Below are 72,089 nucleotides of genomic sequence, written 5' to 3'. Positions count from 1 at the left end.
TACCAGATCAGACAAAATGCAACTAAAATATAGTCAAAATATATATGAAATACAACTATTAAAGCTTAAATCCAAAAATAAAGGTCAAATCAGTTTACTTAGAGTAAACTTTCCAAATCTCATTAAACCACCAATATAGCATAACATAAAATCAAAATGGACTTATTTATTCTTCTTATTGAGCAACGGATTATCACACGAACGCCTGTTATGACCAAGACGTCCACATTTACCTCAAGCATTCCTACGTTTACCAATCATCAACTCCTATAATGGCTTGTCCCTCTTCTTTTTTGGCCTCCCAGGGGGTCTCTTATAGATCGGTGGCATAATAACTTCATCTGATATACTTTTAGGAACATTCCACTCGGTCTCATCGGGAAGAGGATCAACTGCCACATCATATGTTTTCATAACTTTTTCTGGCTTGAATAATCCGAACAATATGCATCAGCAGTCAAATTTTTATTCTTCAATACTGCCTGTTGACACCCAATTTTGTCCCGCCTCTCCTCCGAAATACCTATTTGCGCTTCTAATACTTTTGGGAAATTAAAAAATATACATTTAGATTTTTACCATAATTATTAGCTTCCTATTAATACTCACGTTTATTATTCTATTGCAGTTATCATCGTTATTATTATATTATTATTAATCATTATTATTATTAATTGTTATTAATTATTGTTGTTCTTATTATTACCGTTAGTACCATTATTATTATTATTATTATTATTATTATTATTATCATCATCATTAATTATTATTATTATTCTTAAATTATTACTGTTATTATTAATTGTTATTAATCATTATTATTCTTGTTATTACCATTATCATCATCATTATTATTATTAGCAGCATTATTACCGCTATTCATTCGCTACTATTATTTAGTATTATTGAAATTTGCATTTCAGCGTTTTTACCAACCTCCGCATACACATCGCATTTATTTCGCGCATTTAAATGACAGTTTTTATTTATTGTTAAAATGTCATCGCACGGCTATTATAGCATCATATAATTTTATTACCCGAATCCTAATAATTACATATTTGTATTAGATAATATTTTGTCATACTCAGTATATTACTAATTAAAATGGGTCTTTTATTCAAATGTAGAAGTCAAACCATTTATTGCACTCAGTCCGTATTTTGGATTTATCGGATCCCAAATCAAAGTCCAATCAACTCATAAATATTTTTGGACTGACCCATATTTGATCCCAATTTTTTTAGACCAGTCCATATTTTAATTCACTAGCCCATTCTTTTAATACCCGGTCCAAAAATCGACCCAGTCCACAAATGGACCGGGTCCGGCCCATTTCCGTTCCAAAATAAGGAAAACCCTAAAAGAGTTTTCCCTTCCTTTTCCTGATTTTCATCCACCACGCTGTCTCCCCTCATCTCCCCCATCTTCTCTTGTCCCCTCAGTCTCTTCCATTTCCCCTTGTCCCCATGCCTTTGCCACCACCAATTCCTCTATCTTCACGTGGAGTGATACTTTTCAAAAGGGAACTTTTGACTTTCAAGACAAAAAAGTTTCTCTTTCTTCTCCTCCACACGCTATTTCCTCAAAAAAAGAAAGAAAAAAGAACTGACCAAATTTTCCAATTTCTGCTCTCTTTATTCTCCAATGGCAGACCACTCTCACGAAAACGAGCAGAACGACAACATTATTTCAAATTCAAAGCCGACCCAAAATCCCGCTCAAAATTTTAAAATCTTAACCCTAGTTGCATCTATAAATACCAAGTTATAGCAGCCATTGGGGGGATTGGGAGCCGCCACTTCTCCCCTTCGAACTATTAATCTCCTTCATATTATTTTTTTTTCGTTCAAAGCACTTATTAAGCTTATTTACTCTTTTATTATCTCCGTTTAAAATCTCGAATCTGAGCATCGTTCATGTTCGAACATAGATCGGAGAATCAAAGCCCCACTTCGCTGCACCCATAGCAAGTCAGTAGTGTCTCTTCTTATTCTTTTCAGTTCTGAAGATATTTAGTCATATTCATGCTATGAAGTATGCTAGGCTAATGTTAAATATCAAAAAGAAATATATAAATTTTCAGCAAGCTTCTAGTTGATTGTTGTTATTCACGATTTGTAGCTTGTATATTAGGATTATGCCTATAGGACTCATTCAATTTTACTCGTTCGCATGTTACCAGATTCGAAATATTTAGAATAAAATAGTAGAAGTTTTAATGTGTGTTTGTTGGACTAAATAACTTGCTGTTTGAGATCTAAAAAATTTTAGTTTTTTTTTAGCTTATATCACTAGCTCAATATATGCTTATAAATTCTATGTATCGTGAACTCTTCAGTTTCTTTTTAATCTCATGATTATTTTTTTTCCTTTTTCGTGATAAAAGATGACTTTTATATTTAAAGGGATCAAGCCTTTGAATTTTCAAATAAGAAATCATTCCTATTGCTATATGGTGCATCTTTTCATGTTTATCATTTCTTTTTTATGAAAAGAATGAGATGTTTGATAGCATGTTGTTGAGTTCTGTTCTTTATTTTACATGTATATAAAATTTAGTAGTATGTTTACTGTTCCATGGAAAAAATGAACGACTATTTGATCTCAAAAGTGATTTCCAAAAGGGCATATAATATGTTTCTTTGTTTATCCACATGTTGCATTTAGTGTGAAACTGGACTAATTATTCACGTCTTTATGTCCTTAATCGTGTATATATTTGCAGTGTTTTCCTCGAACTTACATATTGCTGTGAATTGAAGGATAATGTTGCTTGCTTTGTTTTACTCACTTTTTTTAAAAAAAGGGAATCGTATTGTTGCTCTAATCTTTTGTTACTTTTTGCTTATTGCATGATATCCGGAGTTGCAAGGAGTCTTAAATTAGACTCGGTGGCGCCACAAGATCCAAACAGCATCTCTCCTTCACTTTGTATCTTTAGTTCCCTCGAAACCCATCCGAATAGAAATAATGATGGTCGAGATGAAATCTTGAACTCATGTCGGATTCTTATTCGATTCTCTCCTTCTCCTGAAAGCAATCCGAGTAGAAGCAAGAGGAAGAGGAGGAAGACGAAAATGACTGCTACATTTTAACATATCTATGCTTACTTAGTTATTTGTATTCTTGTGTGTGATTGTTATTTGATATGTTTTAGTTTAATGGCCTTGAACATCTTACCTTAGCAAGTTAGTGGGGTTTAGTTTTAGTAATGGGTAGTTAATTTAGAGGAAAACCAATAACTAATCCCATAGGTTTCATTCTTGTTTTATTTTTATGTGGAAATTATTTATAATACCTATAATATTTATTTTTCTTAGAATAATTGATTTTCAATATAGCATGATTACATCTTTTGAGTCAAAGGAATTATATTTTATCTTACTATCTTAAAATTTCAAAACACCACTAATACGCAAATATAAATTCAAGCATATTTTATAAATAACCCTTCAAGTTCGAATTAATCACGCATATTTTCAGCTAAGCATAGTTATCATAGTTAATAAGAAATGATAAAGAAAACTCACTTCCTTTTAAATCCTATTTATAAGCTTAGATTTTTCTACATTGCTATAATCAAATAATATGATTTATTCAAAGTTCAAAATTGCCAAATCTCTTCTCATCAGCTATTATTTATGGGCAAATTATCATATTTTATACAAATCCTATGTTAAACAGCATTCTATTTAAAAGTTTAGCCACATTTATAAGTCTTCTTTAAATGACATTTTTTATCTTAACAATGCTTGTAAGTTTTATTTCATGCAAATTATCACATTTCCTATAAATCTTATTAAATAGTATCTTTCTTTTAAGGCTTTATCAATATTTTCAAGTCTCATTTAATATTTTGAATCTTCTTTTACGCAAATTATTATGTTTTCTACAAGTATTATTTTAAACAATACTATTATACTTTCGTCTAAAATCTTAACAACATTCATAAGTCGTGTCTTCAAAATGGCATTTAAAGTCTCTTTTATACAAATTATTGTATTTTCTGTAAATCTTATTTTAACTAACATTATTTTCTTTTAAAACTTTAGCAATATTTTAAAGTCATTTTCTAAAATTTAAGCATTGTATTTAGCCTTGATTAATTAACCTAAGTTTAGTCGGATAACCGTAAGTTAACGGATTCTAAAGGATGCCTAACCCCTTCCCTTTAGGATAATATAGAGCCCTTACCTAGAATCACACTGGTTAAGCAGACTATTAATTGAGGTTTAGTTTTAACTTTGCCTTAATTAACATCTAGGTGTCCTAATTCACCGTTAAATTAATTAGGTGGCGACTCCTTTAAAACAAACAAAAATAGGAATCACCAATACGTCGTACCCCTAAATTTGACTCCGGTTAAAATGGGGTGCGACACTGCCCATGCATGAGAACACGGTATCTCATCCAGTTGGAACATCTTGCAGCTGCAAGTTTTCTTCTTCAAATCGATTATGAAACGCCTTGGTCCATCATTCACTGTGTAAACATATTCAGTTGACGCTTCAACCTAAGAACCATTTAACCAATAAACAAGCATTAACCTGGCAGTTTTACCATATTGGGAATATAGATTAGATATAGTAAAATATAGATTAAATTTTTGTATTGCAAACAAAGATACCCTCATTTGTATTGATTTGTACTCGTTGATTGACAACATCTCTTGATACCGCCTCATCAGTGTTGTGAATGTGTAGGTACCATTTTTTCTATTTGTGCAATTACATCTGCCAAACATATTCCTCGCTTCTTCAAGGAAATCAAAAATATGTAACTCTCTTGCAGCAACCAGTTTTCCATTAATACATTTAGCTATATTCGAAGTCATTGTCCATCCTCTGTTAACAGGTGAATAAAGCCTAGACCATTTATCCCTTCCAGCATCTTCTAGGTATCGTTTTACCCGAATATCAACATTCCCAATCTTCTCCATCAATTTATCAAACTCATCCTGGCTGTATGCCTTCGCTAGTGAATAAAATATAGGACTCAACACCTCACTGTTTGTTGTGTATTGCTTTGTCACATTTTTCCACAAATGCCATATACAAGCCAAATGAGGAACAGTAGGATACACCTTAGAAACTGCGTGTATTATGCTTTCATGTCTATCGGACACGACACACATATTTTTCCTAACACCATAAGCTTGCTTGAACAGTTCAAAGAACCACGTCCAGGACTTATTATTCTCAGAATCTATCACACCATACGCTAGTGGTATGATATTACCTACAAAAATCAGTATATATTTATAATATATTCAACACATATTTTAACTGAATTTGATCTTATAAAACGACAGTATATATTTACAATATATTCACCACATATTTACAGTGTATTTCAGCATATATTATTCACAAATTAACACCAGCAATATATCCAGAGTATGTTTTTAGCAGCTTTATTTGCAAATCAATAGCATATTGTTGTATTTATAAAGAAAAACATTCATAGAATAGAATTACACATACCTGCTCCATACAAAGTACTTGCCGACACAAATGTACCATTATAGGTTGATTTAAGGTGTGCACCATCCACTACAACTATTGGTCTACAACACTCGAATCCCTTTATGAATGATTTGAGTGCTACAAACAAATACATAAACTCATTTTCTTGTGATTTATGCATTTTAACAAGCGATTCAGGATACGTTTTATCAAGGATGTATATATATGCCGACAACTTCTTGTATGAATCAGTTGGATCACCTCTGAAATATTTTATAGCCTTCTCTCTAGCTCTCCATGCCATCATATAAGAAACATCTACGCCGAATTCATTTTTAACATCGTCTATTATATCCCCAGGTGTGACCTTCCTTTTATGGTTAGTTATTTTCGCCTTGACAATCGCTTCTCCAATAAACCAATTTGTTACTTGTCTTTGTGAATACACCTTGTCCTTCAACGGACATGTATGTTTGTCATCAAAAGATCTAACCCTGAACATTTCAGAATCCCCAATTCTCGACGCTCTGAACTTCCATTTACATTCCGGCGACCAACATCCCAGAGTATAGCTATATAATACAATGCAAATAGTACATCTTGAATCAATTAAATATAGTAGAAATATACAAAAAATATATCACAAATTTATTGCATCAAACATTTTTAATTTAACAGTGTGTTAAATAAGTTAACAAATCATCTCAATATAGTACAAATATAACAAAAATACATCTGCACTTTCAGTTACCTGAATACATTTAGAAAATCATACCTTATAGCATTCGATCTCTCTGTTTTGAAATTGAATCTTTCACAAATTGCGTATTTCGTCATCGCAATTTTCAAAGTTTCCTTATCTTGGTAAATTTGATCGACAAAAACTCCTTTCGCTTCCGGTTTCGAAATTACCAAATTGTTATCATTCCCAAACAAAACAACAGCCTTTCCTGTAGAATCACAAACTTCCATACCATCCCGATTCTCGCTATATCCAATTTGTAGCACATCATCTCTAATAATACGATTACCAATTGCATCATCCTCAACATCAAAATCATGAATACTAACGCACATTGGATACATCCCCAAAACTCTGTTTTCTCTCTTAAGCTCAACGTAAACACGTACTCCCATATCGTTGTGTATTTCAATTGGTTGAAAATCGCCTTCAACAATATATTTTATTGAAGTAGTTTTCCTGACAGTATCCACGCCTAATTGATTTGTAATCGTAGAAACTAACTCATCGCAATTGCAATTATCAATGAATACAACAGCATCAATTTTGTAATTAACAAAACAGTTCTGATCGTTCCAAAAACCAGAATGACAGATCAACACAGTTACGATTGTCATTATCCTGTTGTTTTCGGATAAAACAATGTGTTATATTCAATTTAGCTGAAACAATAATATTTTTGAATCTATGAATCTGAGTTTTCGTATTCAAAATTTCAGAAAAGACGAAAATATAAAAAGTTTGCAGTGAAAACATTGTTACCTCAATTATGAACTCAACTTGAATTCAATATTTCAACAGATGAAATCAAATATATATTCGTCGTTCTAATCGAGCTTTGTTCACTGGTTTGACATTGTTATTTTTCAAAGATTTTTGATGAACTAGTTTTTGAACCTTTTTATTTTTGGTTAAAATTATGAATGTACTTTTTGAATTCAATTTTTTTTTAATTTGTTAGCTGTTTGAATGAGATATGGAATCAGATATGGAATGGGAGGATATTTGCGTAAATCAGGGAACAATAAAACTGATTATAATTTAAATTGGAACATATTTTGTTTCCATAAATATAGCACTTTCAGTTAGCCCAGCGTCTTTATTTCTGCTATATTTATACTATATTTTAGTATACCCGTCCACTGGCTAAATATAGAGGCATCTAGCTACGAATTGTAAATATATAACATGTAGTTATAGGTTGTTGGAAGGAGCTAAAAAGTAGCTGTTTGTGAAAATTTTACTTTTTGCAAATGGATCGTTGCCCAACGGTCCATTGGGGCCCAAGCCTGCCAACGACTACAAACTAAAAAAAATATATATATTAAATTCCACCGGTTTTACCGGTTAATCGGTTCCGGTTTCAAAAAAATTGAAACCGGACTGGTAAATAATAAACGGTTATCCCGAACCTGTTAACCGGTTCAACTGGTTCCGGTTCCGGTTCCAGCTCCGGTTTTACCGGTCTGGTTACCGGTTTGAACCGGTAAAACCGAACAGGTTGACGGCCTTAGTAAGGTCCCCCTGGTCGATGAGCAAGTTCACAGTTTAGTGCTTGTTTAATTTCCAATTATATATAATAATATAATAATAGTATTATCATGAAAGTGGATCTTACACAATATTCTATTAGTATATAAGAAAATAAGTGTAGTTGATAAGGTAGATTTCCACTTGCACCAAAATGTCTTCGGTTTGGTTTACTCGATATAGCTAGTGGGTATCTTGATTATCATGAAGTGATAACATTTTTTCCTTTTCACAGAAGATGAAATGACTAATAATAAAATATGTTGACTAGATTAGGGTAATGTTGCTACATTAGAACATTGACGAAACTTCTGTTAACAAGCATTATAGTATGACTTTATGTAATTTCCTCTAGATTATTTTTTAACTAATATATTTTCTTTTGTTCGTGTTTACTACTTAATAGGGAACATTTAAGAGATAAATTTCATTATTTTTCAGTATACGAGCTGGTTAATAGTGTAATAGTCAGAATATGAATAAAAGCATTTATGGAGTGGAAAAAGGTGGTACTAACAAGTTATGAATGATGTATGACCTTCAGTTCCAAATGTTTATACTTCATTTTCGCAAGTTGAATTTATTTTAAAATATTTGAAATTTTACAAAAATAAACAGTAATATTTGCTTTTTTCAAATTTACAATTCGTGTTTAGTTAGTTGGATATTAATTAAATAATATCTTTAAAGAAATATAAAGAGTACTTTGCTTTGACAAATACCCATAGATTATAGCTATTAAATATTTTTTAAAGAATGTACAAAAATCTTAAACGTCAATATTGTGGTCAAGAGGGAGTGTATAAAAAGATGATAGTATATGGTTTTGGGTAATCAAAATAATTATGCCTTCTGCAATTTATGAGTATTTGATGTATTATGTCTCGTCAGTGCTTTCTTACCTTGACAAAATTAGGATTCCAATGACTTGCGATTAATAAAACGAAAATGACTTGCGATTGACCAAAAAACAAAAAAAAAAAAAAAAAAAAAAAAAGAGAGTGAGAGAGAAAAAAAGGAAAACATGCGGTTCACATATTTAACTTTATATGTAGTATCAAATACTGTAATTCTTTCACTGATCATTTATCCTTAAAAATCTTTTTGTAATTAGACAGATGTTACTGATTGGTTACCAACAATACATTGTGTTGGATAATTTCTATATAAGTACTATCTAAAGAAGAAAATTTATATATAGTACTACATCTGTAATCCATAAGATCACATGGGAATCACTAGCTAAGAAAGAACGTAACAGCCCTTCATGAGATTCTGATTCTGTACAAGAAATGCCAACCAAAGTCTTGTCTTTCTACTAAAAAATCCCTATTATAATTCAAAGATTGACAAATCAATGACGAAACAAAACCTCCTTAGTTGGAATAGCACACAATTTCTTCTCATAACATATGCTACTCCAAAGAGAACCATTTTTTTTTCTCATTACTTATCTTACTAGCTATTTGAAGTGTTATTAAAATATATGATTGATTGGTGCACTTTCACTATATTATTAAATTTTTTAAGAAAAATTATCTTTATCAAAAGTTTTATGGCCCTAAAATAGTGATCGAGCCAGAATTTTCACGAAGAGAATTCAAACATAAAGAAGTAAACACCATGAAGAAGCCAAGGAAATTCAATATTTATCTATCTACATGGAAATTCACAACCTAATGTGCCTTTATTCCAACTGTCGTGTAGCCATATACAAAGGATAGGTTGGGGCTTCTTGTAATGGATTCTGATTTATATATATATATATATATATATATATATATCATCTTTTTAGAGAATGTTAATAAATTTCAAAATCTAGGCTTGGTCGTCCCCTTCGTGAGGAGGCCCCCCTTCTTCTGAAGTTACAGAGCTGTTTTGCCGAGTTCCTTAGAGAATAGTCTGGTATTCTCTACTTGCCTCCCCCCCCCCCCCCTCCCACACCCCACTAATCTCGATTTCAGGTACAAGGTATTCTCTTGTTCAAAGTCATTCGAGCTTTTTTCTGGGAGTATGGCATGGGTTAGTTCAGGGTCATAGCACTTGTTATGTGTATGCAATTCTCCTCTTACATAACTTAGCTGTATTGTTGTAATCCAACCAAAAATCCTCCCGCGCACTACAAGAAAGAAGATATTTGGTAACAAAAATTTTTTTTGTTGTCATAGATAGGTTATTGTTGCAAAAAGTACTTTTGGCAACAATATATTTTTTTTGTTGCATACACTTTTCCCAACAGCTGTTAATTGCAACAACATTTTTTTTAGTTACCAAAAGTAGTTTTTGCAACAATAGTCAATACTATATGGCAACAACATTAAATTTTTGGCAAAAAAAAAAAAAAGTTCATTTTTAAAAGATTCATCATATATGCCAACAATAAAACTAAGTTGTTACCAAATATTAATTTTTGTCAACTATATTATTTTTGTTACCAAAAGAGTTGTTGCAATATCTATACTTTCTTGTAGTGGCGGTTTTACCTAATTCCCTTCTTTTATTATGTTCATAGGTCTGTCCCATAAAAATAAAAAAATCGGAAAAAGTTGCTTACAATACACCTCATGTGCTTTATTCTTACAGGAAAAAGATAGACCATCAATTTCCGTATTTGAAATAAAAGGTCTAAAATTCGTACTCACCAAAGAATTTGTTGAAGCATAAATAGCAAATGTCCAACCAATGGATGATGTTAAAAGAGAAGCCATGATACAAGTGCAAAACTAAAGCACAATAAACATGCAGAATATATATTTTGTGAAATCCTCGACTTCGTGTCAGGTTATAAAAGCCAACAAAGCGAATACTATTCATCTGATGTTGTTTAAAAATAATATATTCACTTCGTTCATTAAAAAAACATACACGTGCAAAAATGCTTCATATTCGCAATTAACAAATTCATGCATATATAGACATGCAGAATGGTTTGCAAATCTTTATGAAAAAGAATTCATCTGAGTGGCATGCACGTGAATTGATCAATTTTACCACACATTTTCAATAGTAATAAGTTAAATTAACTCTGCAATGGTAGGAAATGCCAAATTAGATATGCATCCACTGCGTTTTATTCGAATTTTATAAAAGATGTATGTGTAATGTGTGTGTATAATATAGACACGTACACTATTTTCCATGATCATTGCAAGAAGGGGTACTATAGCTACCCCTGGTGAAGGGGGTTCGATTTCCTTTCACTGAAAATTTACATTGTACCCAAAAAAAAAAAAAAAGGAATAACAATATTTTGTTTATATACAAACTATTGAACCCCTTGATATAGGTTCATATATTAGTCGTTTTGTTTTTACATTTCTTTGAATTTTCTTATTCAAAATTCCTTGTTCTGCCATTGCTTGCAAGGATTAACAGATCTAAGGGTAATCGAAGGCTAGCACCATAGGCGGATGAGTTCTGAATTCTAAAAATGCAGTTTATTGTTCTCTAAACTAATTATTTATATATATTAAGTGAACTTTTTAAAAACAAATACCAAATTTTGGTTAAAGCTGTTGAATTTTACCCATAGCTAAAACTCTACCTTCATCCCTGGCTGGGAAATAAGAACGCACAGGGGAAATATTAATACTTAATAATGAACTTTAGGAAGTTATGAAAATGTGAAAAGATCACGACTTTTTCAGATCACAAAGGAAAAAAAAAAAAAAAGTGTGAGGGATGAGGCCCATGCAAGAGGAAAGTACAGTTTACATAAAAGCAGAATAAATTAAAACTACGATCATATAAAGGTTCTTTTACCACTATGAAACGTGTACAGGCCAAACACAGCATAGGATACTTTTATCAAGCCTAGCACCGCATCAAGTTGGCATTTGGGGTATAGTGAAAAAAAAAAAAATGGGTCCACCCCCTAGCTGAACCCAACAGGTTCATGTGGGTCTAGACAAGAACTCTTGAAGATGTTCCGTCACTTAGAGCTAGGCTCTCAAAATCTCATCGGTGCATGAGAGGCTACATATCTCGAAGGAGTTGAATTGAAATTCCTTGCTATATGTTTTTTTTTTTTTGTATATATATAGATTATTAAATATTTTTATCAGAATTCCTTAAGTTTAACCCCAAATGTGACGTTAACAATTGTTTTAGATTGCATGTTTGAATCACAAGTAATTCGTTCTTGCATTTTTTTTTTAATCTCATAATTAAAATTTCTAACTTCTCTAATATCAAAATGATGGAATGTTTAGGTTATCGTTAGCAACGAGAATTGTATCTATCTTTTTTTATACGAGTCTATGTTGCACACACATAATTAAAAAAAAATGATATTTCATTTATATCTCTATTTTAGATCCGCCTCTTAGTCTTTCCATCAATCTAGGCATAGACAAGATAATGTGTCACCTCTCTAAGGCTACCATTGCTATTTATCTTTTTTGTGATTTTTTCGCCTTTGCTATTTATCTTTTTTGTGGTTTTTTTGCCTTTTTCTCTTATTCTTTCTATTTAACTTATTTTTAAAAATATAAAAATTGCTAAATAATTACATTATTAATGAATTGCATTATTGACGTTTAGTCCTCTACGGCCTATTCCCAAAATTGTAAACGCACACTATTTATTTTTATATCATTAAATAACTTTTAAACATAATATACTCAATTACTTAAGAAAGTAAATATAGAAAACGTTTAGGAAATGAAAGATCACAAAACTATTCAACAACGTGGGTTTTTGGTTACAAAGCTCTAAGAGTGCCTTAATCAGTTCACTAGTCGGAAGGATAGAAACTAATAATTCAAATCTATTTTGCTGTCATATAGTGTCGTTATAAAATTAGAGGTGAATTAAATTTCACCAATCACCATATAAGGCACATAGGTCTACGTACTGAGGTTTCCTTGACCAACTTTTTACCCCTATTGCTGTGTGAAAAAATTGGATGATTCCCATTTACTCTATGCTCTTTCATATCCGTACAATGTTTTACACATTATCATATACCAATTAACAATGGTTCCATTAATCATTATTATTGATTCGGGGGCTAAGGCATGACGACAATTTGAGATCTAAGGAAGTTCTTGGAAACTTTACGAAGACATTAAAGCGGCTTACTTTACAACAACTTCGTTCTTCTTACTATGATTTGAGTTATATATCTTTATGTCAAATGCTATGGAGTGGAAAAGAGATGGATAAAATTCTATTTTTTTTCTTTGCTTTTTTGGACAAGATAAATGCACAAAAAACCTTTCTACTTTTATTTTTAGCTCAATAGTTTGACGTTCGTTTTCATGTCATAGGCTTTATCGAAAAGGTTATCTCGAATTCAGTTTGTCAACAAGTAACTCTTTCTTGCAGACAAAAAAGTATTTCGTGAGGATCGGAGCAATAAAAAGGCTAGAGGTTTTTACAACCTAGGGTTGTGCATCTTAAAAGTGATGCCAAGAAATACAAACATTTTGTTAGCCATTTAAAAGGTAATTAACAAGGCACTAACCTCTATATGCGTTAACAGTTCGTAGATATTTCTAAGAGGACATGTAATGTGATAATTTAAGAAAATAACATATTATAATAGGCTATATGCTATATGATCATATAACTTAAATTGGATTAAAAAAAAATGGAAAACATCACTCATTATAACTCATTATATCACTAACTTAAATAATATTCTGATTTAGAGCCTCAAAATCATTTACTGAGAATTATTTGAATTATTAGTTCTTTTTAAATAGTGAATTTGGTGATTAATTAGACTGGATACAAGAAAAATTGTTTGGTGATTTGACGTAGTTAAGATTTTAATTTGTTCTTATAGATTATTGAAAACTCATACCTATTAATTTAGAAGTTCAAAATAAGAATTTAGAAGAATACACAATCTCATCTTAGCATGAGAGAAAAAGAAAAACCATTTGTCATATTAGATGCTAATTATTTTTATTTTTAGGATTTAAACAAAATTAGTTTTTGTTCCTTCTCTTCTAAGTTTAATTTGTGTAACTAATGCTATTATAATTTTGAAATGTTATATCTGTACTATTAGTGAAGAGAATGATAATCAACAGTTAGACAATAATCTTCTTCTTCTTCTTTTTTTTTTTTTTTTTTTTTTTTACTTTTAGAATCCAAAAAAATGTTTTTTGTTAGTGTTTTATTTCTCATAAAAAAAAAGATAATATATGAACCTATTATTATCTTGATTATCTTTTTATAAATGTATAGATATTTCTTAAGACCGCGCGAAACGCAAACAATTTACTAGTTTCTTAATAGAAACATCAAATATACGAAAGTCTTTGTGGAGAGATGTTAACAAATAACCACCTCAATCAATTAATTAACCCCAGCATGAAATTAAGCTCTCAAACGCCCTCCATTTTCTCTTTTTAATTTGTAGCATTTAAGAGAGTAACAAATTAAGGAAAAGGGACCCCTATGTGCTATAATGTCGGATGATGATGATGATGATAACTTTTTTTGGTTTATTTCTTAAAAGACAATTTCTTGTGGGTTCCATTTTGTGTCCCGTATTGTGTATATCCAAACACTTCTCACCCGTTCAATGTGCTTTTTTATTTTACGGAAAAGGGCCAAGTATATCCTATACTATTCGAAAAGGGTTAAATATACCTCTCATTATACTTTGGGTTCAAATATACTATTATTGTTATATTTTAGGCACAAAGATACCCCTTCGCCGTTAAAGTTGTCCACCTTTAACATCCTATCCTACATGACAATAATATTTGATGAGGTGGATGCCACGTGGCATTGCCACCTCATCACTCCAAACCCACTTTATTTCTCCCATCTTCCACCCCTCCACCACCATTACCACCATATAGTTAGAGCTCTAGAATTTTTTTATCCGTTCTGCCTAGTATTAAATAGTAATTTACTACTGGTCTGCTATATTATATTATTTGAATATACATGGTACCTAATTCTTTAACCATATATATGTTGAATAATGATTAATACACATAACGATTTTCAGAGTATATTAAATTATAATTCATTGTTCCCTTATTTTGTTGAATATGTGACGAATACTATTAAAATAGGTACCTTAAGTGGACTTTTGATTGCCTGAGTCGACCGGATCTGGTTGAGAGGTGGTTGAGAATTGTGTGGACCATTATTCCTTAAGTCTCACCTCGGATTTTTCATATATCCTTACTAGGGATGAAAATTTTAGTGGTGAAAGATGGGAGGAATAAAATGAGTTAGGGGTGACGAGGTGGCAATGTCACGTGGCATCCACCTCATCAAATATTATTGTCATGTAGGATAGGATGTTCAAGGTGGACAACTTTAACGGTGGAGGGATATATTTGTGTCCAAAGTATGACTGTAAGGATATATTTAAAGCAAAAGTATAACGAGGAATATATTTGACCATTTTCCAATAGTATAGGTTGTAAAAGTTTTACTAAAGTCGTTATTCATTGTTTTGGTATTTGGTTCAGAAATCAAAGAGTCCAAATTTTACGGAAACATTATGAAACTTGAGGACAAGATTTAACTTCTTGAAAGTGAAATTGTACGAGACTTGAAGGTTTGTTTACAACAACTCACTAAATGAATGACAAACTTGTCCCAATATTATTTGCCCTTCTGAATTCTATAGATCACTCATAACGTACGAATATGATTTACTGAGAAGTTTAGATTATTTGACAGTAAGTCAGTTATTTTTGTATACAGTATTAACTTAAAATCGTTATACAAATTCGTAAATTTCAAAATCTGATTTTGCCATGGATTTTCGTATACACCGTAAAAAAGATTTAATCCCATAAATTTTAAAAGTATTTGTTTAAAATACTTTTCTATATCTTTTTAAATATTTTCCTAATTGACATTCCACTAATTAGAGCGATAGGGTGAATATTAAAAAAAGTTTAAGTAAAAAAGGGGTCATATTTTTCTAAAACATAAAACAAGTTAAACAAATCCAGTTTACCGAGACAACTAATATTACTGGAGGGAGTACTTATTAACATAAAAAATAGTGATATAGTTTTAATTCAAAGTCAGAAACTTTTGGACTTTAACCAGATCTAATTAATAAAACAAGAATTTGTTCAAGTGTCGATGTACAATTTCGGGTCCGTATCATGTGCCAATTGCTGAGGAATTAAAGGTGTAATTATATAATCAATGAGTTCAGTGGTTTGAAAAGAAAAAAGAACAGATTAGGGTCCAAGAAAAACATAAAGGCTGAAATTATCAAATTTAAATTTAAATGTGCCTCTAACAACATGACATGAAGAACTTATATTTAACCAAAATTTCATGCACACGCTAAAAATTGTACAATAAAATCATCAAATCAGTGATCACATTCCTCTCGTACAATAATTCTTTCCAAACTAATTAAACACGTGTTAAAATAATTAATAATAATTGACCTGCATGAATAGTCATGTCATATCTCTGTTATAAACTAGTAGCGAGGTGTCTCCAAATTTTTTGAAAATTATGGTCAAAGAAAAAATGTGTCATTCTCAAAATATTGTCATATAAAGAGGAACTAGGGAAGTATACAGAATAACGAGCAACAAATGAATTAACTGTGAGAATTTATTCAAGCTATCAAGGGGTTTACTGTAATATACTCCCTCGAATTCATATTGTATGGTGCTTTAAGAACCCTTTTGGTCATGAGAATTATTTATTTTTTTCGGAATAAATTTTCACTTTATTATAAAGTCAGTGTTTGACCATAAAAAATCTAAATGCAACGTGAAGTTGGATTTCTAATTTGAAAAACGGCTAGTAACATGTTTTCCAACTCCATCTACATAATTTTAAATAAAATGTTCTCTTCTCGGCTTTGCGAAAAAGTATAACGACATTCTACCCCATCTTGAATTACAACATCATAAATTCCAAAAAAGTGAACGATAATTGGAATCTATGGCAAACGCCTACTTAGTTTAGGCACACCCCTTAATTTCCTCTGTAGAGAATAAGAGGTATTTTCACTTAATTATCCTTAATTAAATAGTACCTATTTTTATGATTTATTGGTTACGTAAAAATTCATTATCTAAATAAGGGTAAATTTGAAAAAATAATTAATTAATACCTTCTTGATTTGTAAAAAAAAATATTTGGACCAAATGTAAAAGCTAAAAACATCATATAATATGAGTCGTAGGGAGTAGTTACTCCCCCAGCCCCAAGTTAGGTGTCATGTTTTTATTCTCAACTGTCAATTTGACTATTTTTCAAAGCTAAATTAGATTAGACCAACTCAATATTTTACAATTAAATTTTATCTATTCAAAAACTATATAACAAAATACTAAAAGTTGCAACATTTCTCATGTGAATTTGATGAAGAGATATATTTTAAAATACCGATTCAAGTTTATATAGTTTGACTCAAAACATGACAATTAATTTGGGAGGAGGAAATAATTAGTTATCAGCTTACGATCTTTTTGCAACCTACACCAGATATGGAAATTGGTCTTAATATGCCTCATTCATGAATAAGTATATCTTAGGAATTCGAGACACGAAGAAAACTAAGCCAAATCTAAACCAAATATTTAGTTATCCAGAAATGTACTGGCAAGCACATATAATAAGTTCTTCTTTCGGAGAAAGTGCTCAACTAATTTCACGTAATTCTGTATATAAATACTAATAGATAATCTTAAAAAACAAAGTAATTAATAGGTCAAAATGCATTAATGGTGTAAGATTAATTTTGGAAGAAAAGAATAAAAATGTCATTGACTTCACATAAATGATCTAGATACGCATGTGAATTTACTATCCTAACCCCATCTGGATCATTGTGACCAACATCAATGTGGTGGGTTTGATTTTTCCCATATTAATGCATTCAGGTTATCCAAATCTTTATGTTGTCTTGACCTTTTTGGTGTTCAGGTAATAAAAACTTTTACATTGGTGTTTGGAGAAAGTAAACTTTATTTTGAGCTTTACTGCAAAGGTTACCACCACTGACAATCAGAATCCAACATCTCAAATCCTCACTAATCATTCCAATCTGACAAGAGCCTTTTCCTTCATGTAATTGGCACGTGTCCTCCACTCTCGTCCTTATACTTGTTTAATTCCACTACCTCACAATCACTTCTACCAATACTCTACTTTACTTCTTTTTTTTATTATTATTTTTTTGTTGAAACTTCAGGAATTTTTAGTTTGAGTTCTAGGCATGGTCTATGCAAAAAATATATTTGCAAAATCAGATAACGGATTAAGTAATGGATATAAGTTTTTTTATATATATTTTATCTTATGCCATCATATCGTTTTAATTTTTTTATAGCAGATAAAGTATTTTATTTTAAATTTCACATTTTAAGAAATTTATCGATAGATATTATTTGAATGATGGTGTGTGAAACATAAATTTAATTATAGGTGAACTTTTGATAAGCATTAAGAGGCACTCCTTCTGTCTCATTTACTTGACACGCTTTTCTTTTTCTTGCCCAAAAAAAAAAAGACACATTTTCATTTATTAATTAAATGATTTTTATAGCTATAAAAAATTCTAGAGATGGTTAATTAGACCATAATTTCCACTCTTTTTTCCCCTTCTGTAACTATTCTAACATCATTACATAATTTAAGACGGAAAACAATAGTGATAACCTACTATCAGATATTGAAGTTGATTAATTTAAAACCTCATATTCGCATATTCTTTTTGGTTTTAAATTTCGTGCTCATCTTCCATTTCCACCATTACTTTTTGTCGTTATTATTTCATTGATGAAATGCAGACAAAATGAACTCCACATTCACATGAAATGCAAATCAAGTTCCCCATAGGCCATATCCCAATCATGTCTTATATATACACTTCCTACCTTCAAAGTTGAGTCTCCGTTTATTATAGCCCTTTTTCCCCCCACCATGGAGATATAGCATTAAGTAAATAAAAAGCCACACACAACTGTTTTATCTTATTTTTATCAATTTTCTTACTTGGGTCACCGGAAAATCAAGAATCCGGTAACTCGTAGTAGTATAGGAAAAAAAAAAACAATCATTTTGTATACATATAGAATTCTTTCCTGTCGCCGGGAAATAAACAAAAGGTGATGAAAAAATGGCAAATGGTCGGAAACTGACCACTAGTCATAGTGATATGTTATTAGGAAACTACACCTACATAAATGGAAGTCAAACAGTCAACGGTTCGTCAGAACTAGGAGAAGATGATATCTGGTCAACAGTTGAAGACATGGTCAACATGGATGATCATGGTTCAAAGGACGAGTGGAGTCCACGCGCCACCCCAGTACCACGCGCCGATCATTACAGCCGCCGCAGCAGCAGCCGCCACGTGGGTGGGTTGTCATTGGCTTTCGATGATTCAGGTAAAACAGCATCTCCTCGGATCTTGCACCAGTTTCGAGGACAAGACGCGCCATCCCCACGTGTGCGTCACATGGCCACGTCAGCACCTGTTAATTTCCCTGATTGGTCCAAGATATACCGAGTTAACTCGGTCGAGTCGTTGCATGACTCGGACGATGGAGTGGACGATCATGACTCGGAGATGGTCCCACCCCACGAATATATCGCGCGTAGCCGGAACTCCAACGCGCACTCAGTGTTCGAGGGTGTTGGACGAACGCTAAAAGGTCGCGATTTGAGTCGAGTTCGAGATGCTGTATGGAGCCAGACTGGGTTCAATGGTTGAGTCCATCAATGAATTTAACTATCGTTTTAGTAGATTCAAAGATTTTATTACTATTAGTAGCTGATTGGAGAATTAAAGAAGCAATTGATGGTAATCATTTATTTGGTAGATAAAATTTTGGTCTTGGGCAATGATTGAGGTTGAAATGAATACGAACTCAGTGAGTCAACCAGCTCCTTTTGAGTCCAAGTTTAATCTTTTTGTTTTTTCTTAATTACTTATTAGTAATATATTCCCTCTATTTTATATGTACTTTTACTATGGTGGATTTTAGCAAAATGTTATTTTGTCATTTTCAAATGTCAATAATGGTGAAATTTTGAGTGCAAAAAATGTAGTACCACCGAAAAGTATCTGGATAAACTAGTAAGTACGGATAGTCGGGAGAAATGATTATTTGACCTTTTAATTTTTTTTTTAGTTTTATGACCCTTTCATTTTTTACACATAAGAGATTAAAAAAAAAAACACATAAGAGATTTGAAAAAGTTATTTTTTTCTATTCAAATCTTAAGAGGTTAAGAGATCTCATTTCCTTCCACAAATTGCTGTAATTGATCTAAAGTCACTTTCCAATATCAGTAACAGTTTCATAATTACAGTATCTTAAACTATTTTTTCTTAAATATGTGAAAAAGGAAACCACAAGAAGCTTGATAAAAAATTTTATGGATGAGGAGGAAGAATGATAAGATTTATATAATATGTTATAGTTTTATCTGAAATTGATAAATGAAAAAGGATCGATTTTTATAATTTGAAATAGTTTGGTAATGAAATTGATTAATCAGCCATACTTGTCAAATGTTTGATAAAAAAAAAGGGTCGGCTTTTATAATTTGAAATAGCTTTTTAATGAAATTGATTAATTAGCTATCACTTGTCAAGTGTTTGATAAGAAAAAGTATCAATTTTTATAACAGTAAATAGCTTTGTGATGAAATTGCTTAATTAGCTATCACTTGTCAAATGTTCGATTAAAAAAGGATCGACTTTTATAATAATATAAAATTAGGGAATTTATCCGCGCTTCGCGAGGTCATAAAAACATAGTGACGATTGAATTTTTTTTCTTCATATTCTAATATTAAAAATTGCTAAAGCATAGATTCATCTAAATAGATATTAAAAATATTTGAACATAAATTAAATAATAGGACCATGACACCAAATGTCAGTAAATTGCGAAAAGTGATTAATATCATCTAAAAGTAAAATTTAATAGTGATATAATATATAAATATACTTTTAAATTGCGAAAAGTGATTAATATCATCTAAAAGTGAAATTTAATAGTGATATAATATATAAATATACTTTTAACTTATAAATTTGGTATTTGTCCGGCGTATCTCAAGTAACTCCAATCAATGATTAGAGAATTATTACTTTTGCTGTCACACCTGATTAGGAACTCCAATACTTAAATTATTAGAGAAGTATATTTTTTTGATTAACTTTGCTTGTCCTATTAATGTGTCCATAAAAGTATAAAAACTTCAACTTCATATACAACGTAGATTATCTCGTCCTAAAATCAGTGTCAATTAAGATTAAACATTGAGAATACATAAGCTGGAATCTAAGCTTGCTTTTGAGTCATATTTGATTCACTTATGAGAAAACTTACATATAAAAGATTTACCCACATTTTGTAACTGTAGTTACTACGCTCGCAATACATTTTTTCCCCTTCAAATACCACTATTCACGAGAATAATTGATATTTGAACTGCTTCGTTTATCCTTAGGAGTTGAATCACTCTTCTCCGGCGTGATCCACCGATATATTCCAATCCATTTTATGTAATCTTGCTAAATATCCATGACCTATCATAAAATGTGCAATAATCTTGACTTGGACTTTGAAGTTGTTCTAAAATACTCAAAAGTATGCATATTAAAAGGTCAGTCTATATAAATCTACAAAGCAAATTCTGCCATCTAAGAAAAAAAAAAAAACAAATACACTAAAAGAAAAAAAGGGAAGAGAATGCGCAAAATACAAAGGGAGATCACAAGGAAAAAATAAGATAAATAGCTAGATCAGCACACACAGCACAATTGATGATGAATTTTGCCAAAATCTTGCCACTGCAAAATGCCTAAGATTATATAAATATTCATCAGTTAGTCAATTATTTTAGAAGAGACACGCTAAATCACTAATGATCTAATCGTTAACAGATTCGATAAAGGAATTACACTCCAACAATCGAAAAAACTAAACAGAAAAAATAGTTTGGTAAAGAGATAAAGTTGCTAAAATCCACAATCTATCGCTCGCAGCTCATAGAAATTATGACCAAGGAGAGATGACACATCCAAGTGATCAATTTACCCAAGTTTTTGTCAACTATGTAAACTGACGGCAACACAAAGAACTTTTAAATCATTGCATGATTAGAACAACAACTTCAACTTTTCATTTCCAATAATCTACTCCTAGAAACCAACGGAAAGTAAGTGAAGAAAATGAAAATTAGAGCATGCATACACAAAATTGACTGTAAACCTATATATAGTGCATACAAAAGAATATTAAAAGGCATATGAATTAATTATAAATTCAATTATGGGGGATTAATATATATTAAATATTATTGTAATTGAAGGTTACGAAAATGAAAATTGGTTTCGAATACAAGTATTAATTAGAGAAAACTGTGTGAGAATGTGAAATACGTGTTATGACAAATGCTATTATATGCAGGGGCGGATCCAGTGTAATGGATGTGGGTTCCCAATAGCCCGAACCCTGTATTTATATTGGGAGTCTGTTAATTATATAACAAAATGCTAGTTGGGAACCCATTACTAAGAGAAGTTGTTGGCTCAACGGCAACGAAGGAACCTTGATTTTGACGCTTATGTTCTTGACGTAGGATCAATTCCCCTTAGAGTCTTTTTGTCCAAATTTGCATATTAGTTCATTTTACTAGAAACCCACAAGCTTAAAATCCTGGATCCGCCTCTGATTATATGGCAGAGTTACGAGTCTTTATTACGGGACTTGTGGAATCTTAATTATTTATTTAGTAAATGGAGTGAATGAAGAAAAAAAAATGGAGAAAAAAGATAATTAGATTTCTTGGCCAAAGAGAGGTGCCACATCACTCTTCTTTTGCCTAGCTTAATAATATATATATATATATATATATATATATATATATATATATATATATATATATATAGGTAGTTTTCTAATGAAATGATTAACCAGCTATCACTTGTCAAATGTTTGATTAAGAAAAGGATCGATTTTTATTATGAAATACCTTATTAATCAAATTGATTAATCACCTCATCTTGTCAAATGTTTGTGATAACCTATATAAAAAGGTTAATCTAATTAAATAAACTAGTGATAAATAGGTAGAACGTCCTCATCATTTGGTTTAGATGAGGACTTAAGATTCCAATTCTTTTGGAGGTAATGTTTAATTGGAATATTTTTTATATTTGACATTTGATGGAATATTTTTTTATTCCAAGTCCTTTTTTTTAATCATTTGGAGTTTTTTTTTTTTTTTTTTTTTTAAGTTGGGTCGGGATGGGTAAAAAATAATGGGTTGATCATTTTTTAAAGTGAAAAGGGTAATTTTTAATTAAAAATATAAGGTAAATATTTTTTAATTCGTAAATAAGCCTCTGTTAACGAAAAGGAAAAATTTGCATCATTTGTATAATGGCGTGGGTATATATGCATCATTTTTTTTAACAAGGGATATATTTCCTCTAAAACACAAAGTTTAGGGGTATATTTGCCCCATTTCCCTTTAATTTTTATCTTGAGTATTGTTTGTTCATATTCAAGTCCATGATATAATAAAAAAAAATTCATTTACATAAGGAAATAGTTAATTCCGCATATGTGAACTTACATCATATAATTATTGACCTCAAATTCGGATAAAAAGGGAAAGATGCGGTAGCTAAGTTACCACTTAACACTCAGGATAAAACTAATTAATTTATGACGAACAAGCTTAGACGAAACAGCTATGAATTGGCAATGATTCATGCAAGTGACTCCAACTATTTTGGGGTCGACATGTAGTTTGTGTTGTCGTACTTAAGAAAAATTAGCTTGCATTATATATGCAGGGTAAACGAATAATAATCTACAAAAACTATTGAATTTATATGGAGTTCTCAAAGAATATAGTCTAAGAACTATAAGAGAACAAAATGAAAGAATCACAGAGCTACGTTTAACATTTACAAGTGAACACCATGAATAAGCAAGTAAGACATGTTTAAAGAACAAATAAATGATGGTTTATTTTATGTTTTATCAAATAATTACGTGGAAGTAGTTTAAACTCAAAGAAAAATAAGATTATGTTACCAATATCATTAGACATCTACAGAAGCATTTGAAACATGAAAATAGCGAAAATCCCTAGCTTTTTGTTAAGTAACCATATTGAATTAAGATCCTAGAGGCATATATCCACATCATAAGAAGATGAGAGAAGGGGTTTTCTTAATTTAAAACAATAAATGAAAGAAGGAAGGTCAGGAGGACACTAGAATCGTGAAAATTGTATCCACAAATATATATTTTTAAATACTTTTAGGAGCTAGAATCTCTTAAATCAAAATATGACAAGAGTAATAGAGACATTTAATTGTGGGGGTCCAAATCCAGAGCCCAGAATACTGGGATCCAATTACTTTTTGGGGAAGATGATAGATACAATTCTAGTGCCACAATCAAACAGATGTCATTATTATTATTTTTTTGTATAAAAAAGAATTTCGCTAATGAACAAATGCAAGATTTAAATTAGAAAAAAAATGAAAAAGAGAAAATACGAAGCCATGACAGCAAAAAGAATTTGAGGCATTTTTAAAATTTCTCATCTGGTCCGTGATTTTCTTTTATACAAAGGAATGATAATGGATTTCAATTTATGATATTCTTAATATTAGTTTTGAAATATTAAAACTGGAATATTGAAAAATACAAAAGGGGAAAGAAAGTCCAAAAACAAGTGCAAAGATACCCTCTTGCTATCTATACCTTTTTGTAGAAAGGGACAGGAGCCAATTCAATGGGCTCACGAGTGCTGTGGCCTTGTGAGCAAGTGGTTTTTTCTTCCTTTATTTTCTGTCAACAACGCAAAAGAGTGATTTTTTTTCATATCAGCTGGGACCCACGATTAAGATATATTTCGTATAATAATTTCAAACCAATGGAAATTAAGAATATAACTTGTCGTATATTTGGAATATAAGTTTTAAATTTCTTAGACCTCTCGGTCTACATGATTGATTCCAAATTCAGGTTCATGAAGTATTCCGCTTCACGTAAGATTGGAAAAAAAAAAAAAGGCATCCTATCCTGACACGAGCATTAATAATTGATTCCATAGCTCTAAGCACTTGTCTATAAGTCACACATAAACCATATTTTGTGTTGTTCTAAAGCTATAAAATAATTGAAATATAATGAAAGTTTAAATAGTAAATTCATCGAATCATACTCACCTAAAACATACTATATTGAGATAATTATAAGATAAATGAGCAATATAAGGGTTCCTGATCATCATCACTTTGGTGTGTGAGAATAGAAGAGCTAAAGGATAAATAAGAAGTTAGTTCTTCCAATTTAAATGAAGGAATCGAATATAAAAAATTCTGCTGCCACGCTCTAGAAATAGAGATGGGAGAGAGACTGATTGAAAAAAATATATAAAAAAATCATATAAACGATCCGGCTAATTTGAGACAAAAACATATTTTGTTGATTGAAAATTAATATCGCCATAGTTAAACGGGGAAAGGTCCAAAATTATCCCAAACTATATGAAATGGTAAACTTTTACCCATTGTTATTGGCGGGTAGTAGAATAAGAGAAAAAAATGAAGAAGAAAAGAAGAAATTTTACAAGATTTTCATATGGTATCAATTTATTTTTTATTATATACATCATTTTTGTAACGGCGAGAGCACATCCCGACGATTCACAGAGGGCAAAGTGAACCATTTCGTATAGTTTAGTAGAAGTTTTGGCTGTAGGTGGGCTTAAACTAAACTATAGTAAATTAAATTGATAAGTAGATTAAAAAAGATCACGAGTAATTGACTAAATTTGAATTACACTATACAATGTTAGTGGATGAACTAAAATTAGATAAAATAGTAGTAGTAGTAGTTATCATTGTGGTGGGTATGCTAGCATGGAGGAATCGTCCATTTTGGTGAAGCTGGTGTCTTCAAACCCCACTATCCATTATTACTATGAATGAGTGAGCAATTTCTACCACAATTCCTTTAAATAAATGCAAGAGCCAAAAGATAAATTCAAAAGTTGGCATGTCCTTGACAATATGGTTGAAAAGCTGCAGGTCCTTATTGTAAAAGATAAAAACTTACTATATCAGTGGCAATGCACTTCATTTATTCATTTGTTCGAGGCTTGTGACACGCAACGTAATGAGAGAACAGGAAAGAAAGAACAAGTTGTGACCACCAAGTGGACATGAGATTTCACCATCAAGGTATTTAGTTTGTTTGAGATAGTGATTTATCTTTTGGATGAAGTTGAACAATAATGGAAATATGCTTTGATAGAATATATGAGTCCACCAAACAATACAGAGAATCAGGTTCTTTATCCGTTCTCTCAAGTAAAACAAAATTTAAATGACACAAGATATTTACGTGGAAAACTTCTTGCTCAAAGGATTAAAAACCAAGACCTATCAAAGTAGGATTTCCTCAAACTTCACTATACCGAGCAACTTCAGATTACAACCTATTGCAACATAGGAATTAAACTCTTAATCTCTCTCCCTTACAACAACTCTATTGCAAGGCCTTTGCAATGACTCTACTGCAAAGAACAAACCTTGACTAAGTTTAGCCAAGCTAACACCACAAAAGGTTGAAAATCTATCCTACCAAGAACTTCTTAAAAGCAGCGAAGGAGTGGAACTTAAGAACAAAAGACAAAGACTTCAACAACTTAAAGGACTTAAAGACATTGGCCGTGATTGGAGAACTGGTCCCTCAGTTGTTGCAGCTTTGTTCTTGATGAGCACTTTGAGAGCGGCGACGGCTACTACTTATGAGAAAATAATGTTTCTGGTTTGGAAATTGTTAGGGTTACACTTGTATAATGTTGTATATATATATGGGGAGCAAGTGTTGAGGTGAAAGGGACATTGCATAGTCCACTAGTACACTAGAACTGTGGTGCTGCATTGCTGTCAGTCAATACAGTGTCAGCTTTACAGTTGTAGAGTTGACTGAGTAACGGCTGGAAGCTGATCACATTTGTTCCTCGACTTGATTTGTGAAAATGAATTCATTACTTCCTCTGGGTAGCTGCTGCACTGCTGCTAGTTGGTACAGTGTCAGTAGCTTTGCAACTGTAGAGTTGACTGAAGCAATGGCTAGAATCTGATGGCATCTGGTCCCTCTATAAACATATCTGGTTCCTTGAATGGGTTTGTCAAATCATCAACACATGAAACATCATAAGGTTGACCGAGTGAACCTGATCATATCTAGTTCCTCATCTGATTCTTCGAATAAGTTTGTCAAATCATCAAAACACAAAATATCATAACTCATCATGTTTCCCTTGTGAAGTTTAGGTGTTTGGTAACACCCGGTAAGGGCAAAATTTCAAGAATATACAATAAATTATACAATATTTACCGGCGCTTAGCCATAAAGAATTTAGATTTTCCTCCTGATATTCTCTCTCATTTATTTGATTGAACGTCCATCATTGATAACTTCTTATTTGGAAGATAATTGAAGAAGGTTTTAAAAATTCACCGTTACAGACTCATTTGAAGAACCACTACTGATGGTACTTATTAGTTATTACGTGGCGGATAAATGATGATAAATAAGTTCTTTTTTTAACCTGGCTAGTGGGTAACCAGCTAAATCAGGTAAATAATTACTCAGTAATTAGGCCAAAATTATAATAATACAGTCAAACCTTTCTATAATGACAACGTTTGTCCGAAAATTTCATCGCTACTATAGTGAGGTGTTGTTATGTATGTATATTGACATTTGATATTTAGATCTCATTTAGCAGTTATAAACAAAATTACTCAAACAATTATTTTTCTGTACTTTTTATGTTATAAACGAAAACAATATACTTGTTAATTTTAAAATCTCGTTTGATTTTCATCTCATTAATTAAAAATTGAATAGAATAATAAATTACTATTAAATTCATAGCTAGTTATATCATACCGATGAAGAATTAAAATCTACGGAATATATGCATTCAAAATTAATTGAAGGTTAAACATTTCAAGTTTGACATAAGATTTCTGCATTTGTAGGTTGTTTTGTAAATTTCAGTCTCTTAGTAATAATATAATGCTTGAACTGATGAAGAATTTTATCCAAACTTTTAGTAAAAGGGAATTCAATAGCTTTCCATTGAAGGTTATCTAAGGGCTTAATAGCTGACTCTTCTACTATGTCCATGACATTAATGATGATTAACATAAATATTTTAATAGGTAGAATGTAGTTATAGAAAAGTAAAATTTAACATGAAAAATCGGTTTCGAAGAAATCAGACTGTTATAGTGAAATGTTGTTCGATCGAATGACAATTATAAAGAAATTTGACTATATTGTTTGGGTTGAAACAGGATGAATCTTCCTGTGAAAAATTCTTGCTTGAAATCGACGCTTAAATAACGGAGTGGTACTTGAAGTTCTCTGTTCCGAAAGAATAGTAGATTTATGTGGGTTCTTAATGACCCAAGAAACTTTTTTTTTTTGTGCGGATTGACCTTCATTTGGGGTGGTCTTTAATTTTTGTCCTTCAAATTGGTGGTCTTTAAGTTTTGTCTTTCGCCTAGTACCCCAAGGTTGTGGGTTCAAGTTTTTTCCTTCGCCTAATATCTCGAGGTTGTGGGTTCAAACCTCAATTCAGTAAAAATAAAAAAATAAAAAAAATCCCAAGACAGAATTCTATCCATAGACAAAATTTGCAAAACTGTCCATACAATGTAGAATTTTGGGTCTTAAGAGCAAAAGTTAAAGACCACCAATTTAAGGGACAAAAGTTAAATACCACCCCCAGCGAAGGACAATCCTGCAAATTTTCCCCCAAGAAAAGCAAGCCTGTTTTTGGGTCCCTAAGGAAAATTTCTAAGCCCAGCCCACTTCCACACATATGGGCCTACTTTGAACCGTTTCCAGAGCCCAAAATAAAATTTGACACTCAACAGTAAAATAAAGCCTTCTCAATATGAAAAACGGAAAAGGGTCATATTTGCCCCCGTACTCTCAGAAAAAAGTTATATTTACCCATGTACTTTTTGATATATTTGTCCTTGTCATCTAACTTTAGGGCCATATTTGCCCCTGTACTTATTTTTTTGGGTCATATTACCCTTCGTCCGTTACATCTCTCTTGTCCCACTTTATTTTCTACGTGGCGCCTACGTGGATATTTACTCCTCCAATTTTAAATTTAAATCTTAAAATAAACAAAACTACACCCCCAACCCCCCGTCCCCACCACACCCCATTTTTATTTTATCGAACAACCTCTTCCAACGTCCACTGTTGTTTCACACAACATGAAAAACATTAAAATTGGATGCCCTTACTAATCTAGCTCGTTTAAGAACACGTGAACGGGATTGGCTTGAAGGGATGCCTTTTTGGCAAACGTTCTTGTTCATGCTTCCTCCATTGTCAATTTCTCTTCCTATTTAGAAAGAAACGATGTTTCTGTGTATTGGTGAACTAAAAAGTGCTGCTTGCTTTTTTTGGTGTCTGCCTCCATTTAGGAAATGTAGGTGTTTTGTTCAATTTCCTAAAGCTAAATACTTATTGAACTTATTTAGCTTGCGAAATTAGGTGCATCTAGCTGTGATCAGTTTTTGATTTGTGTCTGCTCTTTAGTTGTATATTAGCTTTGCATTTGAGCAGACAAACTCTCTATTCGCTTGTAATATTGGAGAAGACAAGGGGTGGGGGTAGTTTGGTTTATTTTAAATTTAAAATTGGGAGAGAAAAAAAATCATGTAGTCGCCACGCAGAAAAATAAGTTGGGGACAAGGAGATTTAACGGACGGAGGGTAAATATGACCTGAAAATTAAGTACTGTGGTAAATATGATCTTAAAGTTAGATAATAAAGACAAATATATCAAAAAAAAAATATAACGAAGGATAAATATGGCTTTTGTCTGAGAGTATAAGGACAAATATGACCCTTTTCCGTATAAAAAAGTTAGGAGCTAACTCACTTGACGAACTTGCTGCTTTCCACAGAAGAGGTGAACGGCTAAAATGCATGATGACTAGCACTCCTTCCCCTTCTCCTTTCCCTTTCCCTCCTTCCCTTCCCATGAATTTTTTTTTTGTTTTTTTTAAAAAGCTTTCTAAAAACTCGGTAACTATCTAAAAATCATGCTATTTAATTTATTTTGCCTCCCTATCATTTCCAGGATATATCAAATAGCCGTGTCTTACATTTCTACATTCTTGAACTCAACAATACAACGGAAACTGTCTAATAGACTACCTAATATGGCACGGGCAATTTGCACGATTGGCTTATTCTCGGGTGGTCTTTAATTTTTGGCTTTCCCTTAAAATATTCTGAGATTCTGGGTTTGAACCCCGGTTCAGTAAAAAAAAAAAATCGCAAGGCAAAGTTTTGTAGCAAAATTAAGCCTATTCAGGTAAAAGTTCGGCTTTAACTTTTATAGAATTTCAGCAGTGTAAAAAAAAAAAGGCAGAATTTTTGCGAAGCCTTGCCTTGCAAATATTTTTTATTTACTGAGCAAGAATTTAAACCCAAAATGTTAAAGTATTTTTGATCACTTTTTTAAGCAAAGGGTTAAAATTACAGTTCAGCAATCTGAGGGACAAAAATTAAAGACCAGCGCCTTTGAGGAACAATCCGTGCAAAAAAATGATATACCACCCAAGTTGGGCCTGAATGTACTATGATCTACCATTTAACCCGCGTCCTTTATCAAGACAATTTGCACATATGGTCTTTTTCGAGAACACACTAAATTGTGTCCCTGTTGTTCAGTGTGTTAAATTTCACATTTAAAGTAGTTGGGCAACTTCCTTCTTTGCAGAAAGATTTAAAGCTACTACTCTGTCAGTCTCACACTACTTGTCTACTTTTCCTTTTTAAAAATCAAATTGTATAAACTCTGGCCAATATTTTGACATATACATTTTCAACATATTGATATGAGAAGAATTATAACTGTAGCACTTCTTGTGTAATTTTAAATATCTAAATTATAATATTGAATTGATCTAATCCAATTTAATTCTAAAAATTATTCAACTTGACTCTCGAGAAACGAAATATAATAACAAATATGGAAGAGGGAGTAATTAGGAACTGAATTTAAGTAGTGACATCAGTAAAGACAAGTTGTGCAAATGCGCCGCTAAAATATCCATTTCTAGTTTTGGAAATCCTAACTTACAATCTATTAAGGCCAGACCAACATTATGATTTACGTGCATATGGAAGTGTCCCATATTTAGTATTAGTAGTAATTTAAAAATGATGGTGCCACGTGTCCCTGCGTTAACAGCTCACAACCCAGACCACAAAACCCAGAGAGAGAGAGAGAGAAATACGATACTACTAGATGTCGCGTGAGTAGCACGTGATCCAAGCAAGTGGTTAGAGCCAAAAAAACAAGGCAGTTGATGGATTTTAATGCTCCCTCATGTCAATATCTCAGTTTTCACATTACAAAGTTTCTTCTTTACAGTTTACTCTATATGATGAAATTAATAATAGTAGGGTCACATGCACAATTTGGACAGCTATACCTTTATTACTGCTTTTTGTCCCCACACAACTAAGCAAGCCTCATTCATGGCTGCACTCTGCCACTACTACTACTACTATACTCTTTCTTCACATTAACAACAACCATCATCATTTCTCACCTCAAAGACCAAGATTTTTTTTTTTTTTTTGGGGGGGGGGGGGTTTTCTTGTTTCTATTGCTGTTTACATATTGGGGTCTATTTGGGGATTTGGTTCAAAGGCTAGCAAGGATGAGAGGTGGGGTGTCTCAAAGTTTCAAGCTTTACCTTCTAGATGTGTTTCTACTGCTTCTTTGTAAGTATTCTTGAATTTTTTCCAATTTAGTTTGCTTCTATGTTGGATGATATGTAGCTGTTGTAACTGTTATTGCTCAAGTTTGCTAGAAATCTAGTTGGGTTTCTATAAAGTTTTCTACTTTATGTGGGTGTTGGGTAATTGGGTTTAGTACAGTAAGAATATGCTGTTAGCTGGAGCTTTCTGTTTTATACTGCTCTAGTTCTGGATTTCAGCTCAAAACATTTTTTTATTTTTTATTTGTGGTTCACTGATTACTGTAATGTTGAAATTTGGATTATCTAGTAGCTTCCAGTAGGGGGAATTGTTGTCTTGCTGCTATGGCAGTGTTTTTTTCTGTAAAGGGATGGAAGATTTATGGATCTTAAAAATTGTACTGGATGATTGGAACTGCACTTCTTTAGGCATACTCTAGGGTTTGAGTTGATACACTGGAGGTGAAATTTATTTTATGTATTTTCATTTTAAATGCTCCTCTGTGGATTTGTCACCAAATGAACAATTCCTTGGTTACTATTTTGAAGCAGCTATTTTTCAGCTGATCAAATGTTTATAGGTGATCTACAACATGTATTTAGCTAAGTGATAAGATCACTATTATAAATGTATCGAAGCCTACACAACTTATTGATTATCAAAAAAGCAAAATCCGGGGTACACCCCATATAGATGAATGCCGACTCAATGCGCTCGTATCGCGCGGAAGTATCAGAAGTTGGGCTGCCATTGTAGTGATTTGTCCATCAAACTATACTGGGGTAGGGCAGCAGACTACTAGTAGTTGTTTTCAGGGTAGGTTACACCCCACAAGCTGACTAATGATGAGCCAAGAGATTTCCTTTTGGGATGATGTTAAGCTTCCATAGGCTTCCACTTAGAAGAGAGAATACCATGCATCTCTTTGTATTGGAATGAATTGGAGACTTGCGAAGCACTATGATATTAGGAAAGGGATTGTTTAGAATCATAGGAATTTCGACCTCTACATTGTATTGTAGAAATCTTTAAACAATGGGAGCATAAAAATTTTGCTAAAAGCAAATATAGGATGGTTTAATGGGCTAAATCTCGACAAAGTGAGATGTGAGGCAGTTTCTGTTGTGGGCAGTAAGATTTAACCAACTCATTGGCACAAAGTGAAACATGAAGTTCTAGAAATACCGGTTTCTCTAGGTATATAACTTTTCTGAATCTTCAAGATCTCACAGACACTAAGAATGTTAAGTCACATTCACAAAAGGTTTGATTGCGTGCTGCAACTACTTTTTTCTTTGGGGGACTATATTATCTGATGGCTCTAGTGGTTTCTTCTTAGCCACTTAATATCTTTTCCATTTACTGCATGGGAGCACAGGCTCACGATACTAGCTTGTAGCTTTGATACATATGTAACTGTAGTCTGTATGTATGCCTTTGCTGGTTGTAAGCGTTTTTAGTTGGTCATCTCCTAAGAGGAATCAATGCTATTCCTTATTTCTGATGGAATTTCTGATTGTCCAGACCTCCAGGACTCCAGTTGCAGTTCAGTAAATTCTCTCCAGGGCTCTTTAAACGTGGACAGAAAGGAGGATGCTCTGTTGCCTGAGATCTCCCCAACTGCTTCTCCTCAACCCTTTCTCCCTCTTCTGGCACCTTCTCCGTGGGCACCTTTCACAAACAGCAGTTTACCAAAATTATCGGGTCTGGTTCTGTATTTAATTATGATAATCTCTTAGGCTTGAGCAAGATCAAAATTTTTAAAAACTGGGGCCACTTCAAATTTTAGACCAATTTAGAGTTGAAAAATTATATACAACTCATATAGATCTTGATTTTCTGTCAGCTCAGTCAGTGACTCTTCCTTTCATACTCTTCAGGACTCTGTACGCTGAAATTTGATGCTGTGGAAAGCATGATGGGTGTGACATCAATTGATTGTGTTGCTCCATTTGCAGAGTATCTGGCTAATGTCATGTGTTGCCCACAACTGCAAACAACTCTTGTTATTCTTATCGGGCAGTCTAGTAAATACACAAATATGCTTGCTTTAAATGGAACACTTGCAAAGCATTGCCTTTCAGATTTTCAGCAAATTCTGGTAAGCCAGGGTGCCAATGACACTTTACAGCACATATGCTCTCTCCATCCATCAAATCTTACAGAAGGTTCTTGCCCAGTCAAAGATGTTCGTGAGTTTGAAACCACAGTGGACTCATCTAGCCTACTTGCTGCCTGCGGGAAGATTGACCTTGTAAATGAATGCTGCGAGCAAACTTGCCAAAATGCTATATCAGAAGCAGCTAAAAAACTTGCACTAAAAGCATATGATCTGAGCATGGAAAGTGCTGAGGTGCTGTCTGACCACTCGACTAGGGTCAATGATTGCAGAAGGATTGCACACCGTTGGCTGGCGAGTAAACTTGACCCTAAAGGTGCAAAAGATGTTCTTAGAGGACTATCTAACTGCAAAAATAATAAAGGTGAGGAATACATACAAGTCCTTCCTTATGCTTCTTAACAGTTGCATTGCTTATTCTTTATATATGTTCTTAAGTTTTACATTGATGATGAAAAGACCATCTGAGAAAGCATGTAGTTGCATTTGTATATGAACAACAAATTTTAATTTTGAATGCCAATATACAGAGGAGATACTTAAATTTTCTTAAAATAGGAGATGGTGGGATGCTAGTAAATGTTCTGACATAAGGTCCAAATAATTCACAAGAATGGTTTTGCGAGTGCATGGGATAGGATAACATTAGTAATGATCATGTCTAACAGACAGTTCAAGTAGTACACATAAAGGATATAATGAGGAGAGGGTAGCTTGAGATGGTTTGTCTATTTTCTACTGACTTTTCGCTATGACGATTTAATGTGTTGGAGACATAATTAAGTAAATAAAAGGGTGTCTCTCGATGCTTAAACTGTTAGTTGAGGTGATCACACACTTCAGCATAGTACCTTAACATACTAATAGTACCAGAGCAAAGCAGAGGTACTAGATTGGACGTGGTTTCAAAAAGGGACTATGGTAGACATCTCGGAAAATGTTTCCAATTTTCTCATATGGTTGGTCAAAATTGTTGGAAAACATTTTCTCTAGGAAAATCATTATTTAAAATGAGGAAAATGACTTCCCTAGTGGAAGTAGGGAAAACAAGTTCTACATGGGCAGTCCGCATTGATTGTGTCCTCCCCACCCTCCAAGACACCTCAGCTTCATCCTCACACCTCCCATAGTATTTGTCTAGATTATATACAAATAATTTTAGGATAAAATTTTTGCTCATGTACCGAACACGAGGAAATAAGTAAGAAACACTGGAAGACATTTTCCAAGAAAGCACTTTTCATGGAAAACATTTTCCTTCCTACAGAACACACCCTTAGTTGGGAGTTTTTTCTAAATAAAAAACCTTCTAGAATTGGTAGTTTGTCATAAATCAATGGCAGTACACTTCCCTATTAACGACTATAGATTTTATTATCATTAATTTTCCTTGGTAGTTAATGGTGAATGGTTCTTCACTATTTTGAGCTCTAGGAGAAGAAGGAAATATTTTTGTGTTCCTGTCATAATAAACTTGGAATAGTTTCTAAGTTAGTTTTAAGACACTCTATTTTAATCCAAAACCAGGTTGGCCAAGTACCTATTCATTTAGTTACTCTCTTCCTGTCCTTCAAGTGTCACCCCACCCAAGCATATTTGTACTTATATGATTATCGTTGAGTTCACTTGAGTTAGCTACTCATCTTACAAAAATTGTCATGCACTTATGCTTGCTAAAGGAACTAGAATCTCTTACATTGATTTTTGTCATTTTCATCTTGGTATTATATAGTTTTAAAGTTAGTAATCTGTTTTTCTCCCCTTCAGTGTGCCCTCTGGTATTCCCTAATACGAGCCATGTTACAAAGGCTTGTGGAGATGGAATGAATAACCAAACAGCATGCTGTAATACAATTGAGAGCTATGTGTCTCACTTACAAAGGCAGAGTTTTGTAACCAACTTGCAAGCTTTGGATTGTGCTTCTTCACTTGGAGTCAAGTTACAGAAAGCCAATGTGAGCAAAAATATATACAATCTTTGTCACATTAGCCTCAAGGACTTCTCTGTGCAAGGTAAGTTATTATTTAAATGCCACTTTTTGAGCATTTTGCTGCCTGCAAATCTACCAAGCTAACTTGGAATTTCTGTTTTGTCATATCCATCGGGGCCGGTTTTCTTCAAATGACTACACCAGTCGCACCCGAAGGTAATTTACTTACTTGCTTGTTTCTTAATTAATCTCTATGCCGTACGTTTTCGTCTGTCCTTTATCATTTGAAGCATCTGCTCTGCATTAAGAAAAACAATTTTAACCCCTCACCCCAACACACACAAAAAAACACACAAATGACTTTTGTTGAAGCATAAGAAATTCCATTATGGGACGTGGATAGGAGTTGGTTAAGACATTCAATTACATGATCGTGGATTAAAAGGGTGTTTGGATTGGCTTTTAAAAAGTACTCTCTCCGGATAAAAAAAAAAGCGTCCACTTAGCCTTTTTTTCATGGGTCAAAAAAAGTGTGCACTTATGAAACCAAGAAACAATTAACCTTATCTTTCCAGATTTGACCCTATTAAGTGTTATGTGATCACATCCCAATGCCTAAAAAATTAGGGGTAGTTTAGTAAATTTACATTTTTTTTCTTGGAGTGAGTAGTTTCTTGAAGGGTGTGCAAATGGCTAAGTGGACTCTTTTTTTGATCCGTAGGGAGTAGCTTATAAGCTAAAAGCCATAAGTTGGATATACAACTTTTGGCTTTTGGCTGATTTTTGTACTTTTCATGCCTAAAAATAAGTGCTTTTAAGCTAAGTTACTCGGAAAAAGTGTTGCCGCACCCGTGTCGGATCCTCCTAAAATACACTACTTTTGAAGGATACGACACGCACCCGACGACAATTTAGGAGATTCCGAGTAACTTAGCTTTTAAGCACTTTTTATCTTTGCCGAACACCACAAAAACTAGAAAAGTGCTTAAAAGACAATAAGCACTTAAAATAAGTCAATCCAAACACCCTCTAAAAGTATATTATTAGTTAATAGAGCATTGGCTGTATTATTGAAGATCAATGTGTTGGACTAAGCAGGCAACTCTTGAACCTCGAGTAGTCCAAAGTGACTGTCTTTAAGGTTTGGAAATTTCAATATTGTCGTTTCATACCTGAGAGAAGAAATCTACATTTTGTGTTGGAAAACATTGTTTTTGTCAAAGTACTACATGTTAATTTTCCTCCTTTGGATGGGGCTCCTTGTGTGTTATATCATGTACTTTACCTATGTCACTTTCTTTGTGATAGTTTAATTAACTGAATTTTTTTTGCTCTTCTCGTGGGTGTAGTTTCTGGGTGTCTTTTGCCTAGTCTACCATCAGATGCTGTACTTGACCAAAGTACGGGGATCAGCTTCGTCTGTGATTTAAATGATAACATTCCAGCCCCTTGGCCATCCCTCTCTCACTTACCAGTTTCGTCATGCAATAAAAGTATGTCAGATCTCTTGCTTCTTATTATATATCCAGTGACCAAAAAATTTCTTCTTACATAACTAATTGCTGATCTTATTACAACTTTCTGCTATTGCAGCTGTGAAAATTCCTGCACTTCCTGCGGCAGCATCTGGCCAGATCAGTAAGACTATCTATCTCTCTCACTTACAGTTACATAGTATGCTGGTTCTTTTTGTGCTTCCATTAGTAATAAGTTTGAACCTTATCGAGATATGGGCATGAGGGGTAAAAGAAAATTTGGAAGCTAAAATAGTTTTCAATTTCACATCATATTTCTTGATGGGAACATTTATCATTGTTAAGTCCCACATTGGTTGAGGGAATGAGTTGTGGGCTCCTGATATGGTTTCGGGCAATCCTCCCCTTGTGAGCTAGCTTTTGAGTTAAGTTAGGCCAAGGTGACATGGTATGAGAACCAGAACCGTCGATCCTTATTGTTGTATTTCTCAATGTTGGGCCTCCGTAATCCATGCTCCAGTTGAGTCTGAGCATGTTGGGGAGTATTAGGTCCCAAATCGGTTGAGGGGATGAGTTGTGGTCTCTTATATGATCTTGGGTGATCCTCCCCTCATGAACTAGTTTTTGGGCTTGATTTAGACCCAAGCGCCATATCTTCACAATCATATAGTTTTAACAATCAAAACAGTATTTGCCTGGAAGTTTTTGTTGATGGAAAAGGTGAATCATAATGGTGTTACTGCTTGCATGACATTGAACCAGCTGCTAAGAATGGATGAAGAAGACAAAAAAAGGGATTAAGAGCCCGTTTGGATTGGCTTATAAGTTGCATATAAGTTGCTTATAAGCTGTTTTCAGCTTTTTTGAGTGTTTGGCTGGCCAGCTTAAAGTCATTTTGTGCTTAAAATAAGCTCAAAAAAATAATTAGGCCCATTTGACTTAGATTATCTAAAGTAGGCCTGTGCACAAATCGGTTCAATTCGAATTTCCGAACCGATTCGAAACAATTCGGATAATTTAATTTGGATAATACAATTCGATTTCGATTTACAAATGCAATTGTAAAATATTACGGTTTAACGGTTCGGATACGGTTTGCTTCAATTATCAACCGAACCGATCCGAACAAACCGAATTTATATGCCACTAGTGATTAATATGACTAATTTGGTATATGTAATGTGGTGTTGGCGGATTTGTATGCTTGCACAAGTTGTCAAACTCTTGTTTTGCTATTTATATGCTATTATGCTTGCAAGTTTATCGGTTTTTCTTGGTTAATGTCTTGGTTATAAGGCTGCAAGTTTAGGATCTCATTATTTTTTGTTATGTTTACTCTAAAACTGAAATGAAATAGTTGCTTGTTAAACTTTCGAATAAACCGAACAAATCGATTTGTGTAACCGAACCGAAATAATAAAAAACGAATCAAATTGAACCTAGAATGGATCGAGTTTGGTTGAGAATTTTAGAAAGTCGAAATTCGAAATTTCAACTCGATGATGGCCAAAACCGAACCGAACCGATTCGTGCACAGGCCTAATCTAAAGCAGCTTATAAGCTGAAAACAGCTTATAAGCCAAAAAAAATAAGTTAGACTACCCCAACTTATTTTTTTTAGCTTATAAGCTGTTTGCAGCTTATAGGCATAAGCCCATCCAAACAGGCTCTAAGTTGTTTTAACTAATCTGATTTAGGGAGAGTTTTGTGACATGAAAATACAAGGCCTTTGTTCTTCTGTTAGAATCTCAGATGGGATTATTTAAAATGAGTGACAAGGGGGGATTGGGGTTGTTATCAGAATCACAGGAATTCAACTAGAGCTCGAGTGATTCTAAGCTATGACAGGAATTCTATAGGATGAATTCGAGAGGAATAGCCAAAAATAATGGAGGGTAAGGAATGTAGAAGAATAAGTTGTAGTCAAGACAATTTGTAAAGGTATATTCATGAATGAATTCAATAGTGAGATTACAACCCTATATATGACTGAATTTCAGATCTGTCACTGTGCTAACTACCGTAACTAACTTTCCCGCCTAGACTGCATTTGAACTAACTCGACTAACTCTAACTGAATTAACCAACTAAACTGACTGATGAGCTGGAAATTCCTTATTAATTGGAGTTTCAGCTAATTACATGTATTTGTGACTCAATCAGAAATCATCAATTACAAATCATGTATCAGTACTCCCAGCAGCAAAAGATCCTTGACCACAAGGATCAAAACTTGGACCGCTCTCTCCTCTCTCCTCTCCCAGACGATGGAGAAACCTTAGAGCAGCCATGGCTGCAACGCCCTCTCCCCAGCCTTTGGCTGTGGGAGAGACAAATCCAACCCCTAATACTGTTGGCAAGAAGCCATCTCCGATCGCCATTGATGAAGCTAAGAAGCCGAGAAAGAGAAGATAGAGTGCGGACTAGACGAGGCTTCATTATTGCTTTGTTCAAATGGATATAATGGAACAATGGGCTGATGAATTTGTTTCATTTATTTTGGGTCAATGATTCAACACAGCCCAAATTCTGATCTCAGCCCAATTTCCATAACATCAGCCCAACACCAAACAATACCTGAAAATGTCATTTTCAGCATTGTACAAGGAATATTCTAGGATGTGTATGTGTACAAAAAGTTTGTTACACAAAATCTGTAATTGCATTCTTAGTCCATAGATAGTTTAGATATTACTAGTTTTCTATTTTCTATTTCTTGTAGAAGGATCTTTAGCTACTTGTATATATATGAGGCATTGATCAATAAAATAGACACACAGAAAAATTCCCAAAATCTGATACATTTCATCTTGATTTTCTAACAAATACATCCACTTATGCAACTCTCCTAAATCCTAAACAATCTGCCCAAGTTACCACAAAAAACATACTAAAACCAATCGAAACAGTTCATGGAGAACCGACCATCACGTTTTCAATGGAGGAAAGACAAGACTTTGCGATCGAAGAAGGATTGCATCAAGTAGTGGTGGTTAAATTATCTCATGGAGCGCTAGATTTATAGGACTTAAGGTCACTTCTGCCAAAACATCTTGGTACCTAGGCCAATTGCTTAATTGGTTTACTTGCTCCAAGACAAATCTTGTTTAGGTTTGACCAATATGAAGATTTTGTACTAGCCTTATCTCGCTCAGTTAACTATCTTCTCTACAATGGACAAGAGCATCAATATGGGGTATTTCCATGGTCCATTGGATTTAATCCTAAGGAGGAAACAACTAAGGCTGTGGTATGGATTTCTTTACCTGATTTATCTCCTGATTTGTTTGCAAAGAAGTCTCTATTGCCTATAGCGTCCGCAGTTGGGAAACCAATAGCTATAGATAAAGCAACTCAAATCAAGTCAAGACCTAGCACAGCTAGGGTAAAGGTCATACTCGATCCAATGGGTAAGCTTCCAAATCGTACAAGGCTGCAGTTCGTGGATGGAAAATCTGGTAAAGTTGTCGAGGTTTTCCAGGAGATTGTATATGATAATTTGCCTCTGTATTGCAACTATTGTAAGCACCAAGGTCATGATGAAGGTAGTTGTCGTCTGATATTGAAAAGACATAAAAATAACAATCAAGCTGATGGGGAAGATGAAGATGGAAGTGTTGAAAAATTTCAAGGTGATTTGCTTACAATTTTAGATGGGAAAAAATTTAAACAGTAAAAGGAGTAGATATTTCCGGTCTCACTGTTAGTAATGCATTATTTGAAATTCAAAATAATGCTGCGAATTTGAATGGTGTGTCGAATAGCAAATCAGGGCAGCAACAACTTGGAAACGGAGGAACAAGTGCACTGGTTGCTCCCACTTATGAGCAAAATCGTGCATCAGGTGAATTATGGAAATAGAGGTGTTTCAGAGGTGCTTTCGCAAAATTCTGGGCAGCAGTTGACTACAGTTAGAGAAGCTACGTGAAGATTTTTAGCAAGAAAGGGCTTCTTGTATTTCTGAATGAATATACAATCCATAAGAATGGGTACTTATACATGAGTTCTAAGACTAAATAAGGAAAGACAATATTACACAATCAATTCCTAATCATTCACATCAATACAATATATTCCTAAAATTAAGCTATCAATCTTAATCATCAATATCAAATCAACATCTCAATCTTAGTCATTAATACCAAATCAACACTCCCCCTCAAGTTGGTGCAAAGATGTCGCACATGCCCAACTTGCAAACCAGTGTATGAAAAGTCCGTTTGTTGAGGCCTTTAGTAAACACATCAGCTAGTTGTTTTTCTGATGACACGTGGAATAAACTCAAGACACCACCTGTGACTTTTTCTTTGATGAAGTGTCGATCAATTTCAACGTGCTTTGTTCGGTCATGCTGGACTGGATTTCGAGCTATACTGATTGCAGCCTTGTTGTCACAATGCAAGGAAAGTTTCCTTTTTTCAGACAATCTCAATTCTTCTAGTAACTTTTGTAACCACAAAAGTTCGCAAACACCCTGGGCCATAGCTCTATATTCTGCCTCCGCACTTGATCTAGCAACTACACTTTGCTTCTTGCTTCTCCAAGTGACCAAGTTTCCTCCTACGAGTGTACAGTAACCGGATGTAGACCTTCTGTCATCTAAAGACCCAGCCCAATCTGCATCGGTAAAGGCTTCTATTTGGAGATAACCATGTCTGGAGTAAAGTAGACCTTTTCCTGGAGCAGACTTCAGATACCGCAAGATGTGAAAGACAACTTGCATATGAGGATCTCGAGGATCATGCATAAATTGACTCACTAGGTTGACTGAATAGGCTATGTCTGGTCTAGTGTGAGAGAGATAAATGAGTCTTCCAACTAGCCTCTGATATCTCTCTTTATCAACTGACTTTCCAACTCCGCTTTGTAGTTTGTGATTGCTTTCAATGGGTGATTCTGCTGGTTTGCAACCTGTCATACCTGTTTCTTTCAAGAGATCCAGAATATACTTTCTTTGAGAAATAAAGATTCCTCTTTTTGATCTAGCAACTTCAATTCCCAAGAAGTACTGCAATTTTCCTAGATCCTTGATCTCAAATTCCTGTGCCAACAACTTCTTCAATCGGGTCATCTCCTCTTTGTCATCTCCTGTCATTACTATGTCATCAACATAAACTATGAGAAGAGTGAGTTTACCCTTTAAATGTCGTATAAAGAGGGTGTGATCCGCATTGCTTTGTTGGTAACCAAAGGAGATCATTGCTTTATAGAATCTGTCAAACCAAGCTCTAGGAGATTGCTTCAATCCGTACAAGGCTTTCTTCAGTCTGCATACCTTTCCTTGACTTTGTTCAGTACCAAAACCAGGAGGAATCTCCATGTACACCTCTTCGTCTAAGTCTCCATGAAGAAATGCATTCTTCACATCAAACTGTTACAAGTCCCAGTCAAGATTAGCTGCACAAGATAGAAGAATTCTAATAGTATTCATTTTTGCAACAGGAGCAAATGTCTCTTGATAATCCACTCCAAAAGTTTGAGTGAATCCTTTAGCCACCAATCTTGCTTTGAACCTTTCAATGGAACCATCAACTTTATGTTTTACAGTGAAGACCCATTTGCAAGCAACCAACTTCTTGTCTGGTGGTGATGCGACAAGTTCCCAAGTCTCTTTCTTTGATAAGGCCTTCATTTCCATCATAGCTTGCTTCCACTTAGAATCTGCAAAAGCTTCCCTCCAATTCTGGGGAATAGACACAGAAGAAATAGACAAGGAAAAGGCTCTATAGGAGGGCGATAAAGAATTATAGGAAACAAAGTTAGATAAAGGGTGTTGAGTGCAAGATCTGACTCCTTTCCCGTGAGCAATAGGCAAATCTAACTCATTAGGAAGTATAGATAATTCACCAGAAGAAGAAGGTTCGGCTTCGGCAGGTTGCATGATGGCTTCTTCTGCTCTATTTCTCCTTGAGTAAGTAATCAAATCAGGCCTATCCAAACGCCCAACAGTCTCCCCCTGAATTCTTTCACTTTCTCTTATGGCAGTAGTTTCAATAGTCTCCCCTTGAATTCTTTCTCCAATTTCACTTTCCCTTGTGGCAGTAGTTTCAACAATAGAACTAGGAAAAACCATCTCTTCTTCCTTATAATTCTCCCCCTAAAGAGGTAATGGTGTAATACTGAAATAGGGCTCAGATTCCCGAAAGGTAACATCCATACTGACAAAGAATCTCCTAGAAGGAGGGTGATAACATTTGTACCCTTTCTGTGTTGGAGAATACCCAATAAAAACACATTTAAGAGCTCTAGGTTCAAGTTTCCCAGAGTTCCTAGCGTGAACAAAGCAAACACATCCAACTATCTTTGGAGGAACAGTATAGTCATTTTTACCCTTTAAAGCTTCTAAAGGACTCCGGAAATTAAGAGTTTTAAGTGGCATTCTATTGATAAGGTAGGCAGCTACTAGAATGGCATCCCCTCAGTAAGGCTTCGGCAGATTCATAGTAAACAAAAGGGATTTTGCTACTTCTAACAAATGCCTATTTTTTCTTTCAGCAACCCCATTTTGTGCACTAGTATAAGGACAACTAGTTTGATGCATTATCCCAAAAGACTCCAAGTAAGCTCCAAAAGTTTTATCCATGTATTCTGTGCCATTGTCAGTTCGAAATATCTTTATCTTAGCCTCAAACTGAGTACAAATCATCTTATGAAATGACTTAAAACAGGAGAAAACTTCACTTTTGGCTTTTAACAGATATACCCATGTCATTCTAGTGCAACAATCGATAAAAGTAACAAACCATCGACTACCAGACAAAGAGTATTTGAGTAGGACCCCAGACATCAGAATGAATAGTCGAAAAGGGAATTGTGCTTTTATTGTCACTCAGAGGATAAGAGTTTTTAGTGTGCTTGGCATATTCACATGCATCACAAGACAAAGATTCAAACTCAGTTCTAGAAAATAAACCAGGGTATAACTTTTTTAAAGCAAAAAAAGATGGGTGTCCCAACCGTCTATGCCACTGTATTATTTCTCGGTTGACATCCTTATTTTCTACAAAAAAGGCCTGACCAGAGTCTCGAGTTCCATCGATCAAATATAAGCCATTATGCAATCTACCACTGCCAATCTTCTTCCCTGTATGAAGGTCTTCAAAAACACAATAATCAGGAAAGAATCTGACACTACAGTTTAGTTCTTTGGTGATAGCGCTAACAGATAATAGGTTAATAGGAAAATCAGGCACATGAAGAATGGATGATAAGGTAATATCAGGAGTACAAAAGATTGAACCTGTTCCAGAGACGGGGGTTAGGGAGCCATTGGCTATTCTGACATAATCTCCTTTGGGACTAGGAGAGTAATTTTGAAGGCCTTTAGAAGAGCCTGTCATGTGTCTATTCGCACCAGAATCAATAATCCAACAATTAAGCTGAGCATTAAAAGCAATACCTGACTGCACATAATTGGGGCTAGCAACATTAGAAGAGCCAAGTTTGTTCAGAAGACGGCGAAGATATTGAACTTCATCTTGAGACAAAGTCTCTCCAGAAGTAGTGTCACCCATATTATCTGGATGGGAAGGGTTAGAATAGGCCTATGACCCGAGAACTGAAAAAAAAAAATTCCAAAAAAAAATCGCCGGAAAGTTGGCTGCCACGCCGGAATCCTAATTCCGGTGATCGGAAAAAAATCAAAACTGATAGGGATAGGCTCAGAATGTTCCAGCGACCCAACAGAGAAAAATAATCCAGAAACGAACTGAACGGGAGGAGTTTTTTGTGCGGACAGCCACAAAGAGAGAGAAAAACTCGACCTCTTTGATAAAACACGGAACCATAGTGCTGCGAGGGAGAAAACTCACCTCAAAAAGGCAGCAATGGCTCTGATACCATGAAGATTTTTAGCAAGAAGAAAGGACTTCTTGTATTTCTGAATGAATATACAATCCATAAGAATGAGTACTTATACATGAGTTCTAAGACTAAATAAGGAAAGACAATATTACACAATCAATTCCTAATCATTCACATCAATACAATATATTCCTAAAATTAAGCTATCAATCTTAATCATCAATATCAAATCAACATCTCAATCTTAGTCATTAATACCAAATCAACACTATGAAAGCGCAATCTGAAGTCGCAAATGTCGATCGGACTGATGCACTGGGTGCTGCCAATTCTGAGCAAAATCGTGCAGCCACAATGGAGGTTGATACAAATAATATTCTTCATGAAATAGCTTCTGGAAAAGGAGGTGTTTCAGAGATTCCATTGCAAAATCGTGCAGCCACAATGGAGGCGGACTAGGATACCGGTTTAACGTCAAAATCAGTTGATGCTACAGTATATAAATCGCCATTAGTGGCTCTTAATATTGGTGCTACTGATATGGAAGAATCTGGGCAGCAATTAAATAGCAATGCAATCGTAAAAGCAGGGGCAACACCAAGAGTTGGGGTCGATTCGTCACCAGTTGATTCGGGGAAAAAACTGATTGATACAGTTGATGTTAATGCTGCTGAAAATTCTGGGCAGCATGTTTTGCATGTTGAAAACGAGAATGGAACTGGAAATTGGACATTGGTTGCACACAAAAATTCAGGGGGAAGTCGTATTGGTTCCTCGGCTAGTCAAAGTAATTCCCCAAGTCGGGGAAAGGGTGCGACGGGAAATGTTTAGTTGTGCGTCGATCCTAATTTAATTCTACCGACTCAAAATGTTTTTGAACCATTATCTGGTACTGAAAAATTTCAGCTAGAGCATTGTGTGGAGAAAAATAATACATTTGTGCGATCTACAAACGATTTGATTGTTTCGGAGGAAAAACCAGGGGAAACGAGCAGGGGCGAATTTGTGTGTAAATTTTGGATCACGTGAACACATGGTCACTCGACTAATCTCGATATATTATGTGTATAATTCTGAAAATATATCTAATATTAACTAAGTGAACACATGGTCATAATAGGCTGAGTGGAGCACTGGTCAAAGGTTATGTTTGTATTCTGAAGGTCACGGGTTCAATCCCCAGCTCGGGCAGCTTTTTTAACTTTTGCCATTATTTTCTAAAGCAATGGTGAATCTACCCTCATGAAATCCTGGATTCGCCACTGGAAACGAGCCTTCCTAGGTGGGCAGATTCATTTGAGGAAGAGGAGCATATTACTTCTCTTCCTAGGAGTGAGTTAAGTCCTCAAGCATCCGTATTTGTGCCTTCAGGCAAATCCATCTATGACAATGAAACATTGAATGCAATTGATAACTCTAAAAAGAGCTTGTCCATTACCACCAAGGATATGGGAGTATTGGCAAAGAGCCCTGAGCTAGGAGCTGTAGTTTCAGGAGTTAATCCAACTACAACTTATGATATTGACTTGGGCTATGACATGTTCGATGGAGATGATGAGGATGATATGCTAGATATATGCTATGATAAGGTGGCTAAGGATGGGGATCTCTCACCTAGGTAACAAAGAAGTGAAAGCAACAAAAGCAAAAAGAAGACACATGGAAGGAAACATAGTTGGGATGGTAAGGTGAACGAGGAATTTGTTCCAAGGCACCTACTGATGCGACTAGCAAAGCAGAATCATATGACAGTGTCAACAATTTTAACAAGATCCAATAAATCTAAGAAGTGATGAACTATCAAGTGTTGTTGGACAGATTTGAAGAAGAAGACAAAAAGAAAATACTTCAAGTTACTTTAGACGGGCAAGCTATCTTTTTTAGGTCATACATATATAAAATAAAGTTTGAGGTTGGTAACTCAACTTTATTCTTAGTTTTTTTATTTTTGGATTTCTTAAGCACCCTCATTTGCAATATCATCATAGAGTGCATTATAAACTCTGTGATGATCAGAGAATACCTAGTTTTCTCTAGCTTTTATTTTCTTCATACTTGTTAATTAGTAGAGGTTCATTACCTCATTAGGATTAGTAAGGTAAGACCCAGCCCCCCTTGCTTGTACTCTTCTCTTTGAGGTTTGCTTTTATTGATTAATAAAAATTAGCTCTAGAAAAAAAAAACTTGGAAATCTTGTGTGAAGCACATTGACAAATTCCCAAGTAGCAGCATCAGCTGTAAGACCATGGCATTTCACCAAAACCTGGGCCACAGCTTATTGCCTTTCTTCACCATTCTTTTATGCAAAATGAATTTTGGGGCAGTAGGGACTAGCAACATCCACCACAGGAAGGTATGCAATTTGAGATGTTACTGCATAACATTCCTTCAATAAGGATACATGAACTGTAGGGTGGATTTTGACAGAATCTGGAAACAAAAGTGTATAGGATACAGGGCCCACTCTCTTCAGTATTTGGAATGGTCCATAATACTTGGCAGCTAAATTATGAAATGGTTGATTAGAAATGGTCACTTGTCTGTAAGGTTGCACTTTAAAGTACACCCAATCTCCCACATCAAGGTTCCTATCACTCCTATGATTGTCTGCTTCTTGTTTCATCCTCAATTGACCTCTGCAAGTGATGCTTAAGAAGCTGTAGTTTCAATTCCCAGTAGAAGCAGAGGTGGGAAGTGACATGTTGTATTATATGTGTAGTTTTAGAGGACAAGGATCGCGATTAGGCGATATTTTTGAGTAGAAGTTGCAACAATAGCTAAATGTTTGATTGAAGCAAGTGATTGTAGTAATAATTGGAGTAGTTGTAAAGAAGAGTGAACTTATGCGCATAAGTGACTCCATTTGCCTTGCTTTTGGTGGAAATTGCTTTCAAAGCAGTTTCCACATTCAAAGTAACCGAACACAGGAATATTTCTCCGACGAAATTTTTTCGGCTATACCAAAGTGGAAAAACATTATCTTGCATGTATTTGTTGAAAGAAACAGAAAAATTTTACTTCTTTAAAATACCCTGGGGTAAGATCGAGAATTTTGTTTAGCAATGGTAGTTAATATGTGTATGTAGACACATAACGGAAGAAGGATGGATATGGGGAACATCATGAATCATCATTTTATTAGGATACACCTAGTTTTTACTTTCATTGAAATGCTTTTTTCTAGTAGTATGTTTGAGTATGTACTATTTTTTACAAAAACAGAAGAAGCTATTTTTGATTATGTACTGAGCATTGTTGTCCTAAAGCAAATTTAAAGCTACCTTGGAGGATTGGGAGAAAATGTTTAGCAAACAAATAAAGACTTCAAATGCCATCAACTTATTTCTACTCTAAGTGAGTTTATACTTGGTTGCAGATTCACTTGAATTTGTCTGCTTGAAATATACTAAAGTGTGTTAGTTTGTCTTTTATCAAGGTTGATGAGCTTTTCATTGATATAGTCTTGTTAATTTGTCAGGTCTGAACAGCTTAAGCATCAGGTCTCATCTGTGTCTTCTGGCCTTGATTGTTCTTGGAAGCCTCTTTTACACATAATGCTGCCATTCCTAAACTAACCTTCATGGTGAGCAAATCTAATGAATTGGTGATACGAGAAACGAATCTCTTTAAGTTATAGTGCTGAAGGTTCTGATTTTCCTCAAGTCAAATGTGTACAAAATCTGGAAAATCATGCTACACAGTTAGAATCCCACTCAAAGATGATATCAAGGCTGAGTTTTCCGACCATATTTATTCCTCATTCTTGCTTAATAAGAAAATTTTGTAAAAATACTTCAGAGGAGGTTGAATTCCATGTAATTATTCCACTTAGAAAAACTTTGCCTTTGTATATGACTGAAATTCAAAGTCCTAAGAAAACATTAATGTATTAGGTGTAGGTCCTGTATGAGTAAAAGACCTTAGAGGGGTTGGAATGCTGTTTTTCTTTATCAGTTATCTTTTGTTTTCCAGTTATGCATCAGAACCTTAGGTGCTTCAATACCAAACTTATACTATCTGTTTCTGACAAAGGTATTGCAAATTGCAGCCTCTTTAAGTGATAATGTACTCTCCTATCACCCTGGCCTGTATGATTAGCAACTTCCTATTCAATTGGCTAGACATAGCATTTTACTTGTTCGTTTTTGAATTCATGTTATACACAATGACAATGTGAAGTTCTACTGCACTTTCTGATCATAGCCGGATTTTTAGTTTACCTACTATATTTATTTTCCGCGGGAGTGCTATTACCTCATTGGACTCCTTTCGAAATAAAGTTACTCATCTCCTAAATGCTTAGCGGCAAAGAAAGAGTAAGAGTTAACATTACCATTTTCCAAAAAAACTCGCATTTTAAATTTTGTCATTCTTTTCTGGACTAAGATATTACTCGTAAATCTTAAGATTACTCAAAATGGCCTGACACTGTAACTCCGTCTACTGAACGAAATGACGAATAATTGTCACTTTGTTTAAGATCAGTAGTGTGCACCTTTATATATTTTTTAATCTTATCATACATGTACCCCGGCAGTGGCGGAATTAAGATTTTCATTAAGGGGTTCAAAATATAAAAATGTAAACACACGAACAAGTTAAAGGGGGTTTAACGTCAATTATATATATAAAAAAAATAATTTTAATCATATATAAACAGTATAATTTTTCACCGAAGGGGGTTCGGATCCCCCTTCGCCCTTCCTCCCTCCGCCCCTGTACCGCGGTCAAATATTGCGCATCTTTAGGGTTGTTGATTGATTCGATAATTAAATAACAAATCGACATACACGAGTCAAATTACGGGTACGAACCGTTACTATGGCATCATTTTTATATAGAAAAAAAGAATATCGAGGTGCAAAGCGGCTAGTTTTAAAAAAGGCAAATGGCTGTTGCAATTAGGTTAATTTCGTCGATGTCTTCTTCTTTTCAAACAACAAGAAGCGCCAAGTTGAACTGGAGAACACAATAATCAAGGAGGTACTCTTCTTCTGTTCAACATCTCTTGTTGTTTTCCTCATTTTAAAAGGATTCATATAGTCAATTATAAAAGGACAAAGGTGTAAATATGCATAACTTTGTGATTTAGAGCAGATACCTCTCGTTTAAAAAGTGGTGCATATATACTCCTACCGTTACACAAATGGTGCAAATATACCCTTGTCATTACACAAATGGTGCAAATACACTCTTTTCGCTGACAGAATTTTTTTAAAAATCATTTAGCTTTTTTTTTTAATTAAAAAAATGTCACGTGCCTTTAAACAAATAAGTCTTACCAATTTTTCTGAATAGATTTATTTTTTTATAGCCACGCAGTAATTTTTTTTCCTAGTGGATCGGGTTTGGTTCATTTAAAAAAATACCTCTGTGACTTTAAAAATAATAAGCCTACCCATTTTTTCTTAAACGAACCCGACCCAACCTACTAGAAAAAAAATTACCACGTGGCTTTAAAAAAATTAGTAGATATTTTTTAATGCCACGTGGCATTTTTAAAAAATTAAATAATAAGCTAAATGTTTTTCTTAAAAAAAATTCATTGCGAAAAGGATATATTTGTACCGTTTGTATAACGGCAGGGATATATATGCACCACTTTTTTAACTAAGGGTATATCTGCTTTAAATCACAAAGTTGAGGAGTATATTTGCACCTTTTTCCCATAGAAAATAAAACTCTACTTGTATTGTATACCTTTCCGCTGTATAAATGGTATTTTTCTTTATTTTCTTCTATTGCATTCGCCTTCTTGTTAAAATAAGGGAATGGTCTAACTCAAGGAAATGCGCCTTGAGTCTTTGCTGTTATAGACATTTTCCTACATTTATAATGAGTTTGAGAACTTATTGCATTGATCTTTTCTTTTAATTTTCTTTCCCTTGTATTTTTCCCTAATTACAAGCAAGGAGGAGATGATGATTTTGAAATTATATGTGTGTGAGGGGATAATTAATGTTATCACTTGGTATTAAAGTGTGTGGGAATAATAATCCTTGGAATTAAAATTAAAAGGTGGCTTTAAAATGGGGGCAAGCATGATTGTCGTTATTCTTTTGGCACATATCCTTTTTCTTTCATCTGTCACATTGCCTGAGCAGCCAGCGTGTTCAGTGCATGTCCAATATTAAAAAAAAAAAAAAAAAAATTTAAATTAGATAGTACAATAATTTTAACTATGACTGTTAATTCAATGACTCTCCTTTTGACTTTAATGTCGGTATGGTTATGAATTATGGTTCATTAACTTTTGTACACTCCAAATCTAAGCTTGGGGCTATAGTATAGTAGCGAAGACAAAGCATGGATGAATGTTTTCAAGAAAATGGGCCAAGTGAACCTCTGCTAGAGCCAAAAGAACCAGTAATTGCAGTGGAAAATGTAAGCTCTGAGCTTGAAGACATATTGTCCGACACAAGCTTGTCCCATTTTCAGAGGCTTGGACAGGCCTCTGTTGTGGAATTTAGAAACCTCTTTCGCCTAGCAGCTCCAGCAATCATTGTTTATTTGCTCAATAATATCACTTCTATGTCTACCCAAATATTCTGTGGTCATCTTGGTAATCTTGAACTCGCTGCTGCTTCACTTGGCAATGAAGGTATTCAACTCTTGGCTTATGGCGTCATGGTAATTTTTCTATCACCTTGTTTTGTAAATTTGTCCGTTAAGGGAGTCAATTCATTTTTTTTTTTTTTTTTTTTTTTTGCAAATTAAGAAATTTCTGTTTCAAAAATATTTTCTAGCACCCATCCTGTTAAGGTTTGTGTCTTAAATGTATCTGTTCTATTTTACGTGATACTAGTGTGATTTGCTACAAACTGAATCAATCATTTTTTCCTGGAACAGAGTATTATTTTACTCACTTGATTGTCTAAACTTATGCAAATTGCAGTAGGAATACTAAGAGGTTTGGCCCAGGTTTAGGTTAAAAATGAGTGCTTTTACTCTCCAAAAGTAATTTTCGAAAAGCACTTCTGAAAAAAGAAAAAAAAACACTTTTCAAATTAAGCAAATTTCGGTAGTAAATATACCTTTCCTTGTTGTTCTTTTTTTGGTAGTAAATATAAATCTACCGAAAAAAGAAAAAAAAAAAGAACAAGGAAATGTATAGTCAGTTTGGTCAAGCTTTCGAAATTTGCTTAATTTGAGAAGTGTTTATTTTCAAATGAGCAGATCTTCTTTGGATTGCTCAAGTTTCATGTAAGCATTTTCAATTTTAATGCAGGAACGGTAATGCTTGTAAATATTATTTGCTAATTGTAAATTTTACTGGAGCAGCTAGGAATGGGGAGTGCAGTGGAGACACTATGTGGGCAGGCATATGGAGCTCACAAGTATGAAACACTGGGAATATATCTTCAAAGATCGACAATTCTCCTTATGTTATCTGGAATACCGATCATGGTGGCTTACTTATTTTCAAAGCCAATTTTAATCTTATTAGGAGAATCAGAGAAAGTTGCATCAGCAGCTGCATTATTCGTTTATGGTCTAATTCCTCAAATATTTGCTTACGCCGCCAATTTCCCCATTCAAAAGTTCTTACAAGCTCAGAGCATTGTAAATCCTAGTGCATATATAGCTGCAGCAGCGTTAGTCCTCCATCTTTTCCTAACATGGATTGTACTTTATGTATTTGAGTGGGGATTGTTTGGAGGAGCATTGGTTCTAAGTATTTCGTGGTGGATAGTAGTCATTGCACAATTTGTGTACATATTGTGGAGTGATAAATGTAAGAAAACATGGAACGGATTTAGTTCGCAAGCATTTTCCGGGCTGTGGGATTTCTTTAAGTTGTCAGCTGCTTCATCTGTTATGTTGTGTTTGGAGACATGGTATTTTCAGATTTTGGTTTTAGTTGCTGGTTTGCTTCCAAATCCTGAAGTGGCATTAGACTCTCTAGCTGTTTGGTGAGTGAATATTTCATTACTATAAATTAGTCACCTCTGCATTTTTTTCCTTCCTATGTTAATGTGCAGTTGATGATGGAATTTGTTTGCAGTAACACAATTCTTGGATGGGTGTTCATGATATCTGTTGGGTTCAATGCAGCAGCAAGGTTAGCGGTTTATTACTGAACTAGTACATAATTCTGTCAATTTTTCATGATAAACACACTAAAATTTGTTTCAAATTGTTTGAGAAAATGACAAACTCCAGTTTTTTAAAACATTGCAGTGTCAGGGTGAGCAATGAGTTGGGAGCTGGGCATCCAAAATCAGCCTCATTTTCAGTTTTGGTGGTGACATTAAGCTCGTTCGCGATTTCTGTAGTCATTGCCATAATCGTGATGATGCTTCGCGATGTGATGAGTTATGCATTCACGGGGGGCGAAACCATTGCTAAAGCATCTTCAGAACTTGCACCACTCTTAGCTGCCTCTATAATTCTTAATGGCATTCAGCCTGTTTTATCTGGTGAGTCTTCCATTTTGGGGTTAATTTCGCGAATGATTACTCAACTTTTATTAAGCAAAATTCGGTGACTTTTTGGTTAAAATAATGACTTTCGTGATTACTAGATAAAATCGGACAATTTTTTTTTTACTCACGAGAAATTGTTTAATGGCTTTAGCGCGCAGTAAAGTAAGATCATGTATGAAATTAACCTTCTTTTTTGTATCTTAAGATTTGATATATCGTAGAATGTATATATCTAGATTCACTTTATATGTTTAGTTTAAATGTATAAACTCTTGGGATATCTTTAACATTGTTTTAAAACTAGAAATCTCGGTACTTAGGAACCATTTTTAAATCTAAAAAGTTAAACTTGATCTATAATAACAATTCAACAAATAGAGTTTGCACATTTTTTCGCAAATATCCAAGCAAAAACTACCTTAGATATTTGAAGCACACATACAAGGACAAACCATTAGAGAAGACCGAGCAAGTATTCTATAGAAAAGAGAAATTCAATCAGAACACTTGCATGTGACTTTTGTTTGGACATGCTAAACATAGTTTTTAAATTTTGATTGATAAGAAGAACAGGACAATAAACTATGTGTTTCTCTTAGCTTAAAGACTATTTACGAGACAAATCAGGAGAGTGCTGGATATTAGTTGTATTGAAAAAATCTTTTCAATTATACTCCCCCCTTCTCAAATTTATTATCGTGATTTTTAATTAATTCATATTTTTCCAAGAAGAGTGTAAAAAGAAATACTACGAATAACTTGAGACAGAGGGAGTATTTCATTCTTTTGGTACAAAGAAAATGATGATGTAGATGAAATATTGGTACAAACAATTAGTTACAAAATGGGTCACAACACCAAAAAAAAAAAAAAAAAAAATCAGCGACGACAACTCTTATCTCTAAACAATAAAAGTCGGTCACTAATCTTATTAATTATCAACAAATCTTGTTAGCTATGGGCTATTTAACGGCGAGTTTACAACTAATTCGTGCTTCCCATCATCGGAATGTTACATCAGTGATATAATTTTCCATTATATTTATCAGAAGAACAAAATTATGTTGGGGGATACATGCATGGATGTTGATTAATGATATGAAAAATGCATATTTTGAAGGAGTGGCTGTTGGGTGTGGATGGCAAGGATTTGTGGCATACGTTAACGTTGGATGTTACTACGTTGTTGGCATTCCCTTGGGTATTCTTCTTGGCTTCAAGTTCAAACTCGAAGCTAAGGTATATTCTTCTCTCAACTTTTCCCCACTTTACTTTGTTTTTTTGTTTTCCTTGAGATGTTTGTCCTTTTTAATCATGTGATCTTCGATATTCACTTCTTTAATAAATTCATTTGGAAGAATGAATAAAAGGTTATTGAGATTTTAGTTTCAATTAAAATAAAAACAAGTTTGTTTACTTAATTTGGGTTAATATGTAGGGATTATGGCTGGGCATGTTTGGTGGAACAGCCATGCAAACTCTTATCTTGGTATGGGCCACTTTTAGAACCAATTGGGACAAAGAGGTGCGTTTTCTACAAATGCAGAGTCTTTCTCTCTCTTTTTTCCATTTTTTTACAGGTTGTCTGGTGTATTTATATTAGGACCCGATTATATCAGAATTCGCATTGAGAGGATAAAGTGCTCCCTAGTAAAGAGGATTTCATATTCAGGACTGATCCTAAAATCTCAGGTTAAACTAACACTTGCCTCTCGAAAGAGGAAAAGTCAGGATACTTAGACATTAACGATCGATATACAACATTTCATCCATAAAAAGATGCTAGTATCATTATTAGGCAATTATATTTCAAGTATCTTTTAAATATTTTAGTGGCAATATTCAAATATTTAAGGCCGGAAGAGATGAAGACTTCAAAACTAGTAAATAAAAATTAAAAGGTGCTTGTGTTGTGGATTTAGTTTTTTAACTTGTGTTCTAAATTCTAATAGTAATCACAGGAAGGCGGCATGAATTCAAATTAGCTGGGGCGAGTGGATACCAAACATATGGTTATACAAAATAATTTTAATGCTCTAGAACATTTAGTTTTCTGTTAAAATCAGCTTCATTTGTTTACCTTCTTATGTTTTGGCTCAATTTTCTAGTTTGTACTTCATATGCATGATCCAAGAGTACTCTTGAAGTGCGGTCATAATGCCATAGTTTTCAGCCAAATCTTTATTTTTGAAAACAACGAAGAAAAAAAAATGACTATGAAAATCGGTTCTGACCAATCTAGCTCTCTTTCTTTTTTCAGGTGGAGAAAGCAAAAAATCGATTAGTTAAGTGGCAAGACGGCAGTAAAAAGCCACTGTTAAATGAATCATGATAACAAGCATATTTGCCTAATTTGACCCTTTAAGATTTCCTTTGTTTTAATTAGTTCAAATGGTATGTTGCTGTCTCTACCTCTTTTATTTTTCTTGGATTCTCTCGTAATTTAGTTTACTAATTCACTAACCGCAATTATTTCTGGCAAGCATATATAACTTTAAAATAAGTTACTACATATATTGTTTATACCACAACAAGCATTTGGTGCATTTTTTATGCTCGGGTGTAATTATAAATTATTACTTATTTAATCATTAACAACATATGAATCATAAGTTCTCTATTGCTTGTTGCAACTTAAAAAATACTAAACAAATGTTAATGGCCAGATAGAATATACCAATTGGAGATTGAACAGACACGAATAAGCATATAATAGTGGACTCCATTCAATTCTTCCTTTCAAGTACTTGAATAATTGTTTTATAGCTGAAGTATTGTTCCCTTTCTTTACTCTATAGGTCAACTGGAATTAAAGATCGATACCCACCTGATTTCCCATAATCACATTCAATTAGCACTCAAAGATAGCCATCAAAATCTTTTGGGACAACAATATAAATGAGTTATACCCAGTCTACACAATCTTGACCAATCTAATGAATCTATCGCCAAATGAACAGATTCTAGCTTTGGAGTGTGTTTGGTATGACGAACTTTTCACAGAAAATGTTTTGGTATTATGTGATTTTCTTGTTTATCTTTTTGGTATGGGTAAATAAGAAGAAAATACTTGTCGCAAAAAATTATATATAATCTAGGCAAATATTATAAGGCGGGATGGGTTGGGGGTGGGGGTACGGTTGAGTTGTGCGGTAAGGGGGTTGGAGATAAGATAATCAACGTGAATTAATGCCACTTATAAAACTTGTTTTCTTACTCTTATCAAGAAAGTCATTTTCTCATTTTTTTTTCAAAAAAAATTCAAATGTTTTTTTTTCAAAACATATTAACCAACAACTCATGAGAAAATTGAAAAATGGGACAAGCACATGGAACTCAATCGGTTAAATTGGAATATATGTAAATTAATCTCAATGACCTTGAAAATGTGTGGTTCTTAATTTTTGACACGCGCTTGCGTCATGGGCATACCTATAAGGTAAAAAATAAAGGATATTGCCCATGGTATAAAGTTTATTAAATTTGAAGTTTTGTCCATGAACAAGCCAGATTGTCCTTCTTTTGGGGAGGTCTTTAATTTTTTTCCCTCGTATTTTTGGTCTTTAAATTTTATTCCTCATATTTGTGATCTTTAAGTTTTGCCCTTCGCTTGGAAAGGTGGGCGAATACCTGAGATTCTGGGTTCGAATCTCTGCTCAGGCATAAAATAAAAAAATAATTTCGTAAGGCAGGGCTGAGGGATTGTATGTCGGATCCGGCATACACGCCTTAAGGAAAAACTAAAGTTATGCCGGATCCGACATAACTAAAAGTCTGCCCATAAGGTAGAACTTTTCCTTAAGGCATAGTTTAGTTATGCCTTATGGGGCAGACTTTTAGTTAAGACATAGCCAAAAGTATGCCCCATAAGACAGAACTTTTCCTTAAGACATAGACTTTGCCTTATAAGGCAAACTTTTAGTTATGCCTTAAGGAAAAGTTCCGCCTTATGGGGCATACTTTTAATTATGTCTTATAGGGCACACTTTTAGTTAAGACATAACTAAAAGTATGCCCCATAAGGCGGAACTTTTCCTTAAGGCATAACTAAAAGTTTGTCTTGAAAAGTAAAAAAAAAAAAATATATGCCTCAAGGCAAAGTTTGCCAGAGTGGACAGAGCGAAATTCAAACTCTGCCTTGTGATTTTTTTAAAATTTTTGACTGAGCAGGGGTTCGAATTAAAGACCACCAATTTGAGGGACAAAAGTTAAAGACCACCCCAAAAGAAGATTTGCCTCTATTTTGTGCTAGTCTTTAGTTTTTGTCCCTCAAGGCAAACAATTTTTTTGTGGGTCATAAGTTTATATCTACTAAGTTATGCCCTGCACTCTTAGAAAACTTAAGTGAACTTATTCCCCACTAGGCATAGGTTCAATTTCAAAGGACAAAAATTTAAAATCAGCCTATTTGAAGGCCAAAAATTAAAGACTGGACCAATTAAAGGTCAAACCGTGCAATTTCTTCCATGGATCTTCGTAAAAATGGACAAGCCCTTGGAACCTAATCGGTTATATCTTCAAAAAACTGCACGGTTTGTCCTTCAAATGAGCCGGTCTTTAATTTTTATCCTTCAAATGGGCTGATCTTTAGATTTTGTCCTTCCTTTCATTTTGAGGAATATTGTCTGACCAAAATGTCCTTAAACCGAAAAACAATCCTCACACGCGTTCCCTCATTTCCGCTTTCATGCTGCTGTTAGTAATCGAGATTCTCTCTCGATCTTAACCAGGTTTTCCTTAAACCATTGTATATTTTGTTTATTTTTGCTTATATTTGTACGTTAAGATTCTTTTTATTTTTTTAAAAATCGGTAAAGATCAAATATACCCTTGTACTATTGAAAAAAGGGTTAAATATACCCTCGTTATACTTTGAATTTAAATATACCCCTACAGTTATTAAAGTTGACAAAAGTTAATATTTTTAATAAAAATAATGTCATGTGACATGTCACCTTCATTATCTAAATTCAATTTTAACCCTCCCTCCTTTCAGGTCATGTTTCACCATTTGCACTATACCCATCACCATTTTTACAAATAATTCTTGAAAAACCCCTTTTAGAATAAAACTTATTAGTTAAAAATATAGTTAATTGGGATGAGTCATTTGAAGCAATCACTGAGTCAACAAACGAGGTGAGTTGAATAGAGCTAAAGAAGAGAAGAATAAATGCATGCAGAAGTGGGATTTGGTGATTGCTTGCAGCGAATGGAGCGTCAAAATGGGAGACTTACCAATAATGTTCGTAAAATACTTTTAAGGAACAAGATTAGCGCAATTAACACGTTATCACTGACTGCTAAACCCAATCCATTTCCATTCTGGTGAAACGGATATATCCAGCAAAATTAAATATTCGCTTCCTAATTCGATATACACTCGTTCCGACACATAAGAGCTAAGTATGTAATCCACGTTAACTCATAAGAGCACTTTTCAAAGTATATTTAAAAAATCTAAACTTGATATGTTAATATAATTGTAAATAAATAAAAATTATTAGTTAAAAAGAAAATCAAGAAATTAATTTGAAGCATTTTGATTTCTTCCACCTTTCGAGCTTGTGAAAATGGTGGTGGGTATAGTGGTGGAGGGGGAGGTGCAAATGGTGAAAGATGACGTGGAAGGAGGAGGGTTAAAATTGGATTTGGATAATGGGGTGCCATGGCACATGACATTTTCTTCATTAAAAATATTAACTTTTGTCAACTTTAACCAAAGTATAATTGTAGGGGTATATTTGGACCCAAAGTATAACGACGGGTATATTTGACCCTTTTTCGATAGTACAGGGGTATATTTGGCCCTTTTCTGTTTAAAAATTAGTGTTGCTCTTATCATATGAAAGTTGAGTTTTTTCTTTTTTGATGATTTGTTTTTTATTTGGATTATTCATTTCCCATGTGGGTTTTTATGTTTATCAAAGTAACTGGCTTTGTCCCAGTTCATTTTATCATTTTGTTGAAAGATGGTTAATTGGTGCTTAATCAATTCTTTTCTCTTTGTAGTAATTCTATGCAAGAATGCAGTAGAAATAATAAACCCGTGTTAATTATCCATTTTACTTCTTTCTGTTAGTTTAGGTTTAGCAGCAGCTGGACAAGGATGATTCTTCAAATTGATGTTGTTTTTCACTTGTAATTCTTTATATTCCTCAGATCAACACTCGCGATGTTGTTCAAGTAGTATAAAGTTTATGCAGATTGTTGGAATCCTCCTTTATGGTAAGAATCGAATCCCTCATCTTCATCCTCGGATGTCGATAACGACGATGAACAAGACATTGTTAGATGACTGAATCAAACCACCGTGATCTGAAAATTTCAGACAAATTTTACATTCAGCTCTTCTGAGAATTAGCTGAAATTAGAAAAGGTCCGAACAAATACCAAAATCAATACGAATTTGAAGGAAAATGGCAAATTCACTGCAAATTCCAGAAGATTTTTCTCCGGTTTGAAATTTTATGAGGCTTTGCAATATAATTGGCAGTTTTGCCTCGAGGCAAACCTAGTTGAATTTTTACATAAAAAATAAATTGAACAATCATCAAACTAAGTTTGCCTTATTGGGCAAGACTTGTAAGTGTATATAATAGGAAGTTTTGCCTTAAGGCCTAAATTTATATTCTAAAGTTAGTCAAGTTAGGTCTTAAGACATAACTTTAGATTCCAATGTTAGTCAAGTTAGGCCTTAAGACATAACTTTATATTCCAAATTTAGTCAAGGTAGGCTTTAACCTTAAGGCATAACTTTAGATTCCAAAGTTAGTCAAGTTAGGCCTTAAGCATAACTTTAGATTTCAAAGTTAGTTAAGTCAGGCTTTAAGGCCTAACTTTATATTTCAAATTTAGTCAAGTTAGGCCTTAATCTTAAGGCATAATTTTAGATTCTAAAGTTAGTCAAGTTAGGTCTTAAGGTCTGTCTTTATATTTCAAAGTTAGTCAAGTTAAGCCTTGAGGCCTAACTTTAGATTCCAAAGTTAGTGAAGTTAGGCCTTGAGGCATATCTTTATATTCCAAAGTTAGTCAAATTAGGCCTTAAGGCCTGTCTTTAGATTCCAAAATTAGTCAAGTTAGTCTTAAGGCCTATCTTTATATTTCAAAGTTAGTCAAGTTAGGTCTTGAGGCCTAACTTTAAATTCCAAAGTTAATGAAGTTAGGCCTTGAGACATATCTTTATATTCCAAAGTTAGTTAAGTTAGGCCTAACTTTAGATTCCAAAGTTAGTCAAGTTAGGCCTTAAGGCATAACTTTATATTCAAAGTTAGTCAAGGTAGGCCTTAAGGCATAACTTTATATTCAAAGTTAGTCAAGGTAGGCCTTAAGGCCTATCTTTATATTCCAAAGTTAGTTTACGAGTACATTGAAAATGGAAACCTTGGTGAACACTTGCGTGGATCAGGTAAGTGAAATTCTACTACTTTTGTGAAATGCTGTGTAAACCATGTACTAAAATCACTCTGCTGAATTTTTCACTCTCTTCTAAATCCATCTCGACCTTTGACTTTCAGGCCAGAATCCATTGTCGTGGTCTACCAGGGTGCAAATTGCTCTTGATGCAGCTAAAGGAATCGAATACATCCATGAGCATACTGTTCCTTTATATATCCACCGCAATAAAATCCGCTAATATTTTGATTGACAAAGGCTTTCATGCAAAGGTTGTGAAACTTGTGGTTTTTAAACCAAAAATCAAATGCTTAGCATATAAATGATCTTTATCTTTTGCAGGTAGCCGACTTTGGACTTACAAAGCTAACTGAAGTTGGAAGTACCTCTTTTCATACACGACTTGTGGGTACTTTTGGTTACATGCCTCCAGAGTAAGCATCTGATTCCTAGTGGCATTAGGTCGTTTTGTATACCTGTGTTTCCAGATTCTGTATGTCACGATGATATCTGCAGATGTCATCAATAGTACCTCTATCGGCTAAAATATCCAGCGGTTACTAAGATGGTATTCAGAACCTCCCTAGTAGCAATTAAATGCGGATATTTTATGTTGCCATATTCTATCACCTGGAAAATACTGATATCAAGCACTGTGATTCACATAGCATAGTTATCCATATGAAATTTACTGATCTGTTTGTGCATTGGACTTTCCTTTTTATTATTTTGTAGTTCCTGTTTAAAAGGGCCTTGCAAATAGGTATGCTCAGTATGGTGATGTTTCCCCTAAAGTTGATGTCTAGGCTTTTGGAAGAAATGAGATGCTTTGTTGGGGTGGGGTGGGGGGTGGGGGGTGGCTCCATTTTACTCCCTTGGTTTCAATTTATATAGTGTACTTTGATTGGCATAGAGTTTTAGAAAGGAAGGAAGACTCTTGAAAATTGTGGTCAGAATTATGTCATAATAAGTGTGGCTTCGGATCTATCTAAGAGCCCACTGTTTGCATGATTGAGTGGACTTATAATGGATAATCTACTTCAAAGAGTTATACCTCCCCATATAAGTTGGACAGTAGAAGGGCTGTGAGTGATTCATGTCAAACTAATGAAAAGAATAGTAATAGGATCTTACCTTATAGTGAGCAGTATATGCGTAGAAGTTTTCAATAATAAATGGTGTGGGAGTACGATATTTTCTATTGATAATCTGCTTCTTTGACTTGCTATTTACATAGCTATATGCACGGCATGATTTCCAGCTAGTAATTATCCGCAATAATCAAGTGAACCTGATTTGTTTGATTTAGATAGAGCTGCTTGTTTCATCTTCGTCTGGTTGATAGCAATCTTCTTCCTTTCGATTAGAATGCTACAGATTTTTTCCTATGAAGCTATTTGTTGTATTCAAAGTTGGTTCGAGCTTTGAAATCGGTCGTCATTTAATGGAATTATGGAACTTGAGCTTCAATATTGAAAGGGCTAATGGATTAGGATATTGGATGCAAGTACCCAAAGCCAATTCTTGATCTTGATGATCCTGGACACTGTTACTAGAAACTGTTAAGCCAAACAAGAAAGGAAGTAAGCATGATGTCATAACTCTACAAGTAAGAGTTGGGAACATGTCAGGCTTTTACAATGTGTTTAAATCACAAGAGTCAGAGCATACTCTTCTATCGATGTAAAGATCTGTATCTGTGGTTCATGAAGAAGTGTTTTTACTTCAGAGGGCATTGAAGGAAGTAAATGTGTATTTCATGGTTTTCTGTATAGTTGGTAACATCTTTTTGAGTTATCTGTAGATCTCTTGCTCTTTTTTTGTGGTTTTTGAAGCAGGATAGATTCTGAGCTTCTTATTCATCAAAAAAAGAAAAAAGGAAAGGGCACCTCATGCAACATTTTCATGGTCCCCTATTCTTGATAACCCTGGTACTAGCACCCTTTTTTGTTGGTAACGACAAAAATAGAATGATTTTCGAATGAGTACTACCACCCAAGGGGTGGCCTAGTGGTCAATGAAGTAGGTTGAGAATCATGAGGTCTCAGGTTCAAATCCCCACGGAAAAAAGACGCTGGGTAATTTTTTTTCATCTGTCCAAGCCTTGGCGGACAGAGTTACCCAGTACATGTGGTAGTAGGAGGTTAGCAGGTATCCGTGGAATGGAAGTAATTGAGGTGTACGCAAGTTGATCCGGACACCATGGTTATATAAAAAAAGGAATAGGATGATTTTTGACTGTTAAGTACCAAATTTGGAAGACGATTACGCGACTTGGCGAGGACAAGGAGCATAAATAAGAAATACTATGTTTTCATATACTCATAAGTCATAACGGTCAAGGTGCAGTTGTCCATTGACAATTACTAAATACACAAAACACTTTGTTTTATGAATGTATGATTCAAAAATAAAGTTAATGTTGTAGACGTATCAATTTAACACGTCTAGAATGTCTCAAACATGCTTATAGTCTTATTCTTTTTCTTTGGTTGGATGCATTAGTGGGCCTTCTGCTCCAGTTTCCTTATCAATGGCTTTATGAGTGTGGCAGTGTCATATTAGAGGTATCTCTTGACTTGAGGACTACAATTATTTGGCTTGACATTTTGCTGTCTCTTGATATTAGTTCATATGAACCAGAAAGTTTTCATACTCTCTATTAAGATGGTCACTTTATGAGCTAATATCTGCTAAAGAAGCTATTGTCAAGACACATGAAGTTATAACAGAGTCAAAGGGACTTCTTGCATTGGTACGCCTTTCACCATCTTGTTTTACATAAAAAATTCCAGCCTCCAAACCACTAAGAGAATTGTTTTATTTCAAAAAATATTTTGCAGTTTGAGGATGTTCTTCAGCAGAGTGGTGCTAGGGAAGGGTTATGCAAAGTGGTTGATCCCAATCTCGGAGATGACTATCCGCTATGTTCAGTCTGCAAGGTAAAGGGTCATTGTTATTCTTGTAAAAAAAATGAACGTTATTTCGCTCGTGTAAATTAGTTGGTTATTTATTTGCAGGTAGCTCAGCTTGCCTAGGCTTGCACACATGAAAATCCTCAGTTGAGACCTAGCATGAGGTCCATTGTTGTAGCTTTAATGACTCTATCATCCTCAACTGAAGATTGGGATATTGGCTCCTTTTATGAAAACCAAGGCCTCGTCCATCTCATGTCAGGAAGATAGTAATATCAGCTAGTGTTCATTCAAGCATTCTCAAAGGCCTAAGAACCTTTTGTGCTTGGAAGTATTATCTGTTTATAATACTCATTAGTATTTTACCTTCTTTTAAAACTTTTTGTTCATCTTACTTTTCTGTAATTCTTTTTCGTTGTTTTGTAAAGGTTATGTTTTTCAAGCAGAGGAGTTTGGAAATTAGAACTTGATCACATTTGTACAACCTTTTTTATTAACATGATCATATAGAAGAAACAAGAAGTAAGCCCAAATGATTGTATCATTATACCCCTCTGGCAAGCATCAAATAAAATATGATGGTTCCTAGTCCTAATTTTAGATGTTCGTAGTATTATACTTGATTCAGGCGTAATCTTCAATATAGTAATATTTTGACTTCTTTGTTTTATCTCTTGGTATGACATAGTTGATGCAATCTTGACGTTGATGGCATGAAGTGTTAAAACTTATTTACTATATTAATGTTACCAAGATTTTACTCCATCTACGTGAGCCTTGCAGGTTTCAAGTCAAGATAAAGGACAAGTCCTTCGTTAGGTGACGCCCAGCTTTAAAAATAATCATAATATCATGAAGCTACAATATTTAATTCACTAGAATGTGCACCTTCTATTATGTGCTCGACACCTACGTGGGATTCAAAAAATTTAACAAGGGGATTTGAAGAAAATGCAAAACGTTATAGCTAGAAGCTTTCCTATGTCAAGGGGATTGAAGAGTTTAAGACGATACAGAGATGTTACTCCTCCAGTTCAAAATACGTGTCTAATTAACCTTTTTCACACCATTTAAGGAGCCATAAGTTAGTCAAGTTAAACCTTAAGGCCTATCTTTATATTTCAAAGTTAGTCAAGTTAAACTTTAAGGCATAAGTTTAGATTTCAAAGTTAGTCAAGTTAGGTTTTAAGACTTATTTTTATATTCCAAAATTAGTCAAGTAATGCCTTCAGATTTCAAAATTAGTCAGTTAGGTCTTAAGGCCTAATTTTAAATTCCAAAGCTAGTCAAATTAGTCCTTAAGACTTATCTTTATATTCCAAAGTTAATCAAGTTAAGCTTTATTCCAAAGTTAATCAAATTAAGCAAGACATAACTTTAGATTCTAAAGTTAGACCTTAAAGCCTATCTTCATATTTCAAAGTTAGTCAGTCTAACTTTAAATTTTAAAATTAAACAAGTTAGACCTTAAGATCTATCTTTATATTTCAAAGTTAGTAAAGTTAGACCTAAATACCGAACTTTATATTCCAAAATTAATTAAGTTACCGCAACGGATTTCCAAAATAACTGCCATCTGATAAATAATACCACCCTCGTTATTACCCTTTCTTATCATAGTTGTCTTTCTTTTCTCAGAGATCTCCACCTGAACCATCTAACCTATGTTACTGCTTTTCTTTAAGCTACGTTAACTTACTTTTGGATGCATAATTGCACTTTTTTTTCATATAATCTGGACACCTTTCGAACTTGATTGGAGAACATGAGGGCTTTAGATTGTCAAAGTGATAGGAGCTAAGGACCCTCCAATAAATGTGGAACTCAAGAATCGGTTCTTCCAATCACTCAAAGTTTAGGATTCTATTTCATGGGTAAAATTTGAAATTCACCATTGTTGATACTTGGAGCTCCTGGGTTTGAAATTTGAAAGAGGAGAGAAGGATGCAGTTGGGGAAGAAGATGAATTGGAGAAGAAACCTAAGCTAGGTGGAATTGGAGGGATAATTAAGTGCTGGAGGATAAAAACTAAAATAATGAGATAGGAGGGACAAAAATTGAAGATCAGCCCAAAATAAGGACATTTGTGCTAATAACTTTGTTAGCCCATGATAAACAAACCTCTGTTCTAACATTACTGAGACTCGATCAAGAATCAGTATACCAGCTGATTTATGCAATATCTCTTTTTAGGCTACTATTTAGATTTTATGTAAACATATTAGTTACTCTTTTGGAAAATGTTAGACTCCGGCATGGGCGGAGTTAGGCGTCGCAAAGGAGTTCATCCTAAACCTCTTTATTTGAAAGTTACACTTTATTTATAAGGTCAAAATTATATTTTATGTATACATAACATATATCGATTTGCTTCTTCGTAAATTTACTTCTTCATATATTTCTAATCCCCTTAGTGAAATTTTTGACTTTATTATTGATCACTTGGATCTAAACTCTAAAATTTGCTTATATATTACTTAATCTTACGTACAAAACATTAGAATGTCGTCTAATGTTTACAGTAACTTACAAATTTTTAGATCGTATAAACTACATTTTTTTCCACAATATTTTCAGTTTAGTCAAAATAGATCTATAGATCGTGGTCTAAAAATCTATGTATTGCAAAAGAAATAAAAAATGATTATTTACTAAATAGCCAGCCCAAAAAGAATAGCTGGCCTTATAGGACATCTGATATGTTACATCATTTGAAAATGTGAAATATAATCTTTTCTTTTTCAAAAAGATGTTGACTGCAAAAATTACTTAATTAATTATTCTGCTTTAGCTAGTGAGGTCTTAGCATGAGACAATAACCCAAATACAAATAATCCTTACTTTTCAGAGGCTTAAAGAGTAGACGTATATGTATATGACTCAGATCACATGATGAATATTCGTAACAAGTTCTTTTGAATCAAATGATTCTATACAATCAATTTTATTATTTACAGCTGATTGAGGATTGCATTATTATCTATTTCCCTTTTCAATCACAAGTATTAAATAAGGGAGAGTTGGGTAGTGTTATATTTGACCTTATTTATTGATATTGTAAGAATTAATACATTATAAAAGGATGTAGTAATAAAGGGGTAAAACACCAAGCAAGCAGTGGCGGACCTAGCCTTATAGAAGGGGGTTCATCCGAACCCCCTTGGGCGAAAAATTGCACTGTATATACAAGGTGAAAATTATTTTTTATGTATATATAGTAGACATTGAACCCCCTTAACTTCTTCATTTATGGCTTCTTTATATTTTTGAACCCCCTTGGCATAAATCCTGGCTCCGCCACTGCAAGCAAGTGATTCAAAATATAAAGAAGTAAACATAGAAAGAAGTCAAGGGAATTTAATATCTACTATATATACGTAACTAAATAATTTTAAACTTATATATATAGTGTAATTTTTCGACGAAGGGGTTTCGATCTTTCGGATGAACCTCTCCCGGTACCCTAGCTCCGCCACGAAAACACCTACTATTTCATTCTAGATATACTCATCTATATTCCTTTTCTCCCCATTGCTTATGTCCTCTAAAAAATAAACACCACTTATATATACTAAAAAAGAATTAAAAAGGCTATATACTGGTAATGGATGACCTGTCGATACTTTGTGCAACAATGAATTATAAAGGTCTTTGGTCTTTTTTCTTTTCTTTCTTTTCCCCACTCCTATTCGTTCCTTTTTGCTCCTTTAATTTGGATTAGATTTGGTGTTTTGCTAATTTTCTCTTTAAATAGTGGATCCAAAGTTAGGTACTGAGGGCCTACAGGAAATAGAATCCAATATTTTTTTACTCGTGAATATCGTTTGAACTGATTGTTAGTTATTCTGAAATTCTTGTTTAAACTTCATACTATCAATATAGTGTTCTAATCTAAAATTTCAGAGCATGTGTAAACTGTTAAAACACTCATTGAAGCAAAAAATCAAAGTAAAGAAAAGTGGAGTTGATAGTCAGTTTAGAGAGAAGAGAAGAGAGAGAAATTTTATTAACTTGGAAGTCAAAATGAATGAATTGAATCGTTCTAAACAACTTGGGCTCACTCTTATATAGTGACCCGAAATATTAAATTACATGTGAGCTGAGCCCAATACAAAATAAAACAAGGGTCGGGTATTTTCAAGTGATGCCTTCAAGTGATGTATACTGTGTATATCTTCCAACAGCCCCCCTCAAGTTGGAGGATGATAACACACCCAACTTGCGAAGATGAACATGATGAGTGGCTCCAGTCAGGATCTTAGTGAACATGTCAGCTAGTTGAGTGGCACTGGAAGTGTGGGATAAGTCAATCAGCCCATCAACAAGTTTGCTCTTGACAAAGTGGCAATCGAGCTCTATGTGTTTGGTGCGTTCATGAAAAACTGGGTTCTTGGCAATGTGAATAGCTGACTGATTGTCACAAAACAAAGGAACTGAGGTGAGAGCAGGTAGACCAAAATCAACAAGAATTCTGGATAACCAAGTAAGTTCAGCCACTGCTTTACTCATGGCTCTATATTCAGCTTCAGCTGAAGAGGGTGAAACCACTGGTTGTTTCTTAGACTTCCAACCAATCAAACTGCCACCTAATAAGATGCAAAAACCAGAGACAAACCTCCTGCTATCTGGACATGAGCCCCAGTCACTGTCATAATATACACTAAGAGAAAAATCAGCAGATCTGTTGTAAAAAATACCAAAGTCTGAGGTGCCTTTAAGATATTTAAGAAGGTGCAAGGCAGCCTTCATATGAGGAACACAAGGCCGCTACATGAATTGGCTTAAGTGTTGTATAGCAAAACAAATGTCAGGCCTTGTATGGGTTAGAAAATTCAACTTGCCCACTAAGGATCTGTATTCTTCAGGTTTTGGAAATACATCACCCACACCAGCCTTCAATTTGTCATGCATTTCTAGAGGACAAATCACTGGAGAAGAGTCAATAGCATTGAAATCAACAAGTAAATCATGAATAAACTTCTTCTGATGAAGCAGCAGCCCATCTGAAGAGTATAGCACCTCAATACCCAAAAAATAATTCAGAATGCCCAATTCTTTGATTCTGAACTGATCGTGAAGGAAAGCCTTGAGGGAATCAATTTCATGTAGATCAGTCCCAGTGATGATAATATCCTTCACATACACCACAAGTAACACCACAGAATCAGAAGTTATCTTTGAGAAGAGAGAATAGTCATTGAGTGAGGGAGTGTAACCTTTAGAACAGAGGGACCGAGACAATTTGGCATACCATTGTCAGGAAGCCTGCCTTAAACCATACAAGGACTTGTTCAACTTACATACCAACTGAGTAGAAGAAGAAGGAACTGAAAGACCAGGAGGAATCTTCATAAAAACCTCTTCATCCAAATCTCCATGTAAGAAAGCATTATTGACATCTAACTGGTACAAAGGCCACTTTTTATTGGCAACAAAAACAATGAGAGATTTGACAATAGACAGTTTCACAATAGGGGAAAAGGTCTCATGAAAATCTATTCTTTCAATCTGAGTGTCACCTCTCACCACAAATTTAGCTTTATATCTCTCTATGGACCCATCAGCCTTATATTTGACCTTCTACACTCACTTACAGCCTATGGGTTTCTTCCCGCAGGGAAAGGCAACAATGTCCCATGTCTGATTAAGTTCCAAAGCATAAACTCATTCTCATAGCAACTTTCCATTCAAGGACTGAGGCTGCTTGAGAATAAGTGCGAGGCTCAAAAACATGATGCTGACCAGAAGTAGAGGAAGAATCAAACAAAGAATAATGGCATTCATAACTATCAAGATAAGTAGGTCTTGTGTCAATCCTAGAGGGAGATCTAGTAGAAACAGGAGGTAGCTCAGGTGGAGGAGGTGGATGGACAAGTTGTGCAGGAGAAGGATATGAAGTAGGTGGAGGATTAGGTGATGAAGGAAGTTGGGGATCAGTAGAAGGGGAATTGGAAGTGGAATTGGAAAGAGAATCAGGAGCAGAAGGTGGAATTGAGAAATGAGATGGAACAGAGACAGGATCAGCAAAATAAGGAAACAAAGAAGAAGGTAAAACTGAAGGAGTGGAAGTAGAGTTTAGAGCAAAAGGAAAGATGTGCTCATGGAACACAACATCCCTGGAGACAAAGGTCAACTTAGATGTCAAACTATACACTTTGTATCCTTTCTTAGCAAAGGGATAGCCAAGAAAAATGCATGGAGTGGCTTTAGGTTGAAATTTATCCCTTTGAGGTCTAGGTATAGTACAGTAGCAAAGGCACCCAAAAGCCTTGAGGTGAGAATATTGTAGTTGTTTGTTATACATGATCTCATAAGGACTTTTGTTATGAAGCAAACTAGAAGGGAATCTATTTATCAGATATGTAGCAGTTAAAATACAGTTGCCTCAGAACCTAGCAGGGAGAGAAGATGGAAACAGTAAGGCCCTAGCAGTTTCTAAAAGGTGTCTGTGTTTTCTCTCCACAACTCCATTTTGCTGTGGAGTGTGTGGACAAGTGCTTTGATGTAAAATGCCTTTGTGAGAAAAGAAAGTGGACCCAGCAATACTAGAACCTAACTCTAGAGCATTGTCACTTCTAAATGTTTGGACTTTTAGTTCAAATTGTGTCTCAGTCATGGAAACAAAAGATTTCAACAAGTCAAAAGCATTACTTTTAGCCCCCATTAAGTGAGTCCAAGTAGCTCTAGAAAAAATCATCCACAACGGTTAAAAAATAATTAGAACCATTTGAAGTGGGAGTGTGATATAGACCCCAAGTGTCAATGTGGATAAGTTGAAAAGGTCTAGTGGTTTGAATACTACTATCTAGGAAGGGGAGTCTAGCTTGTCTGGCTAGGGGACAAATTGGACAAGGGAAAGATTGTTTGTGAGACAACTGACTAAGTAAAGGTATAGTTTTCATTCTTGAAAAAGCAATATGTCTTAGCCTGTAATGCCAAACTATATCTTGTTTATTAAAATTTGAAACAGAGGTAACAAGAACATCACCTTCATCAACAGTAGAATTTGAAACAACATATACATCAGAAATAGGAACAGAAACAGTATTAACATCAGAAACAACATCAACATTATTACTAGAAGAGACCATAGAAGTAGGAAAAGAATCACAAGTGGAAGTAGGAAAAGAAGGTTTTTGTGGGATGTCATGTGATCAGTTGCCCCAGAATCTATGATCCAAGTAAAGGAAGCTATTTGAGATAGCATACATGATTTGAGCAAGACACTAGGACCAAGCAACTTACCAGCAAAATTTGCTGAAGCAGATAAGTGTGGATTTCCAAATGGATCAAAAGAGAGCAGTCCCTGCTGAATAAGTGAGCTCAACTGGTTGGATTGTTCCATGGACAATCCAGGTATTGAAGAAGCACCATCAAGTGCCTCAATAATAGCAGATGGACTAGAAGACTGAGCCTGAGTTAGGTCAACTTGAACTTGAGCAGCCACTGGAAAATTACTAGGTGAACCATTTTTTCTAGTGTTCTTGGTGAATTTGAAATTAGGGGGAAACCCATGTAGTCTGTAGCATTTCCGCATAAGATGACCAGTTCTCTTGCAATACTTACAAAAGAAGGTTGCAGGATCAAAATTCACCTTTGAGGGAAAAGTTTGGTTTTGGTTGGACACATCAAAGTTAAACTTTGGAGAGAAATTCTATTTAGAACTACTAGCATGAAAAAAAAAACAACATTGGATGAAAATTGTGAAGAGAAGGAAACTTGTCTCTGTTTTTCATCAGACAACAACATACCATACACAACACTCATAGAAGGGAAGGGCTTGAGCATCAGGATATTGCTTCTAGTCTGGATGTAAGTGTCATTCAAACTCATCAAAAATTGGTACACCCTCTGAACATCCTCATCCTTGGCATATTCAGATTTAGCCTCACAAGTGCAACTATGAGCTTTACTAACAGATAAAGAAGCAATTTCATCCCAGAGTTGCTTGATCTTATTGAAATAAGAAGCCACATCAAGAGAACCCTGAGATATATGAGCCAGCTCTTTCTTTAGCTAAAACATCCTAGCGGCATTCGCTTGACCATACCTTTCCTCTAATTCAGCCCAAATATCCCTAACAGACATAAAATACTCAACACCATGAGTTATTTCTTTAGTCATCGAATTTGTTAACCATGAAACTACTCGATCATTACACCTTTGCCATTGTCGAATCAGAGGAGAATCCTCAGGAGGACTCTGAGAGCTAGCATCTATCAAATCTAATTTGTTTCTAATGGATAAAGCTACAAGGATGTTCCTTTTTCCTTTTCCAACTACCATAGCATGTTCCATCAAATGGCACCGGAACCAAAGAGTTTCCTAGCACATCTGATGGATGAACGTATAGTGGATGGAAAGGATGCGTGTAATCATCCTTATGAAAAGCAACATGGGATTGAGGAATAGAAGTATTATTCGTAGCAGCAGTACCAGTACTATTCGGCATTTTTACAGTGTAATTATAAAGACGAAACCAATATTGAAGATAGAAAATAAGCAATTCACACC

The 72,089-nt window shown here is 34.2% G+C and overlaps 3 protein-coding genes and 1 long non-coding RNA gene across 7 annotated transcripts; all 4 read left to right on the top strand.

The window, feature by feature from the left end:
• The first annotated feature begins 18,583 nt into the window (after positions 1-18,583).
• Positions 18,584-19,696, top strand: LOC132623304 (protein S40-5-like). The gene has a single exon (XM_060338037.1). The coding sequence runs from the start codon at positions 18,821-18,823 to the stop codon at positions 19,415-19,417; it is 597 nt and encodes a 198-aa protein (XP_060194020.1). The 5' UTR covers positions 18,584-18,820; the 3' UTR covers positions 19,418-19,696.
• Positions 19,697-31,146: 11,450 nt separating this feature from the next.
• LOC132621112 (uncharacterized GPI-anchored protein At1g61900) lies at positions 31,147-48,870 on the top strand. The gene is made up of 8 exons (XM_060335264.1): positions 31,147-31,535; positions 33,036-33,215; positions 33,392-33,994; positions 35,398-35,643; positions 35,766-35,777; positions 36,911-37,054; positions 37,155-37,199; positions 48,318-48,870. Exons 1-8 carry the CDS (start codon positions 31,472-31,474, stop codon positions 48,392-48,394), a joined length of 1,371 nt encoding a protein of 456 aa, XP_060191247.1. The 5' UTR covers positions 31,147-31,471; the 3' UTR covers positions 48,395-48,870.
• Positions 48,871-49,720: 850 nt separating this feature from the next.
• LOC132621111 (protein DETOXIFICATION 40-like) lies at positions 49,721-55,747 on the top strand. Of its 3 annotated transcripts, XM_060335262.1 has the most exons (8): positions 49,721-49,822; positions 51,113-51,469; positions 52,121-52,752; positions 52,845-52,901; positions 53,021-53,259; positions 54,386-54,504; positions 54,704-54,790; positions 55,526-55,747. In XM_060335262.1, the coding sequence occupies exons 2-8, from the start codon at positions 51,146-51,148 to the stop codon at positions 55,595-55,597; spliced, it is 1,530 nt and encodes a 509-aa protein (XP_060191245.1). In that variant the 5' UTR covers positions 49,721-49,822; positions 51,113-51,145; the 3' UTR covers positions 55,598-55,747. The 3 variants fall into 3 exon arrangements, with proteins under 3 accessions (XP_060191245.1, XP_060191244.1, XP_060191246.1); XM_060335261.1 differs by lacking the exon at positions 49,721-49,822 and having other exon boundaries at positions 50,642-51,469; XM_060335263.1 differs by lacking the exon at positions 49,721-49,822 and having other exon boundaries at positions 51,302-51,440.
• A 2,083-nt stretch (positions 55,748-57,830) lies between these two features.
• On the top strand, positions 57,831-64,170 carry LOC132624943 (uncharacterized). 2 transcript variants are annotated; one of them, XR_009576577.1, is made up of 6 exons: positions 57,831-57,995; positions 60,783-60,932; positions 61,003-61,094; positions 63,290-63,415; positions 63,504-63,602; positions 63,681-64,170. It is a non-coding gene; the product is annotated as an uncharacterized LOC132624943 (long non-coding RNA). The 2 variants fall into 2 exon arrangements; XR_009576576.1 differs by lacking the exon at positions 57,831-57,995 and adding an exon at positions 58,882-59,493.
• The last annotated feature ends 7,919 nt before the right edge of the window (positions 64,171-72,089 follow it).

The sequence above is a fragment of the Lycium barbarum genome, chromosome 12 (assembly GCF_019175385.1).
Source record: "Lycium barbarum isolate Lr01 chromosome 12, ASM1917538v2, whole genome shotgun sequence".
NCBI lineage: Eukaryota > Viridiplantae > Streptophyta > Magnoliopsida > Solanales > Solanaceae > Lycium > Lycium barbarum.
The sequence above is the reverse complement of the archived record's forward strand: the minus strand, read 5'-3'. Positions and strand labels throughout refer to the sequence as shown.

Coding starts and splice junctions, on each gene's coding strand:
- LOC132621112 (XM_060335264.1), top strand. CDS start 31,472: ATGAGAGGTGGGGTGTCTCAAAGTTTCAAGCTTTACCTTCTAGATGTG. Junction 31,536..33,035: donor TGTGTTTCTACTGCTTCTTT/GTAAGTATTCTT, acceptor CTGATTGTCCAG/ACCTCCAGGACTCCAGTTGC. Junction 37,055..37,154: donor AGTTTCGTCATGCAATAAAA/GTATGTCAGATC, acceptor CTGCTATTGCAG/CTGTGAAAATTCCTGCACTT.
- LOC132623304 (XM_060338037.1), top strand. CDS start 18,821: ATGGCAAATGGTCGGAAACTGACCACTAGTCATAGTGATATGTTATTA.
- LOC132621111 (XM_060335262.1), top strand. CDS start 51,146: ATGGATGAATGTTTTCAAGAAAATGGGCCAAGTGAACCTCTGCTAGAG. Junction 51,470..52,120: donor TCTTGGCTTATGGCGTCATG/GTAATTTTTCTA, acceptor TTACTGGAGCAG/CTAGGAATGGGGAGTGCAGT. Junction 54,505..54,703: donor AGTTCAAACTCGAAGCTAAG/GTATATTCTTCT, acceptor GTTAATATGTAG/GGATTATGGCTGGGCATGTT.